The sequence below is a fragment of the Aristolochia californica genome, unplaced genomic scaffold (assembly GCF_029961685.1).
Source record: "Aristolochia californica isolate CCGP_79_NKW_82.1479 unplaced genomic scaffold, dmAriCali1.0.hap1 SCAF_7, whole genome shotgun sequence".
Lineage (NCBI taxonomy): Eukaryota > Viridiplantae > Streptophyta > Magnoliopsida > Piperales > Aristolochiaceae > Aristolochia > Aristolochia californica.
Window position 1 is genome coordinate 35,703,355 of NW_027182268.1, and position 70,713 is coordinate 35,774,067.

The window sequence follows — 70,713 nt, forward strand, 5'->3', positions numbered from 1 at the left end:
TCTAAGGCCTTTAGCTGTTTATAACTGGTGCTGTGTGTTGTGTGTTGTGTGTTGTGAGCAATGAGCAAATCTTTTGTCAAACATGTTCAACTTGAACGGCCATGGGATGTAATGTCACGAAACCTTCTCGATAAAGTTAATCTGCTTCAAAAGAAGGGAATTTGCCGATTGTGCTGTGCCTGCCCAAGGCATGGAATAAAGGGATTTGCACTTAATCTGCATTCTCATCATGTGTGTATTTCAAACGGGGACAACCCAACATGATCTAATGCCAGATCACAGCATCTACTTCCCGAACTTGTGTAAAAATAATTGGCAAGAATGGGTGAACTTGCTTTTCATTTGTTTCTTGTCTTCTTATATAAATATTCCGTGATTTTTGAAGTATTAGTAACAGTAACCGTTGTTATTAGTCTAGGACCACACAGACCGTTTAACCAGGTTCAATCAGATTTGGTCCCCTACCAACGGCGGTGAACATCTGGCAGAGATAAAAGACATCTTGAAATTTTGTAGTTATCAGCATGACATAATAAGCATTACGTTTTACTCTTTTATTAGTGTCGGAGTTTTTTATTTGAGAGAATATAATAGTCATACATATTGTTTGATATGTTTTGGATTTAAGATGCCTATCTCATGTCTCTATAATGGGTGGGATACTCCTATGACGTAGCAATTAGTCAAAACCTAGTTGATTAATCAGTTTTGTTAGATACATGGTTAAATTGGGTTCCATCAGGTTAACTGAGAAAGCATTTGCTGGAGAACTAGAGGAGGGTAAGGGCTCCCTCCGTCTCATCTATTCAAGCCCTTGTTGCCAGAAAACAGAAGGATGAGGGGGATGCGGGTCTAACCCCTCTCTTTTTATAGAAAGAAAATTGAGGAGAGGTGCGTAGCTTTGCTTCTCTCCCTTCTATTTTTCAAGTAGGAGAGGAGCCCTCATCCTCCATTTTGTTGTTTGAAGTCTTTGCATGTAGTAAAGGAGATGGTAGGAGTCCTCCCCTGTTGGCATATGGAAATGGAGGGCAGTTGTCCTCCCTTTCCTTTGGAAAGAAAGGAGAAGGATCCTCGGTAACAGAGAGGTAAAAAAATGGGGATTTACTCCATTGACCTTTTCATTTTGATTTTTTTGGATTTTTTTCGTAACTGTTCATACCATTTTAGTAAAATAATATAAAAATAAAAACTTCACCAATTTTTATGTTGGCAGTGATTTTATTTGTCTTTTTCCGTGTTTATGCTATAAGAAAATGATTTAATAAAATAATAATAAATAATAAATACTTATATTAAATTATAATATCTTAATATCTACATTTAAGTAAAATTAAGTGCGAGTTATTTGTTAAAAATAATATTAAAAAAAATTGTTTTTTGTGTTCCTTCAGCCTAAAACATAAACACTAATAGGGTGATTGATACCTAAGGCATTACTTGAAGGCAAGATATAAGTAAGAGGGGTAAGTATTGAAGAATAAATTAAGACTTTTGTTTGTTTAGTTTGTTTTTCTTCTTCTTTCAAGAAACTTATTTTTTTAATCTCGTTAGTTTTTTATGCGACTAGAGACATTCACTCAAGCTGGCACAATTAAAAATTTAGTTAAACCAAAAGCATTCTGCTTGCATTTTTTAGCTTTACTTTACTCTATTGAAACACAGTATTTTGTTCCACGCAAATCCCATTTGTATTTGATTATTTATGTTAGTAGATCTTTTCATGAGTGTTTTTTTATTAGACCAGTCTTATGGTGTTACAATAATTGTATTTCAACTGTTCCTATTCTGCTTCATATATCTTACAAATAAAATATCTTCAGTAGAGCTTTGTACAAACACAGGTTAGAAAGGGTAGGTAGGCCCATCCTACTCCAAAGTTTTTATTTTTTTTATTTTTTATATTTGTTTTCTATATTTACATCTAAGTCTAACTACCAATTTTACATGTCCGAAAGAATTGATATGAACTGTGCCCACTTTTCCTGATTAATACCTGACCGGATTTGTATATGTTAACCATTGAGCCCATTTACATCAAACATCTTGACAATCACTCCCAAGCCAGTTTAGTGTTACCGACCGGGTTTTAAGCATTTTTAAAGAGAAAAAATGTAAAAGATTAAATCATAAGCTTATCGTGTTTTCCACATCACGCTTTGTGCATTGTCTTTGCTCAGGGGATGTGGGCCCAAGAAAGTGAGGGTAGATTTTGAGTATATTTAAATGAAATGCTTTAAAGATACGGAAACTTTGCACTTTGGTATCAACTCCCATATGATTTCGGAGAGACGCAGATTCGGAAAGGAATCCAAAATATCGGCGAGGAATCTGAAAAGGAAATATTTAGTTTGGGATGGGTGAGGAAAAATATCAGGCCCACTTGAGAGGTCGGTGCCCTCTGGCTTAAGTGGGAATCAAAGGTATGGAGTGGAACCTGGTGCGGTCGTGCGGGAGTGAAGGGGCCTGGCTTCCTCAAAGCTAAAGCAGTCTCTCTGTAGTTGGAAAAGACAAAAGAGGGACAATGACTTGTGTTGACTAGCCACGGAGATTGATTGCCGAGAACTCTTTTTTGCTTTTCTTTTTATTCTTTATTTTTATTTTTTCGTATACGTGCGCAACTTTACAACTTAGAAAAAGCATGAGGCTATGGATCTCCAATTTCGTGGACGTTAACCGGACTTTTCTGTTTCCTCCTTTTTCCCACCGTTTCAACGGCTGTGATCACGAGCAAGGATTACAGGTATGAGAGACATTCATCATATATATGCGGAAGTGGAACCACTTGGGCTTATATGCTTCTACTATTTACTGTTTATTTATTTAGTTCCCTCAATAATTGGCTGACCGCCACCCTACATCCACCTTCTGGTTGCGATGCTTCCCTCTGCGGAGCGGCGGAAATTGGTTTGGAACTGGTCCAACATCCGATTCCCTCATCTCATGACCTCGTCGATCTCAGCAGCAGCAGGAGGCACTCAAGCCAGGAGATTACCAGGCCAGGCGGCACCACGTTTACGAGTTCTAACCTTTGGATGGCTTGTATCCACGTTGCTTCGATGCGGTGGGACCTTACCCTCTGGAGCAAGTTGCGAAGACGTTGTTGGTAGCCTCGGAATACCGACCACATGCGAAAGGCAACTTATCATTTGATGAAAAGGACTCTTGCAACTGTGCGAGGAATCTGTACTAGCAGTGGGCCTTGAAGTATATCTATTGTCATTTTCATCTGTAGAATCCTTATCGTTAGGTGAGCCCCTCCCTACAGAAAAAATCGAAAATTATGTAGTCCCTCCCCTCTCCCCCTACTGCAATGGTTAGTGCTTCTACAATCCACTCCATGAATTGGTGGTCCTCCCCTCCAAATCTTTCATTTAATGCCTCTGCTCTGCGGACCCTTCTTATTCTACCTCTCAAATGACTCTTTCCGCTTTTTCATGGCTTCCAGCCTCGTAGCAGCATATTTGCGGGTATCTTCCATCGAAGGGAAATTGAAGCGAGATCTTGTCCGAAAATTTGTCCGTTTATAGAACGACTTGGCCGGCCAAGCTGCCGAAACTGAATCTTCTCCCGCCACCCAACGCACCTGGTCCACTTTTTATGTTCAACAAAGCATGAACACCACCTTTTGGAGGAATCTTGTTGCTATGGTCAAGATGAATATTTTTCAAATCTACTCGCTCGAGGGAGTGGGCGGATCTTCGTTTCCTGTGATTACACGTCCAAGACTCGGAGGGGATAAGCAGACACATATATGAGGCTGACATACCAAACGATAAGAATCATAGAGGCTGATATTTTTGCGCAAATGTGGGCTTGTCGGATACAAAGTTGCCGACCGTTCGCATCTCAGCCAAAGGCATTCTAAGGTGATAAGAGATCTGTGGCTTACTTACATCGGTTGGATAAGATAAGATGTGCAAGTATTGGGTAGCGCAGGAGAACCGAGAACAAGTTCGAAATTTGTTGCCACCGCTAAACACCTGTTTTTTGTTTTTTCACCGTTTTACCTCTGCAGAAATACACCATGTTCGGGGGAGGGAACATGGGGGAGGTGTGAGGGGGGCGGCGGCGCGCTGGTTTTGAAACTGAATTATCTAATGAAAGCAAAAATGAAAATGAATTACAAATTGAAAGTGACAGTAAAAATAAATTATTTATTTGTATTAGTGTGCGATAGAAAATATAGTGAAAAATAATTTTTTTTGTCAATGTATAGTGAAAAGTATAAAAGAAATTTATTAATAAAATATTTTATAAGATTTAATATTAATAAGATTAATTTTATTTAAATTTTTTTATTAATAAGTAAAGATAAATTTTAACTTATATGAAATAATAAATAATTAAAAAATTAAATTAAATAATTTAAAAATAAAATACTTGAACAAATTTTAATTTTATAATATCCAAATATTTAATCAAATTGTTACTTTTTAATATCTAAATTCTCACTCTTAAAATATTAATTAAATATAATATTAAAAATAATTTTTTTATATAAATAAAAAAGAGGACATTTTTTTATAAAAAAATATGTTTATAGATTTAATTTAGTAAGATAGTTTTATTTAGGTAAACTAAAATATATTTTAACTTGTTTTAATTTAAAAAATAGTTAAAAATCAATTAAGATTATTTTTTAAATTAAATATATAAAAATAAGACTACAAAACAAACCCTTAATTTTATAATATCCAAAATTAATCAAATTATTACTTTTTCAATAACTAAATTCTCACTCTTAAAATAGTCATTAAATATATTATTTAAAATAAGGATTTATAAGAATAAAAAAGGGTATTTTATTATTTAAAATTACTTTAATAGATTTAAATTTTATTTTAGATAGTTTTATTTGACTAAACAAAAATAATTTTTAACTTGTTTTAAATTAATAATTATTTTTTAAATAAAATTTATTTATTAATCTAACTTAATATATAAAATAAAATGATTAAATAAATAATTACTTTGTAATGTCAAAATACTTAATCAAATTTTACTTTTGTAATATTTAAATTCTCACATTTAAATTAGAAATCAAATATAATATTAAAATCATGAATTTATATAAATGAAAAAAGGTATTTTATTATATATAATTACTCTGATTGATTTAATTTTTATAAGATAGTTTTATTTAATTATTCTATTAATAAACTAAGATAAATTTCAACTTCTTTATATTAATTTTTTTATTTTAATTAAATATATAAACAAATGATTAATTTTAAAATATTCAAATGTAAGAGTGAAAGTGCAAAATGAGTAGAACAATTAGGGAGTGATTTCACTTTCACTCATTTTTTTAAGAACGAGTCAATGTGTAAGTTATATCCAAATGCAAGAGTGAAAGTGCAAAATAAATAGAACAATTAGGGAATGATTTCACTTTCACTCGTTTTTTTAAGAACGAGTGAATATGAATTACTTCCCCACTTATGGTATATACTAATAGGTTTCATTCTCGGGGGGGGGGGGGGGGGGGGGGAATGATTTTTACTTCATTTGAATCACATCAGGTAATTCAATTCCATTTCTTCATTTATTCTAGGGCCAGGCCTCCCTCGCTCATTAATGGCTGAAAGGGAAAACACACAAGCCGTATATATCTTAAAACGACATTGTTTTTTTCGAGTCTCCTGGACTTCAGGGTTATCTTCGAAATTTGAAACAGTTTGGCAGGTTCTCCCTCCCGTGGTACCCAGGGCAGACTCTCGTTTATGGACTCCACAGTAAACTTACTGTTCCCTTTGTCGTTTCCTAAAAAGTATAAGCTGGAGAGGAAATTAATTTGAACGGCAACAGCAAACTCAAGTCTCAACTGAGCCCCTAGACCATTTGACAAGTCAGTCGTAGGTTATACTGGTGGACGGGTTGGTGTCCTCAGGAATCCTACTCGAGAGTTGTTTCAAGCTTGTCACCCAAGCACAACTTGTTTTCTTTAACCCTTTTGCATGTAACATGACATTAACATACAGGAAGTTAGTTTTCGTAAATGCACAGATAAAACAAGTTTCTTAGGTTTTCAATGCTCAAACAAGTAATGTATGCCCATTAACTTTCTTGGAAATACTTAGACAAAACAAGTTTATTAGGTTTTGAAGGTTCCCTTACATGCCCACTTCATTCTCTTTAAATATAAATTACAACATTGTCTACTTCAACAGTAATATATGCCCTTTATCTATCTTGGACTAAACCACCCATGAACTACCTCTCTTAATATGCCTTAACTCACTTACACCCAAATTTTCTATTCTACCTTTCCATGGGTTAGGCTTGGTTGGCGTGGTTTGGGGCATTGGTTCTAGCAAGAGGGCTTGACTTCTATGGGTGTGGTTTTGGTTGTTGGGGTTGGGGTTGGAATTTGGATGAGGACTAGTGAAGGGGTTATCTTGGTGTGTAATAGGGCTAGTGGAGGGGGCACTGGTATTGGGTTTGACGTGAGAGTTTGAGAAGGGAGTGGTGGGGGGGTCTTGCCACCAACAATAGGACTTGCACTCTAAAGTATATTACTATACATATCTAGCCCATTTGTTCCCTTTAGTTGGTGAGAGCTTCTATGCAAATTTTGGCATCAAACTTCAGAGAAGAGGTCACAAAAAAATAGTGGGGGAGGGGAAACCAGGTTGCACCCTCAAAAGAACAATCCTTATTCAATGCTACTTGTTGGTTGTCCCTTGCGGTGCTTCTGATTTGATGCCAAACTGATACAAGCCTTTAGTCTCAAAGTAGGGCTTAAAAAATTGGCGACAATGAAAAAAAAACAAGGGATGACATTGAGAGAAGTCATTGGTCAAGAAGGTGCACAAGATAATAAATATTGTGATTTTTTATGTTCCCAACTTTTTTATTCCCTCACTAGTTTTATTACATGCTATTTAAATTCCAACTAAATAAATCACTCCTAATGAAACTAGATAATCAATTAAATGTTGCATTAACCTTTATTTCTACATAAAACTTTATTGACTACTTGATATAAACTAAAATGTACTACAAATAAAGCAAGACATACAATAATACCATGATTTATAGTAGTTCACGACCCAAACTTAAGCTATTAAATCCACAATCAAAATACGTTTACACTCTGAGTTCAATTTACTAAATATAAGTCCAACAACCTATACATATCTAGCCCATTTGTTCCCTTTAGTCTTTATGTTTTTTTCATCCACATAAGGCAATGATAGATTAGTTATTATAGAGGATGATTGATTGTATAGAATGTCACTAGTTGTCTACAAAACTTATGATTGATTAGTAATTATAGAGGGTGATCAATTAGATCACTGGTCGTAGGTTGTATTTACAACGTATGATAGATCAATTGATCATAATGATCAATCAATTTGCGAGCTATAGCGCTTGCAAGAAAAATAGGTTGTATTCATTCTTTGAAATATTTAAGAGAAAAATTAGAATTTATATTGAAATAGAGAGAAACAATAAAAGATGAAGGATATTTAACACCTAGGCAACCAACATTTGCCCATTTTATTCTATTATCAAAATTTGGGATATTTAATACCTAGCCCGTGCATTCTTGAATTGGCACTACACATCCTCATGTACTTTCTCTAATCCACTTTTCTATTTCATTGTCTTTCTATCTTCAATTACTTGTGCTCTTATCAAAGATGCTTAGTACCAAATGCCACAAAAGACCAATTGCAATAATGGCACATAAAAGGGTCTTAAACAATTATGCTAAGTTACACAAGCCTACACCCAAAAATGGATATTAGAATAGATTAACTAGGCTAACTAAGCCTAAACCCATGAAGGGATTTTACAATAGCTATAAGCAACAAATGACTCGCGTATGAGTACACAACTCACTTCCAATAGCTCAATATCAACCACTAAGGCTTTTGGATGATGTAAGTTGAGATCATAGACTTGCCTACAAAAAATTACCTAATGTTAATGCAAGGGTTCCTCGATCATAATTTTTAGCATATATAAGACTTCTTAATAGGTTGATTTTATAATAAAAATACACCCCTCCTATGTGCCCTTCCAATTTTGACAACAACTTAATTCTAACACCATATAATTTGAGTTTAAAGTAATCACTTTTTTCATAAAAAAAGTAAGTGATTTTAAAGTAAACGGAACATTAGTTTAGAAAGGATCATGCAATTAGACATTGATATTTTAAAGTGAACAACCTCATGTACTTAATTCATGCAAAGGTCAGCTCAATGACGAAGAAAAATAAAAAAATTGGCACAATAGAACTTGCTTCATGTATACAAATGATTTGAATGTAAAATGACACAACTTCAATAGCTAAATAATACCAAATAAAATTTTATATTTTAAAAAATACAAGTTTAATGTACTTAATTGTTTTATAAATGTGAATAGATCATTTTTTTTTTTACCCAAATCGACAATCAAAGATGATTTCATAGTATTAGAGCACTTTGGATAATTTCATGTTCACTATGGTATATTCCATTACTTGAAATGAGGAAAAAATCTATTTAAAAATGAACCACTAACATTCTAAAATAAAGCCATCAGGTTATGAAAAGGATTTCTTATCTTTTTGTATATATAATATGCAAAATTCTAGTGAAAAATAGCTAAAGAATACTTAAAAAAATCTTATTTGAGTAGTTAAAATGGTAGGTCATTTTAGATGATTTGGTGGCTTAATGAAGTTGGATCAAATCTTGAAAATCTCAAATACGAATTTTTAGGCCTCATCGTCTGAATGGTGTTGATATATAGTTTGCACGATCTCTCACTATGGGATTGTTGTTGTTCAAATTAAGATCAATTGTTCAAACTTTCTTCATCTTCCATGCTTATATTTTTCACACTATTTGGATGTACAATTTGAAAGATCATGGCTTTTATTGTGCATCATTCAAATGCTAATTGTACCATTCTCATGCTTTGATTGTCATCTTTTACATCTTCATGAGTCAAATGTTGTTGAGTTATTTGATTTTTTTTGTCACTTTTTGAGTCTTCAATCATTCTGTCTTTGTAATGGCAGAGTTGGAGAGGTTTGAGCTTCAATATGAGTAAACATTTAATTGGTGCATAATTATACTTCGAACAACGAAGTCCTTAAAATAAGAAATTCCGTAGGAAGAAGTACGAAAGGATGTCATCCAAGGAAACTTTGTTGTTAGTTATTAGGGGTGGACACTAGGTCACATTTCATAAGGAACCCAAGCTGACCAAACCCGAAAACCCAAGGATGGGTTTTAGAGTTTACCCCATGGGTCAAGGATGGGGTAGGAAAAAACCTTGTCGAGTTTTGGGTCGGGGACAAGTTTCCCCGAACTTGACCCGTGCCAACCCCGACCAACAAATTTTTATACCCATAATTCCCTTTAGAAATTTATGAATAACATAGATTTATGACACAATGATGTAATTTTATAAATTTCATAGGGGTATAAACTTGTTGTATGATTTTTATGGTGTATTAATATTTTCTTAAAATTTTTAATTTTTTAAATAATTTTAACTGGTTTATAGAATTTTTAATGGGGCCATTATCTTATGGGTCAGGCGAGGATGGCCTGAGATTGGGTCGAGGATTGATCAAGAATGCGAGGTCGGGGTGGAGACAGAGTTGAAGGATGAGTGAACGAGACAGGGACAAGGTTGGTTTCTTAACCCCGTTTTGATGTTTTTCGGATTCTGGTTTCGGGATAGGAGTTGAGGTTTGGGCTTAGACTCGGGGTTTAGGTTTGGGTTTTGGGAAACCAGTCCCCTACCCGACCCGTAACCACCCTTAATAGTAATGCCCATGATCTCCTACTTCTCCTTCCGTAACCACCCTTAATAGTAATGCCCATGATCTCCCACTTCTCCTTCCGTAACCACCCTTAATAGTAATGCCCATGATCTCCTACTTCTCCTTGTTTCACGTCGATGTCTCTTAGCTCTTTTGGCGCCGACTCATAAAACTCCTTTAAAATGACTACTTTACCCCTTAAATACTTTGATAATCACTTCCTTAAGTACTTTGGCAGCTCAATTTGAGTTTAGGGTGGATAACAAATCTTGGATTCTAAGCTTATAACCTTCTTCACAGATAGAATTGACAAAGCTTATCTAAGAAGTCTTGCCTTTCTTGCCTTTCCTCAACTTGCCACCCTTGGGTCTTTATGATCTCTATGATCTTCTAATGCTGTTGTTGCTTCTAATGCTGTTGTTGCTTCTCAAGGTATTTTTCATTGTCAATTTCATCGGTGAACTCCAACTTTTAGCTGGTGGAAAGAGCTATCAGTAAGGCACAAGCCTTAAGTCAAGTCCTACTGGGACAAGCCTTCCAGTTTCTCGAGTCAAGTCAATAGCCAAAAAGGCACAAGCAATAAGTTAAGGCACCTTTTGTCACCTAGCTCACAAATCCATCTATTGACAAATCAACCTTTTAGCAAAAGAAAATTGAACACAAAAGAACAAAGTCAAGAGACATGAGAGTAAGAGAAAAAAAGGAATTCTACCTCAACACCCATGTCCACCTTGTTCAGTGATAGGGTAGAATTTCAAATCCTTTCCTACCTTGAATCATCTTGGCCATTCTCTTCTTTCCTCCCCCTCGCATTCAGGTGTTACAAAGAGAACTCAAGGAGGGGAGCTGCCCTCAATTCCCACTTCTACAAAGAGGACTTTTCTCTCTACGAGCAAAGAGCAAGAGCAAGGGAAGCCTCATGCCTTATCTCCATTTTTCTATGAGGAAAGGAGGGGGTCCCTTGCCCTCTTCTCTTCTCTTATTTTGTGGAGTTATTCTTAATCTTAAATTTTGGTTGAGTGCCAGTATGACCTTGTAATTTATGTGAATAATCAGTAACCCTATTCTATCTCGGAAAACATACATTTCCTAGGCCCCTCGATGTAGCAGATCCATTTATGTAATTAGCATTTGATCAGGAATGAATAGAGCAGGGGATCGCTATTAGAAAGCCCATTAAACCCTGCCACCCTGCCGAGTCCTCCCCGTGTAGCTTGAGAAACACTCACATCTATCTAAAAAGTGAAATTTTCGATTGAATCTTCTTGTTCCTAGATGACCCATAGGAATAAATCGCACATCCCTTTCTCCTCCACAAAGAAATGCTTATTCCGAGTCACAAGAACAATCTATTTTCCAATATCTTTTTTTGGTTCCAGAAAAAGATCGGTTTATATGCATCTGGGGCTTAGATATAGATAGATATCTGGTCACATAACTTCATGTATCAAATATTTTCATATGGATGCATCAAATATTTTTGTTCCGCTAATGTAATGGAGAATGAATGTGATAAAAAGGCTTTCATTTCCAATTTTCACTTCCTATTTGATTTCTATTTAGAGGCAGGGATAAAAGATATTAGGAATATTTCCCTTTTTTTGTTATTTTTAAAGGCGGGTGAGCTTAGTTCAGGACCTAGATGACCTAATGGATGAGATGGTTTTACGTGGGTTTGGGTGGTGGAAGTCTGAGTTGCCATTGAGAGAACTAAGGTTTCAAGGTTCGGCTGGGTGAAGGAGATGTGTAAAAAGGGTGGAGGTTGGTTTCTTTGGTTGGGGGGGGTAGTTTAGGGTGCTAGAGGGATGGAAGAAGGGGGTATTTTCTGGAGAGGGTTTGGTATTATTGAGTTGGAAGGTGAGAGCTTAGTTAGATTAGAGAAGAGCTTGAGAGATGGAATTGGCTAGAGAGGGCATTGAAGGAGGTCTAAGAGGATGGGGAAGAGTATTTCTAGGCTAAGGTAGGCTACGATGGGGTTAGGAAGGTTTTAGAGGTGTTGGATTTGGTTTAGGGGGCTTGGGAGAGAAGATAAGAGATTGGGACAGAAAATAGGGGAAGATAATGGAGAGATGACTATGGGGAAGATGATTTGGGAAAGTGTAACAATAAGGGACTCCTAGACGGGTGTGGGAGTTAGAAAGGGTGTTAGAGGGAGAAGGGGACTCCCTAGAGGAGAGTGTGAGTCTCACAACTAGGCTGGATCACCTAATATGGATGTGGTGGAGTGGTGGAGTGGTAGAGAGAACCTAGACTTAGGACTTGTGGGAGGATGTGGACATGCAGCTATAGCTGAGGGCGAGTTAGACTACAGGGGTGGGTAGTCAAATGAAAGGAGATATGGAATTGATGGACGAATGGAATGAAATGGACGTGAAACTTAATGAATGATAAGAGAAGAATAGTTCCAAGGATTCGTGCCTTTGCGTTAGGTGTCATCCTCTTGAGGGAGCGTTTGAGCTAGTGAGTCTCGATATGTCAAATAAAAACCCTTGAGGTAGTACTTTTTTATCGTCAAATACCTTGGGGGATTGAATGAATAAAAGGCTCGTATAGCCTACAATTTGTAGAGTGAAAAAATTGAGCTACTTCTACTTTCTACTCTACGTGGGACTAATGAAATTTTTTTTTGTTGAAACTTCTTTTTTAATGTTTTTACCCTTCAATTTAGTTGGTGGCACTTTTCTAGAGTCTTCTCTAACTCTTTTGCCCCTTGCTTAGTTGGCACCACTTATTAAGGGAATCCCTGGACTCTTCTACTTGTCATGGTCTTCTATTTCATCGTGGACTCTCTCACTTGTCTTACATTAACCCCCCCTAGCCCAGCATATTTGTATGATTGAGTGTAATTTTGAGTTTTAAGCATGATGAAAATAAGATTAAGGGTTGAGTAAGTTTGATTCAGTTATACGTATCATTTAAACATGGTTTTGGAAAACGTTTATGCCTTCCAATGCTTTTGTGTACCTTAGAATCAAAGTTTGTGGATTGTCTTCTTAAATGATTAGAGCTCTTGAGATGTTTCTAAATAGTCTTCAAATCTTCAATCTTTACGAGTTTTATAAAGATGATTTTAATTGTTGTATAGCTCGAGGTTTTGTATTAAATTTGTCGATTCTTCTGTATAGACCTTGATTTTGTGTCTCTTGAAGGAAATACATATGCAATGTTTTAGTAGCAAATATTAATACAATTACTGTTTAGTTTTGTTATCATCAAAATATGGATAAAGGTCTACTTAGGTCAACAAACATCTCAACAAAATTAGATCAATACGCATAGTTTAAACCACTCAGCTTTACAAATGGTACTTGAATGGAGGTAGAATCCTTACTTTCAGACTTCTTTGAGTCCTAAAAGGTGTAACAACCTCATCTTGATCTACCATTATGTAACTTAGTAGGCAGTCCATAATAGCAACAACAATCACAATCATTATGAGGCCTCTCTCTCTCTAATCTTCTTCTCTCTTTAAAGAAAAAAAAAAGTTCAAGAAATAAGAATATTTTGCTATGAAGCTCAACTTGAGCTTTAAGGCAATTATTTTAGTTTTTGTTAAAGTTTAGGGATATTTTGCTAATTTTACTATGGTGTATTAAGTCCTAATCTATAGTTAGAAAGAGGTCAGTTAGACAAGTCCATTGATGTAATTTTTAGCTTTTTTTGTTGTTGTTATTTTATGGTTGTAAGAGGTATTAGTATAATAGGGGTAAATATGGACTTTTCCTTGTAAATCACTTAAGTTCATTAATAAAGAGATTAGGGGTCGACTAGACACCCTAATGAGGTTGCTTTCTCAACATAATCTCTTCTCTTTATTTTCTTCTTCTTCTTCTCTATTTAATCCTTCCTTTCCTCGAGTCTAGAAACTCTTCAGAATAAGGAATTCTAAAGAATTGTTGTTGATTGAAGTTAAGGGTTTGACCTTTTTTTTTTTTGGGTGTTTGTGTGTGTGTGTCATAACCGATAGCTTGTGTTGTTAATTGAACAGTTTTATGATGTTTTTTTGTGCCCCTAAAGGATTATTTGACTTCTCCCATCCCAATTTTGTGCTCAGGCAAGTCTTCTACACTTACATATTTCTTGCATTGTCACCATTAGGGCTGATGTGAGCCCTAATTGCATTCTTCTATGACTATTTTTCTTGGATTACAAGATAGTAGTGGTGTGATTATATGGATTGTGGTTTGGGTGCACTAACTTATTGTGTTGTGTGGGCCCCACTTCATCTGTGCATAACTTTTTTTAATGGATTTTTGCGTTGGTTCTTTTTGCTTTGTGTATAACATGTATTGGTAAGAATTTGATGAAGTTTTTTCAATGGCTGATACTAGTAAAGTTTTTACTCTTTGAGAGCTTTGGAAATTCAAATATTAAGGAATCTTATACAATTCAAACTATGTCGAGTAAATTAAATGGACAAAATTATATTAATTGGTCTAGGTCTATTCAAATGTTTTTAAAAGCCAAAAGGAATTTGAATTTCCTAAGTGAAGTTTCTTCTTCTCCCTCTAATGATGATTGGGAGTTTGGAGACAATCAAGTTACGAATTAGTAAGGGTGTAAATAGTATTAGGATGAAACAGATTACACTATTTCATATACTATTTTTTATTACCATTCCGGTATTCTATACCCATTTCATGTGATTATTTTTAAGTCATTCTAGTTCCGTCTATTACTTAGTTAATACCGGGTAAAAGGGTAAATAAATGAAAAATAATTAAAATAATTAAAATATATAAAATTCTTAAAAATTAGAAGAAAAAAACATAACAACGTGTTTATAATGTCCAAAAATATTAAAAAATAAAAAACAATATACATGACAACGTCTCCCTACAAAGGTATACAAGAGAATTATAATAAGTATTATCTGATTCCATTCCATTAACAAATGGTAAACTGGTAAACAGGTAAAATTACTCAATTACATATATGATTAAGATTATTTATTCCATTTCTATTCCATTTAATAAACGGAGACATGAAATTGGATAAAATTGACACCCCTATTAGCTAGTGAATAGTATTGAAGAAAGTGATCCAACTATGAGTTGTAATACATCAAAGGAGATTTGGGACATACTTAAATCTTTTTTCTTTCAAAGAAACCAATCTATCCAGAATTTATGAGTTATATGTAAAAAATTTAGTCTGTCACGAGTATTAGATTAATGAGATAGTATCTTATAGACATGAGAGGTGTTTTGCAAGAGATCAATACATTGTCCTTTTACTACAAATGATATTGAGCTTAGGAAAGAGAAAAATCAGAATCAAGTTACCCTATTTCTAGATGGGTTGGGAATGGAGTATGATTGTGTGTAGGCCCAAATTTTGGGCGATGATGGTGATCATACATTGGAAAGAGTTTATAATTGAGTTCTTTGTGCCAAAGGAGCAGCGACAAATGGTAAACCTATTACAAGTTCTGATGTTGCTCTTAATACTTTCTCCTAAGTCTCCATTTGAATCATCTAGAGGTAGAAAGAGAAAAATTGGAAGTAGGGGATGAGGCAATAATAGTGGTAGAAGAGATGGAGGCCATGGAGACAAAAAAATGTATGCATTGTGGCAAGTCTAATCACTCTGTATATAAGTGTTTGGATAAATTGGGGAAGCTCTCTTGGGATAATTTTAGTGTATTAATAGAAGGTGGAGTAGTAGTTAATGAAGAGATAGGATCTTCTAGTAGCAACAACCCATAAGGGACACTTCATAAAATACTTCAATAGTTGAGTCAGCTAGTATTGACCGTTACTCCAACTTCTCTGGCATCTTCTACTCCTATGCCTAATTACCACAATGACTAGATGAGGTATGTCTACACTTCATGATTCTTCTCGTTCTTTTTGGTCCATAGATTATGAGGATCTCTCTCTCTCTCTCTCTCTCATATGTTTATACATGATAAATTGAGTGCCCTTTCTATTTAATAAGTGTGGTTATAAAAATTACATAATTGCCCTTTGTATACTTAAAACACTTAACACCTTATATCTCCCATTCTACATAACCTAATTACACGAAATTAAATCCGACATAATAAAACATGTAGAATAAAATGGCATAGAAATCTATAACATTTGCTGAGGTGAAATGATTGAAATACCCCCTCAGTAGTGTTTTTAACACTCTCGTCAAGCTAGAGCATATATGTGTACATAAGGCCTAACTTGTCAAAGAATATGATAAATTCCTATTTTTTCAAATCCTTGGTAAACACATCTCCGAGCGAGCTGATCTCCAGAATTACTATTACAAAATTTCTGCATCTGGTGCTCTGGCTTAGGTGTTCGACTCCTAAGTTGGACTACCCAGGGTTAAACTCCTGTAATTTGTCAGACGACAGTGGAATTGGGTCTCTGCCATTGTATCTCTGGGATGCATGTGGAAGCTGTTGTATCGAATGTCTCACAGCTGCTGTTGCAGAGGCTAGTGGATTTGTTGCTTTCATAATTGAGCTCCTTGGTAATGGCGCCCTTATGACCAAGAGCACTACTGACATTACGTTCTGAAAGTTCAGATTGTTGTCAATTAGTCATGAATGAGGGTGTCGTGACTGCTCTTTTCTGTACATTCACCAACGGCAATACCACAGCAAAAGAAACTTCCATGAAATCGCTCCAGCTTTTAAGAGACTTCACACCTTGAGATCTTTCTGCGTAATGCTTTTGTTTTTACCTTAGCTAGAAAATGTACAGTAATGCTCGTGTCAATGGAAGTTTTCTGCGTGGATGGTTACTTCTGATCTCTTCTTGAATAGCACAGATAAATTGGTTGTTCCAAGGGTTGCCCGTCTCGGATATCTAATACTATCGGACAGCCCAAAATCTCATCCATAATACGATTATTAAGGTACAAGTATGTTTCATGTTGACTTATCTCGTTCAAATTGAATAGATGTTTATTGATAATATTTATTATATTAATATATATTAAATTATCTTGATATAATTTATTAATATATGTTACCTTGAAAAGAGAAGACACGCACGCCAGCAAGAGCGACGATGTCCCTCTGGCTGTCTGATAAACATGTAGGAGATTGCTGCCTCCATTAATGGGGTGATGTTTAATGCCGATTGCTCTACACTCGACCGCTACATTGACGTTGGGTTGGAGTAGCTGGATCAGGTCAGAGTAGTTGAACAACCACAACAAGGTTGATCATCATCAAGTACTTTACACTTCGATAGCAGAAACCAGTGGAGAGATGATGAAAACGAGAAAGAGATTACAAGAGACAAAAGGCGAGCATTGAGATAGCCGCGGTCGATGATGAGGAGACAATCACCTTCCATTTTTCTCTTTTTTATCGTTAAAAGGAGACAAGGTTGAAAGATCAATGCAGATGCAAATACCCCAATTTCTCTTCAACCACCATCCATTTTTCTTGATCTTTATCGTTATCCCTTACAAAAGGTCTAGTAAATAAAAGGAAACGAAGTAACTTAATTGAAGCCCTCATCCTGTCGCAAGGCTAAAGCAATTGAGGCATGGAGTGAGTTTTGTTAGGAAATTCACATTTCCTATTCTAATTTGGGTAACATATTTATTATGTAATTATATTTTCTATTTTTATTGGAATGGGCTGAATTAAGTGGTCTAATTTTGTTAAGCTCATTAAGGAATATGGGCCAATTGAGTAGATACTATAGGGAATTATAGGAACCCTATATAAGAAAAAGCATTATGGTTATGGTCCCCACTATACTAAATCACACACAATTTTCCTTTTCCCCATCTGGAAGAGAAACGAAGGCCCCATTGAGGAATAAGGAAATTTAGTGGAGGAAGACTACAACACCAATCATCCGTTCATACCGTTTGTCATAGTGATGCCGCAACAGAAAGACGAAACTTTGGAATGTATCCAGGTATTTATCCACAATCCTAATTTTTTGGCATGTTGTAAATTCTGGATTTGGATTTACTACTGTTTTCCAACAAGTGGTATCAGAGCAGTTCTGTTAGATTATTAAGATTTCTAGAATAATTTCATGGAGTGCAGAAAATTTTACTTTCTCCACAAATTTGTCTCAGGCTTTGACTTGGTCAGCGTTGCCGTCGAAAGACAGATGCCGACATTCGACGATGGAGGATCGCGCTGCAGCGACATCTGATAGACGACCACCGGTGGAAGCCGAACCCGCGCGTGGCTGGAGGTTGAAGTTGACCTCCAGCACGCACAGGAAGGAAGAAGAAAAGGGAAACACAACCCGTCCTTTCTCTCTGCACGTGGCAGAGAGGGTGACGGAAGCAGCTGCAGCGTCCGACGAAAAAGAAAAACAAGGCCGGGCGCAGCAGTAGTGACGTCCGACAAGAGAAAAGGGGAGGGACACTAAAGGAAGCTTGGGCGACAGCAGTGCACGTTCACTCCACCGGGCACACTGCCATGTTCGTTGGGCAACTGTCGTGCCCACAATAGCCGTTGAGTATGCTGTAGTGTCCATTAGACAAATTGCAGCGTCTATATATAAAAAAAAACTCTGGTTTTGTTAGATCGACTCAGGTGAGTCAACTCGGACCGGTTGCTGAAGATCGGGGTTGACTCGGGTTGAGCCTGCTCGACCGAGCTAAATCGTTTTTAAAAAACCGATTTTTGCCCCAAGGGGGATTCGAACCCGCGCGCAAGCTTTGCGTTTGGTGCATATGCCCAATAAGGCTGCTCGTATTTGTTTGTTACATTTGGATAAATGTTTTGTTTATATATATTAAATTACAGAACATTCATTGCAGCTCCAAAGAAATAACGGCCAACGCCACCTTGCCGCAATGTTGGGCAACTGATATTTTCAATCAAATTGTTTGAAGTTACATGTTGCCAAAGTAACCTATGTAGTGTAGAATAATTTGACTACAAATACATAGATGTTTGTACGAAGTTATTTATGCAAATTGTGCTCGGCCCAAAGGAAAACACAGTTTGGCCAAATCAACGTAATGATAAATGTGTGACAATGATAAAGATTTTTCATGTGAACAATAGCCAGTACAAAGAAAGGCTATTGTTTGACAGAACTGATTGTCAGTATTTGATCATTGCACTGAGAGTACCCCTTACAATTAATTTCTCTGTCCAAAGACTAGGAATTAATGTTGTACTAGGTACCTTGTGATGGGTCCCCAATTTGGATTTTATTTTGTACTTGTCTTATTTTTCTTTATATGACATGGTAGTTAATGTGAGTATGCTTGTTTATTTTGTTCTTTATACAACTTCTGTTGCTACTGCTACAAATGTTATTGCTCAAATAAGCAACATTCCAATGCTGAGCAGGACGAATTTTAAGGCATGGCAAGATACCATGGAAATTGTCCTCGGTTGTATGGATTTGGATCTTGCACTTCGGGTAGAGCAACCCATTTCTACTCCGGATAACCTCAATGAGGTTAAAATTGAGAAGTGGGAGCGCTCTAACCGAATGTGTTTGATGATCATGAAACACTCTATTCCGGAGGTGTTTCGGGGCTCTATGACTGAGAGCAAGAGCGCCAAGAAGTTCCTAGAGAAAATTGAGCAATATTTTGCCATGAAAGAAAAATCGGAGGCTAGTAGCCTTTTGGCTAAAATCGTTTTGATGAAGTATTAAGGCAAAGTGAACATAAGGGAGTATATCATGGAGATGTCTCATCTCGCATCAAAACTCAAGTCATTTAAGATGGAGTTGTCTAAGAACTTGCTCGTGCAATTGGTTTTGATATTTCTTCCTGCACACTTTGGGCAATTCAAAGTGAGCTATAACACTCAGAAGGACAAATGGTCCCTAAATGAGCTTATATCTCATTGTGTGCAAGAGGAAGAGAGGCAGCAGCGGGATAAGACTGAAAGTGCTTACTTGGCCTTAACTTCTCTAAATAAGAAGAAGAAGTTAAGGATACTGCAGAAGGATCTTCTCATGTTAAGAAACAAAAGAAGCAAGATGAGGAGTTTACCTGCTATTTCTGCAAGAAGCCGGGACACATGAAGAAGGAGTGTCCTAAGTACGCCGCCTAGCGTGTAAAGAAGGGTATGCTTCTATCTCTAGTTTGTTATGAAGTTAATTTTGTTTTTGTACCTAACGATACTTGGTGGGTGGATTCTGGTGCTACCACTCACAAAAGTACGTCTTTGCAGGGTTACCTGTGGGGCCGACCGCCAAGTGATGCTAAAAAATTCATCTTTGTGGGCGACGACAATAAAGTTGTGGTAGAGGCTATAGGAACTTTCAGATTACAATTAAACTCTGGATTTTATTTGGAATTATTTGAGACATTTGTTGCACCGTCTTTTAGGCGAAATTTAATTTCTATTTCCATTTTGGACAAATCAAGTTTTTTTTGTTCTTTTGGAAATAATAAAGTTAGTCTCAACCAAAATTCAAATTTTGTTGGTTCGAGTCCCTTAATTAATAATCTGTATATGCTTATGTTGTTAGTTCCTATAGAGAAATACTGCAAACAAGGTCAAGTGGTACAAAGCGAAAATTAAGTGAGAATTCTGCCACATTATGGTACAAACGTTTAGGACACATCTCTAAACAAAGAATTCAAAGGCTTGTGTCGGATGAAATTCTTGAACCCCTAGATACAACAAACTTCTAAGTTTGTGTTGAGTGCATCAAGGGGAAACAAACAAATGTTAGAAAATTAGGTGCCGAAAGAGCTACAAATGTCTTATAATTTATACATATAGATATCTGTGGTCCATTCCCTACAACTTCATGGAATTGACAACAATACTTCATTACGTTCATAGAGGATTACTCCAGATTCGGTTACCTATATTTAGTACATGAGAAGTCACAATCCCTGGACGTCTTCAAGTCTTTCAAAGCTGAAGTTGAACTTCAACTTGGAAAGAAAATAAATGTTGTTAAATCCGACCGTGGTGGTGAATACTACAAAAGGTATGATGAATCAGGAGAACAACGTCCAAGACTCTTTGCGATTTTCCTCAAAGAGTGTGGAATTGCTCCGCAATACACCATGCCGGGCAAACCCAACATGAACAATGTTGCAGAGCGACGAAACCAAACTCTTAAGGATATGGTAAGGAGTATGATCAGTCTTTCCTCTTTGCCAGAGTCACTTAGGGGAGAAGCTTTAAAGACCGCAGTGTACATCCTTAACAGGGTACCGAGCAAAGCAGTTGCCAAAACCCCCTATGAGCTTTGGACAGACAAGAAGCCTAGCATTAGGCACTTGCACCTTTGGGGTTGTCCAGCTGAGGCGCGGCCTTATAGGCCACATGAAAGAAATCCGGACTCCAGAATGGTTAGCTGTTATTTTGTTGGTTACGTTGAAAGCTCTCGGAGCTATAAGTTTTATGATCTCACATCAAGATCCTTCTTTGAAATGGGAAATGCGAGATTCCTTCAGGATATTGAGTTTGGAGGGGAAAAAAAATAAGGAATGTTGTCTTTGAAGAAAAATTTGTTATTGACAATGATCAGGTCTCCATACCTATTGTTATTCAAGACATAGTTCAAGCACTAGAGGACAATGTTCAGGCTCCTATTCTAGACATTGTTCCAGATTAAGACAACAATGAGATTCTTCCTCTTGCACCACCTTTAGAACAAACTCAACAACCTCAAGAATTGTCATTAAGGAGATCCATTAGGGAGAGGAGAAATGTGATATCAGATGATTATATCATATTTCTCCAAGAACATGAGGATGGCGTCGGATTGACAGAAGATGACCCGATTAATTTATGTCAAGCATTGCGCAGTTCTAACTCTCAAAAGTGGATTGATGCCATGAAGGATAAGATAAGGTCTATGAATGACAATGACGGTTGGGATCTCATCGAGTTGCCTAAAGGTGCGAAGCCCATTGGTTGTAAATGAATATTTAAAACCAAGAGGGATTCAAATGGCAATGTCGAGAGATATAAGGTCCGTCTAGTTGCTAAAGGCTTTACTCAAAGGGAAGGCATAGACTATAAAGAGATTTTCTCTCCGGTATCTTCAAAAGACTCTTTTAGAACAATAATGACACTAATGACTCATTTAGATCTAGAGCTACATCAGATGGATGTCAAAACTGTGTTTCTCAATGGAGACATTGATGAGACGATTTATATGGTACAACCAAAAAACTTTGTATCTGGAGATCCAAAGTCTATGGTCTGTAAATTGAAGAAATCCATCTATGGTCTCAAACAGGCTTCCCGTCAATGGTATCACAAGTTCCATCAAATCATCACCTTGTACGGTTTTGAGGCAAATATTGTTGATGATTGTGTATATCATAAGTTCAGTGAGAGTAAATACATTTTCCTGATATTATATGTCAATGATATTCTGCTCGCTAGTAGCGATATAGGCTTACTGCATGAAAACAAGAAATTTTTTAATAAGAATTTTGAGGTGAAAGATCTTGGTGATGCATCTTTTGTATTAGGTATACAGATACTTAGAGATCGTTCTTAAGGTATCCTTAGGTTGTCACAAAAGAGCTATATCGATAAGGTTTTGAGCAGATTCGACATGAAAGATAGTAAACCAGGAGACACACCCGTCGCTAAAAAAGACAAGTTTAGTCTCAAACTGTGTCCTAAACATAATCTTGAAAGAACAGAGATGCAGAAAATTCTTATGCATCAGTAGTAGGGAGTTTAATGTACGCTCAAGCTTGTATTTGTCCCGACATAGCATTTATAGTAGGAATTCTGGGCAGGTATTTGAGTAATCCGGGTATGCAATATTGGAAGGTAGCCAAACGCGTGATGCGTTATTTGAGGAGAACAAAAGACTACATGCTAACTTATTGGGTTTAAAGATCATTGGGTTCTCTAACTCCAACTTTGTCGGATACCAAGATAACCGACGCTCCACATCAGGCTACATCTTTATGTTGGGTGAAGGAGCAATCTCATGGAAGTCTGCTAAACAGACTCTCATAGCTTCTTCAACCATGGTTGTGGAGTTCATTGTTTGTTTTGAGGCATCCAACCACGTAATATGGTTGCGAAACTTTGTCACTGGGCTGCAAGTGTTAGATGGCATTGGCAGGCCATTAAAGATTTATTATGACAATAACTCGGCGGTACTTTATTCCAACAACAACAGGAGATCAACAAAGTCGAAGTTTATCGACATCAAGTTTCTAGTTGTTAAGGGGAGAGTTCAAGATAAGCAGATTTCTATAGAACATATATGGATAAACTCTATGTTAGCAGATCCATTAACCAAGGGTTTAATGCCTAAGGTTTTTCATGAGAACACTGCTCATATGGGCATCATTTCTAAGGATACTTTGGTTTAGTGGGAGTCATTTTTGTACTATATGTTTGTTTAAGATATTGATTTATTCGTTTTTTCAATAATAAAATTGATTGCTTATTATTCTATTTATGAACTTGCTTGTGTTTTTCTATGTGCAATGTTCACATTGCATTAAGGACTTTGGAAAGATCTCACTAAAGACTAAAGAAGGACCAGTTGGAAATAGGCAAGTCCGAGATCACATTGCATGTAATTTCCATGCTACTCATTATTTGAGTTATGTCATTGAGTGTATTAATATGGTGATAATCGTGGTTTAGTCACGACTGTATTGTGATGAAAGTCGTGGTGGTTCCATTATTAATATATACGATGGTTCCATTATTAATAGTATATATATGCGCGCCTCAAGAATTTGTGATATAATTGTTTCAGGAATGATATGTAACCCAAGTGGGAGATTATTAGGAAATTCACATTTCCTATTCTAATTTTGGTAAAATATTTATTATGTAATTATATTTTCTATTTTTAATGGAATTGGCTGAATTAAGTGGTCTAATTTTGTTAAGCCCATTAAGGAATATGGGCCAATTGAGTAGATACCATAGAGAATTATGGGAACCCTATATAACGAGACACATTATGGTTATGGTCCCCAATATACTAAATCACACAGTTTTCCTTCTCCCCATCCGGAAAGAAACGAAGGTCTCATTGAGGAATAAGGAGATTTAGTTGAGGAAGACTACAACACCAATCATCCGTTCATATCGTTCGTCATAGTGATTCCGCAACAGAAAGACGAAACTTCGGAATGGATCCAGGTATTTATCCACAATCCTAATTTTCTGGCATGTTGTAAATTCTGAATTAGGATTTACTAATGTTTTCCAACAATGAGTTTTTCTCGCAAGTCGCAACAAAGGGTCCAATGAAAAACTCCTCTCTTTCTAATTCTGAGGAAGAAATGTGAGCAAAGGACTAATCTTTAGGCAGTCGTTAGAAAACAAGCATTCGGCTGGTCTAATACTAGCTGTGAATCAGAATGTGGGCAGTCAGATAATGCAACGCAAAGCGGAGAAAAGAAGAGAAGGATTCGCTGTCTCAAATCCCAATCCCAATTTGGCATATACTGTCGTGAACTCGCTCAGCCTTTGACAGAAGTCACTGGACATTTTTATTACCTTCTTTATTTTTTTCTTTTCTCGTAAGAGATCTAGTAGGAATAGGAATCTCTCCACATTATCCACAATAAATGATAGAACGGACTCAAGTAGTTAGAGCATCAAATGCCTCAGCCTGGTTATTTTGCAGTGTTTGTAGATACCATAGAGGAAAAGAAAAACAAAAATGGCGGGTTGCATTAACGTACAAAATGGAAAGCTTAAGAAAATGAACCCAGTCGTCATACACCGATTTGCTTGGAAACAGGGGAAAATATAATCGCTCCAGTCTCCACCAACCTGCACCCTGCCATTACTCTATGCCATAAACTAAATACTGTTCACAATCGGGTGATGAAAACGCGTTTACGTGAACAACGCACAAAAGCTCAAGGATGGCAATCTTGAAGTTCTCCACCAAGCAAACACACTCGAAATTAAGATTTAGTGGCTTCATTGTTCTGAGGAATTAACGGTGGAGGTAATTCTGCGAATTGGGAAGAGACCTCAAACTCACGCTATCAGGTTTATCAGCTGATGGAGACGAGTGATGACAACCGTTTTTCTTTATTTTTCTTGGGTAAGTAGTACGACCCTGCATGGTCCGATGAGAAGACTCTGCAGAAAGGGGAGGGAAGTAAGCTTAGAAGGACTGCCGTCATTAGTGAAATAACTGAGGGCTTTCTTCGTCTGGTTGTTTGTCCACTCAACGAGAATGAGGAAGAAGGAAGAAAATTTGAACTGGTTGCTTTCCGAATTATACTGTTTGTTTCCCTTTCCCACCTCTTCCTGTCCGAGGAGAGAATCAAAGAAAAGGTCGTGAGGCAACACAGAAACGGATAAGTCAAGGAGTACGACACACCGGCCCCTTTTGCAGTGTTCCCCCTGCTCCTCTTTCGAGACGATTATCACGGTTTTCCTCCTTCCTTTCACTGCTGTTGCTAGGGGATAGAGAGAAACAAAAATTACAGCTTAGAATTTAGATGTGAGGAAAGAGAGTTGTAGGATCTGGTGCTTCCCTTTTATTTTGTTAATGTGGGAGCACGAGGGGACGTGTGACCCAGGACCACTTGCACTGGCCTTCTTTTTCCTGTGGCATCTCCAGCTTCTACTCCCTTCCTCATTCGATAATAAGTATATTTTTTGTTCTGTTCTTTGTTAGCGTTTAGAAAGTAGCAACCCACTTGCTTTACACCTCAAATGTCGAAAGAAATCTCCCCCAGCCTTCATTTAATTTTCATCGGACCCCTAGCTCTCTGATGAATGAATCATACAACATTTCAACTCCTGGGCTTCCATTTCCATCACTATTTATGATAAGCAAAATGATAAGCATGAATGCGACTAAAGAGGAGCCTTGATAGATTCAAGGTGGACGTTGTGTTTTGAGGAGGAGAGAGAGGGAATGAATGGGAAGTGAGATGAGAGTCGTGAGCCATTTAAGGTTTGATATTTTTGTTGCTTCTCCCAACGCTTTGATAGTTTATGCAGGAGGGAGATTCATCAGGATTGGTTGCATCGGATCTGCTGCAATCACCCAATGGCCAATGCACCATGTACACCAGTCCCATCTCCATCGATCCTCCCCATAATTTTCATTTATTCCAGGCAACGATTCGACCATCCAATGGAGGAGAAATTGAGGAAAAATGGATTCATCTTCATCGTCATTGATAGCTGTCGCTCCTATCTATCTCATCTACATCTTTTCAAAGAAAGTACTGTTTCGCAAGTGGAAAATGAAAATACCAAAATGACAAAGTAAAAAGATAAAAAAGAGGTAGACATCAGGATGAGCGTCTTATCCAAAAGGAGCCAGAAGTGCGGCTGTGATCCAAGAAAGTAATACTAAGACCAGTAAACTGGGTGATGGGGAAGCGTGGAGAGATATAAATATATATCTCGTATAAAATAATGAAGAGTATGCATTGAACATGGTCTCATCAGTAATGAGTAAAGAGGAGGGTGGGGCGGGCGACGCGTTTGGTTTGTTTACTCAGTCCACAAAGTTAACATGGAAAATGATAGAAGAAGATGAGAAGAAGTGACGAAGGAAAGATGGGACCCCTCGCTCGCTCTTGAGACCATTGTTCTGGTTAGGTTAAGGATTGGGTGAAGATGCAAAGATACAGCCGACCTGTAGAAGATTTAAGATTTTTCTGGGTTGAACAAGGTAGAGGCTCTTCCCGAACTCAAAACGACGCCTTGATAAATTCGAAGCTTCCTATAGCCAGATGCTGAAAATTAATCTAAGGTAATATTATTATTAATTATTTTAAAAATAAGTGGAAGCGGGTGATCCATTGGCGAAGAAGATAAGACGGCGCAAACGCAATAGTAAGAAGGGGAAGGGTAGTTTGTATGAAAAGCCGGGAGGAGCTGTTGCTGCTTTTCTATTCTTAGCTTCGGATAGGAGATGGGAAGCGGAAGATTTGGCGAGAATGAGTGAGCCGCCACCGGAGTCGCCCTGTCTCTCGCCGCTTTTATTTTTCCTTCACCGCCGCCTCAATCTTCATTCATTATTCATCTCATCAGGCGCCCGCTTTCCTCGCATATATGAATATCCAATCATTAGTTCAAAAAGAAATGATTAGGGAAAAGCGGGGATAGACCTCTCCTCATTCAGTCCTCTCCGCGCCACCATGCCTGTGAGTGGTTGTGGTGACTGGTGAATAATCAGTCATGAAATAATAATCTAAGTATTAATGATATTGTCTGGTCAGAGTTTGAGAGGTGAGAATGAGCTGTGATGCCTCTCCTCCTCGACGGGCTTACCACCTGGACTAAGAATGCAGCCCTTTTTGACACGTGGACTGATCCACATGCCATCCTCTTTTCACGGATGGAGCCTTCCTCTTTATTTCTTTTCCAATCCTTTCCTTTTATTTTCCTAAAATTTATTAAAACTGAAAGAAGAGAAAGGTTATAATTTTCTAAACGTAGCCGTAAGTGAAAGCGCAGAGTGGAGAGGTTGGTCGATATCTCATCCATGGGCGCTTCACAGACAAGCCCACGTGGCGGTCATATCAGTGGGGCCCTCAACTCACGGTCTCTGATTGTGGATACCTTGTTTGGCGCTCTGCCCTAAGCCCACCCCACTTCTCTCTTCCCCTCTCTCTCTCTCTCCCTCTCTCCCTCTCTCCCTCTCTTATCATTATCTCTCGGAGCCTTGATGATTCATTCCTTCCAGAGAGCAGAAGGAAGAGGGCAGGCAGGGTGGATCAGAGATCCGATCCATCATCTCCTTCCCTCTATTTATACATGCAAAGAAATCTCTGACTTCCCTCAATTCAATTCACCACCACCTCAAAAAGGAATCCCCAGAGTCTGTGAGGGATCCATATTCCATCCACATCCTCCCACCCTTTTTCTTTCTCATCTGCCACCACTCTATTCACCAGTTCCATCGGCGCTGGATTCCGTTTCGTTGCCTGGCCAATATCACTTTGATTGCTATAGAGCAGTAGTCGTAGTTAGCTAAGCAGCGCTTAACACAACCCTGGAAAACTATTACTACTCCACCACTCCCAAGTTGCAAGCATTACGCTTGACGCCTTACTTCTTCCCCTTCCTTTCTCCGCATTCTCTTCTCATCCCCCTCATACGCGTCTCACTTGAAGCTGTAACCTCTAGTTTCCTCCTCTTTTTACTACCTTTAACTCGTTACTTCTCCCCTTGTCCTTCTTCTAGCTTTCCTTATTTGATCTGAAGGGGGCTTTGGCCCTCCCCTCCACCTCTACGGAGTTGCTCATGAACTTTGTTTTCCCTAAAATGCTTCACTGTCTACAAGCACCGTCGCCAGAAAATTTATCCTCCATCGAGGCCAATGCTGCCCTTCTGGAGCGCCAAGGATCAGCTGGACTCCAGTGGCAGCAAGAGCAGGAGCAGGAGCAGCTCCTACAGGGAATCAACACCTACTTTGGCGACGACCTACACTCCCAAGCAATGTTGTCCTTGTTGCGTCCAACCCAACACCTTCATCCTGCTCTTCCCCCCGCAAACCCTGCTACAGGCTCAGTGTTCCCTCACCTCCCGATCAAGAACGATTCATCCCATCCCCTAAACGAGTGGTCCCATTTTCCCCAATTTTCTCTGCATACCGACACCAAGGCCGAAACTCAATTATCAGTGTTTCCCATGGCCCCCGATAAGCATAATGGTCACATTTCCTGGACGTCCAGCTGCCCGCCTTACGATGGCAACACGACGGCCGAGGTTGACAGAGCTCTTCTACCGGACAAGATTCCCTCTACGAAGGAAACCTCCAGGAAGAGAAAAACGGTTAAAGCACCCAACTCCAAGGCACCGATTCCTACTTTTTCTATCCCATCTTACTTTTTTCTTTTTTTCAGAATTTTTTATTTGGTTTCTACTACCATATCTTTGCACTTAATTTACAGTCGTCGACTTTAGAAACCCCAGAGCCCAAGAACAGCGTATTTGCGTATCAGCTGTGAACTTATATAGTAGTACGTTTTGACTCAGATTTGTACATTAGACGACTGTAAGAACAAGAGGACCAAAAGAGAAGGGCGTGAAGCAGAGTCCAAAGGGTCTCAACACCAAAATAACTGCAACAACGGCGAGACTTCTACTGAAACTTCAAAGGAGAATTCAAAAGTCACCGAGGTTAAAAAATCCGACTTTATCCATGTCAGAGCCCGCAGAGGTCAGGCGACTGACAGCCATAGCTTGGCAGAACGAGTAAGCACCACTATTTCTTGCGCTTTTTTCTCTAATTTGGTGTAACTGATCATCTTACACGTCATTTTGTAATTTCTTTTGTCATAGTTTCTGAGAGAGCTGAGCTTTTCAATGCAGGTGAGAAGGGAAAAGATTAGCGAGAGGATGAAGTATCTCCAGGATTTAGTCCCTGGATGTAACAAGATCACTGGAAAGGCCGGAATGCTCGACGAAATCATCAACTATGTTCAGTCCCTCCAAAGACAAGTTGAAGTAAGAAACCTAGCTACTAAGCTTCCATGTGCAATTTCTTAAACCGCATATTAATTCTGAGTGGTTATGCATTTCTGCTTCGATTTCAGTTCTTGTCCATGAAACTTGCTGCCGTGAATCCAAGACTTGACCTCAATATAGACAACTTCTTCAGCAAGGAGGTAAAGAAGATCGTGGGCCATTCATGCCTATTTCCCCCTTTTTTTCTTCTTGGCTTGTGTGACCTGATAGATTAGAAATACACATAATTGATCCAATATAAAAAACTATTTAGTTCGAAACATGAGAAATGGTTATCTTAGCCATCCAATCATGATCGGACGGCTGAGATAGCCGTTAATCATTATCGAATGATTGAGATAGTGTTTCGCATATTTTGCACCAAATGTCTTTTTATATTGGATCAGCCCTCTAGAAATATATACTCAAATTTGGCTTCCTGGAGTAAGGAAAATGTTGGATAAAGTTAAGCAAAAACACAAGCAGGTTGCATCGTTCCTAAAGGAGAAGAAGAACTACCACGGATGGGACTCATCATCCTTGACCTGTGGTGAAGAGCACAGAAAGATCCTTTATGAGGGCGGTACCCTTGCCCAAACCCACAAATTAGATTGAAGGGATTGATAGACTCAACTGATCTAATAAGCGTGTGATTGATCGCCGCTCGGTATCTTTGTGTCAATTAAGCCACATTTGTTAGTTCTTGTTCATTCCTTCAAATTCATTGAAGGTCTAATCTGATCTCTCTGATAAGTGACAACAACGACTTTGCAGATGTGCGTCAATAATTTGCAAGCAGTAATGGGTTTGTCAGGAGAAATGGCCGATCAAGCCAACGTCCAGTTTAACTTTAATCCACTAGAGCATGCATTGGCATGTTGCGGAGCCAAAATGGCGATAAATTCACGAGAGATGGGTCTGCGTAGAACAACCAGTGCTCCAGTATCAGCACCTGACGCTTCCTTCATAGACTCTTCTTTTCATGTATGCTTCAATCTTTAAGTAGTGACCATCGACGCACAAATTTATTTATTTCGATGGAGCAGAGCAATCGAGATTCATTTTGCAATGGTGTTTATATAAAAACTTTCAGGACCATGCAACCTCTTCCACTTGGAACGTCGACTCGAGATTACAAGCCCTCTACAACACCAACGCAGAACATCAAGGAAGGCAACTAGTTTTCCCACCTCAACCATTTCGAGGTAAATTAATCTCAGTGTTCCTTCCTGCATCGTCCATTTTCTGCATTTATGCATGAACAGAGTTAATTTAGAGATAAAAATGTGGGAATATATTAACGACTGGAATGTATCTATTTAGCAGGACACCCAGACGCTAACAATCTCAAGATGGAGAAGTGAGATCCAGGTATTTTTTAGTTTTCTTGGAGTAACTGGCAAATGTTGTGGAGGATGCTAAACTAATTATCTCTTTCCCTTTTTTCTTTTTTTCTACACATATATTTGTATGTATGGAATATGGATGTGTGTATAGTCTTATCCAAGGAATAAAATAATACCCAATACAATTTTGTAACCATGAGACAATATCTTCGTTGAGCCTTGTCAAATATATAACGATTTCAAAAGGTCGCCCACTTATCTAATCAGACCGAGCTAGAGAGAGAGAGAGATAACCTGAGCATGAAGAATTATTTGGTAATAATAAGTTTGATCATGAAGGGGAGGCCGTGTAAGATTATAAGCTTGTAAGCATGTTTATGTACAGGATGGAGAATACGAGAGATTCGTAATTGCTAGTAATATTTGCCTTTGATGAGATCATTCAAATGCCTCATCTCCTCGTGTTGCTGCTCCATCACTACTCGAATGACATCAACAATTGATATCATTCCGACAATCTTGCCATCTATTACGGGAGCATGTCGAATGTTATTCTCTGCAAACACATATCTTCCCACTATCAGTTTCTTTGCCAAGTCTATTACAGCTTTTCTAGTGCTTGCTAACCAACAAATTTAGTTTCTTCAACCTTACGGGTCTGTTTGAAACCCCTAGAAAAGAAAATGAGAATTTGACTATTATTATTCTCAAAAATAGTTAATGAAAATGAGATAATGATCAAATTCTCCTTTTCACTAATTATTTTTGGGAATAATAATGATCACATTCTCATTTTTTCTCTTTTCTTTTCCATGGGATTCTAAACAGACCCTAATTGATCTCTGAACCAACCCATATTACCTGCTTACCTATCATCAGTTGCATTGCCTGAAGAATACTCGTGTCAGACGTCACAGTAATTAATCTGTTCTGTAAAAGGCGAATCCAAATGTGTCATATGGTGAAAGATTTCGAAAGTACTTCACAAAGTTGATTAGAAAGAGAGGATAAGAATAAACCTCTTCTGTCATGATTTCTCCTACTTGGGTCGTTTTGGAGGATCTTCCTTGTACTATTATCTTCTTTAGATAGTCTGTTTTGCCATTCGATTCACAAAAAAATTAGGAGGATTAAAGTTCTCCTTCATTACTCTGTTCCTATCAAATACTATGTGAAAGATGAAGATCTGAACTAGGAACTAAGATTTATACGCTTGATCATGTCATACATGCATGAGTTTCAACATCAATGACAACCACAATTAAGGTGGAAAGCAAATACACAAAGCATCAAGAAGTTAAAGCAGTCCATCATTAGATTCTAATTTCGATCCTTGCAGGAGCATGAAAGCAAGTATAATAATATGGTGTTGACTGTTGAATGTTCATGATATAAATAAAAAACAACGGTTTCGGAAGAATTGTTGATATGAATTCTTGAATGTCATCTGATCTAGGTAGGTGTTGGAATATTTGTTCCATTATGCTTTAATATGCTCATTGCAATCCAATATTAACAAGTTAAATAACGCATTTTGCCTGGGTAGTGAAATTAAACCACTAGGCTAGAATGGAACTGCTAACTATCAAGTAAAACCTTGTTCAGATTTCGGAAGGGTTGATAGATGACCTCTTTCAGTGATGATTCCAGCAATTAGTTTCTGCACCCCCGGCTTCACAACTGCTAAAGACCCCACATTGTTTTGTGTCATCTGCAAATGTGTTTCCTTATCACAACTAATGAGAATGAATATATAACAATAATCATGGTTTAGTTCTGTTGATAAGTCAATAAATCATTTGTATGCGGTGGATGTATGCCATGAGAATTGCAGAGGTGAGTTCAGTGAACGCTTACATGTTTCACAGCCTCATAGACGGTGTCATCTGTTTGGCACCACAGTAAAGAAGGATCCATGTCACCTTTGGATTTTAGAATATCTGCAACAGTTGTGCTCGCCAATCCCTTGTTTACATCGGTTGGGTTGGACAAAGCACATCTAAACCGTGAAAGCCTTTCGGGCCTGAGAACTCTACCCTTTGAATATGTTGGGAGGACCGCATGCCCAAAAATGGCCACAGCTCTGCTGAGTCCTTGCATTCCTGACAATGAAGTTGAAAGAAACATTCGAGAAGAAAAGCTACAAAAATGCGGATCTATTAGTCCATAGAGTAATATTTATGTTCAAACAGGTTCTTTATTCATGTAGAGAGGCTGAATGATCCTCCTTGCAGATTTGCCAAGGTTTCCAGAATTCCCCTCTTGCTCAAGAAACAGCTTGCGGATTAGACAAGGTTGGTTTGTGATAGATGAATGTGACTAACCTGTCTTAGAACCTGAACACAACAACAGAAATCCTCCGACGTTTGGCTGTATCCGTGAGAGTATGGAGGTTACCCAGTGGCATTACCATCTGCGATGCACAAATAGCTCCAGAAGGTGGCTAGAATTACCCCCCATAAGTTTGAAGTACTGTGCCATTGCAAAGACTGCATACGTGAACGAAATTGACGGCCAACAGGAAGCAAAAGGGAGGTATCTATAGATTCCTCTTTGTAAAGACAAGTCATTCTTGTCTCGATGCCAGTCATTCTTTTCTCTCAATCCCTTCTCATTGGTTACGTAAAAGTTTACTTATTTCGAAAGAGAAAGAAAAGAAGAAAGGCACTTTAAAATCAGGATGTCGTATGGCCCAGATGGATCACGCCAAAGATCGTAGTACTAATTAGATTCTAATCCTTGCCATTGAGTCCACCGTCGCAAGGATAGGAAAAGCACGAGGTTTGGGTTTGGAACCAATAAAGGTATTAGCGTAGCCTTCCAAGTCCGGCAGCTGCAAGGAAGATGCCTTTACTCACAAACGCTTTCCAACATATCCTCCCACGAATTAGATGCAAACTTGCACGCGTCCGCTTAGGAACATGTTTTGACAATTTATTTCTCACCTTCTCTGCTCATATATATCCTCGTCTTCACTCTCCCTCTCAGATAACCTTAGTCGGAAAAGACTCCATATTCCCACCATGACAGAACAAACAGGCAGGCAACCATTTCGATTTCGGTTCCCCTTCTGGCAGAACCCAGCATCCTCCACTACTCAGCCTCCTCTTCAGACCACAACCACAAGTCAGTCTCAACGCCCACAATCACGACCACCTCTACCATTTACAAACCTCTTATCGTCCACAACTCGACAAACTGGGCAGGTAGTTTCATCACCATCCAGAACCTCTCGCTCACAACCTCAAGCTTCTCAATCCATGTCTTTGCCCCGTGGAACCTCAGAGGTACTACCAACTACTCAAACAAGACCTCTAACCCCAACAACTTCCGTCCATTCGACCAAAACACCATCTAAGCCCTTATCGCCCCCTCAGCCAAGCCGCCAAAATATACCTCCAAAAGCCTCCCCACCGTCTCCTTCTCAAGCAGCCACAACTGCAACCCAATCAATAGCATCACAGAGATCTCCATCACCATTACAGGTAAGATCATCTCAGTCCCATTCAGCGTCTTTGACTAATCCTGAACACCAACAACCAACTACGAAGTTCCATTCAGAAACACTGCCATCTCCATTTCTTCCTAAGAAAGTCTCTGAGTCACAGCCTGCAACTGTTGTTCCACAAGAGCTTTTGCCTGCATCAATATCCACTAAGCCATCTGCTTCACCTGAGAAACCATCAATTCCTCAGGCTAGCAATCAAGCTCGGCCACAAAGAACACCAAAGTCCCCAGACAAGACTTCTGCAAAATCATCATCCAAACTGTCTCAGGTGACAAACCAGAAAATCCATGAGGCATCACTTCAGAGCACTTCAGCAGCGGCTACTACTCTCAAAGCAGACAATGCCACCATACCTATCAATCGTCTCATCCAAACTCAAAGATCAGAACTTCAGCTACAAAGAAATGATGAGAAAAAAACCATCACAAAGCAAGAAGCAAATCCACTTGGAAAGAGCAAGACCCCTGAAGATGAGGAGCCAAAGAAAAAGGAAGAGACATTTGTAGACAAAGTGCCAATGTCCATTGACCAACACCAAATTCATTTTGGTTCAGTGCCTGTGCCCACAAAAGATAGAGAAACCACAAGACCAAATAAAGTGGAGAAGCACAGGGACCTAAGTGAAAAGAAGTCGGCGGCAATGACATATGAGGGAGAAGAAAGCAAACTTTTAACATCTACCAAGCAAAACACCAGTCATACCACTGACACAGATAGGCATCCAAGCAGCTCTACGACCAATTCAGAAAGAACCAACCTGGAGAAGGAAATTAGGCAAGACATCTCAAGGTACATCCATCAGGCGACAGCAAGAAATCATCAACCTGAGGATAACTTTGCAGTGAATGTTACAACCCTCGCAGGTGACAATAAAGGAGCACACATGAATATCAGGTCCAAAGCCATAAACACGGAGGGGCTGGTGCACATTCACAGGGGCTACAAGATCCAGAAGGAAGACAAGGTTGATATGACCAAAAATGAGGATGAGACTGCAAATGAACAGCCAAACATTCCAAGGAATCAAATGTCAGATACAAAAGAGACATACGCTAATAGCAATTCTCAAAGCATCAACAACTCGATCCTATACAACAGCTCCTGCAGTGAAAAGAGTCCTGGAATCCACCTGACTCTTTCCTATGGCCCCCTGACAGCAGTCAACAAATCAAAGGAGAGAAAGGACCTGTTCAAAACACTGAAGGCAAATTCAATCATGAAGCCCAACCCACAGCTTGCGTCTCAGACCAACATCAGACGAAGATGCCTCAGATCACTTTTCATGGAATCCAGTGAGTCAGATCCAGACAATCAACAAAAACCTCGACGCCATGGATGCCGTTACAGGTGTGGAGAAATATAAAAGAACGACGAAGACAACTCAAGCGGAAGTAGCAGATATGCACAAAAGCATGCAAACATAATTTGATAAATAAATAATGGGTACAGCAGGTTTTGCATACTTGGTTTCTTTTTCTCCAGATCATATACAATACAAGAAAATAAAGAACAAAAAAGTTTATCCTTCTGAATAATATTTTTACTTTTTGCCATTGCAGCTAATTTGCGGGGGGAAAAAAGAAAAATAAAACTCCAATGCTTGAATATTGGAAAATGGAATGTATCCATCAGCTTTGTTGAAAAAATATCAGTCTGAACCAAAGAGAATGCACCTCCCTCCCTCCCTCTCTCACCACCCCCACAATATGGATTCAATATATGAAATCCTTGCAACGTTGTTTTTTTCTTTTCTTTTTTTAACCTCTACATGAGTTAATATCAACAATATCTAAAGGAAACAACTTCGAGTGAGAAAGAGCACCAACCACCTGATTATGCTTTAATCACAAACATAGAGCAGATTTGGCACAGCTTAACAGAAACCGATGATCACATAACTTAGAGATACTTAGCCTCAGCCACAAAAGACTGCAGGTAGACATCTCCAACCATCAAGTATATAACACTATATAGCGTCCTTGAGGAAGCTTGATCCGAGTGACAACCGGTATGCAATTGGATAGCTGTAGAAGGCCACAATAGCACAAATTGTCATTCCCATACTGGTTTGGTATCAAAGCTACTCAAGCAGACAGCAAAAGCCTGGAATGCTGATAGTGGATAATGATAATCCATAGTGAATATGTCTTTGCCAATTTTACCAAACTGGAGAATCACTTTTTCATGCTCAAGCATAACTTGATGGGAAGGCTCCACAACTGCCACAAGCTGGAAGTTTTTGACAGAGGCCACTGTAACTCGCCCTCTGAAATTCAAGCACCAGCATTGCAACTGGTCATGCCATCGAGGAGCCTTGTTCTTTAAAACCAGGGGTTCAGCTGAGCTCACTGATTCTGTTGACTGACACAAGTTCATTGAGCTACAATCCACAGCAGGCTCCTTTGATTTGGGAACAGGAGGTAAAAGAGAAAATGACTGCTCCAAGGACCGTGCAACTTCTGTGGGTGTTGGTGCAGTTCCTCCTTCCCTTATTGAGGTTATTGGAATGGAGTGCATTGTGCATTGCATCCTCCTTGGGCCTCTGGTCCTGAGGACGTTAAGTTCATAGGAGATAGTTGCTACATGGTGGTTACCAGCTGGAACCCGTGGAGATACTTGCCTTGGATAAATTTTCCTAAATGATCGATTGTTTGACAAAACCAAACTATGTTGTGCAGCTGAACTGTCATATATTGTGAACTTGGTGCCCAAAAAATTTGACCTGCCAATAAATATTTACATAGACTCATGTCAGATAAGTGTTCCACACATGGAACAAAATTATTCACCATTTATATAACAACGTGCCTCAACTTTCCCATGTAAGCACTGCTTGTCCGAGAGAAGTCATCTGACACCAATGAGATCACAAACTCCACACTGGTAGTACGCCTGATTTTTCTGGCTGCATATAGCAATTTACCATTCTCCCCCAACAATGCTGCAATCCATTAAAACTTCAAAGCATCAGAAAGTTGCTGGGCAGGTATATGTATGCAACACCGCTGTAGTACAGAAGCTTTGATTCAATCCTTTCCAACCCATTGCATATTATGAAAATAGAAATAGCATAAAAAACGAAAACAACTTCAACTGCCATGAAAACAGTAGATAATGGGTTAAGACATTTAAAATCTTAACTTATAACCATTCTCTGCCAACTAATATTAGAAATTCCAAAATACAAAATCTACAACTAGACTACAACACTCTCTGCTATCTCAAATTATTGGTCCATGTGCTCTAGTAAACCTTCAGCTGACAGCCATAGGATTAGCAAGTTAACTAAATTCACCACTACAACATGAAGAACAGTTGGTCGTCACTCGGTTATGCGTTTAGCAATCTTAAAAATGCTCAAAAGAGAAATAGAAGCCAACTTCAAGGAACTTATCAATTACCAGGACTCAGACCAAGGTATAGACTATAAGTCGAAGTCGCATGGTCCCTCTTAATGAAGCATTGCATGGGTGAATCGCGCGGTCCCGGCTATCCAATCAAGAATAGGAAAGTTAAATCAGAAAACCCCACTCCAGAGAGCAGAATGCCCACCAAAAAAAAACAAAAAAAGAAAACACAAAAAAAACAAAGGCAGAGAAACAAAACATGCCTGCTTCAGGGAAATGGGAAATGTGACCCGCCCAGATTCCTCGGGCGTTTTGACAATCTCTTTGGTAATGTGCCTCCAAGACCGGCAAACAGAGGCACAGGCAACAACGTGCTTCCTCTCAGGCCATGCAATCTCACTAGCTTCGACCCGTCGGATCACATCAAAAAGCAATTCTGGTGGCAGATTGGCCCAGCGGCTCTGCTGAGGCGTATCCAGTGAACGCGCTTCTTGGGCCAGTGAGTCCATTCCCACCCCTCGCCTAGACATGCTTCCCATCCCATCTTTCGAATCTCTCCGATCACGAAAGATGCTTTTGAAAGACATGGTCTATTCGGCTCGTCTATTTTGTTGATGGGCAAGTGCGTTGTATACACGCATAATTCAGACCGAGTGACAACTTAGAAGTCGCAGGAAGTTGGCATTCCGATCCTTAAGGGGAAGCAATAATTTGAGGATAGAACTCTACCTTGCAAATCTGCCGATTGCCCACTCAAGAAAAGCCAGAGCAGACGAATACCGGAGACTAGTACTCAAAAATCCTGGAGACATTTTAAGAACTGGCCGAGGATGACCCAATTCGAAATGAGGGAATTAAAAATTAAACCTCGAGTCCTCGATGTATACGTATGTTATTTTTGGCAGCAAGGAAGAATTCAGCGCTTTCGTAGACGAATATGCCGCCAAAAAAAAAAAAAAAAAAAAAACATAAAATCCAATGCCGTGGTCACAATATCTGAAAATGAAATAAAAGAAGAAGATAGAGCATCATGATCTACAGCAACAAAAGCGGAATTTAGAAATGAGACTCTGTATCAAATAATCAGAGGATGGAGATCAAGAGGGGAGCGTCCGGCGGTGGCGGCAATAGACGGATCCCAAATTCCCAATTCCGAAAAGCCTCGGTTCAGCGGCATTGCGCTCCTACTGTTCTGCCCCTATCTGAATCTGTGCTGTTTAAAGGTTTCCTATGTACTCCACTCTCATCACAAGTAATTCAGAAAGAATTTATTGGCAAAAAACCTCAAATAACATTTTTTCAGAAATTACAAGAAACTTAAGAGAAGGAAAATATTATCATAGTATAAGAACATTGAAATTCAATTTATTTTAATATTATTATTATAATATAAAAAATAAAAAATATTATCTTAAATTAAAATTCATAGAAATATTAAATTGTAGTATGTTTATTTATGATAAATTTATATATAAAAGTCTATAAATTTATTTCTTAGGCTTTTATATAATTTTCATTAAAAAAATTAAAATGATTAATTTCTCCGTTTTTTTCCTTTTTTCTTGTGCATCCAAACAAGAGAAACGATGTTTCTCTTTTGTCTTTTTTTCTCTTATTTTCCATGAACATCAAAACAAGAGACAAAATATTTCTCTCTTTTCTCTTCACTTTATGTGTTCCAAAATAGCCCAAGTTCTTGAAACTTGAAAGGTTAATTTCCCCGTCCTTTTGTCGTCTCCTTTATATATAGGGACATTTTTCGGTGTTTCCTAGTGTATTATAGTAGATAGGTATCTCTACATGCTTCAAGCTAGATGAATGAAAAGGTTGTATTATGTATGCTTGGTGAGTTTTCCATCCACATAAAATAACATTCCAAGAGACATCCATTATCTTTGAGTGTGCACATGTGTTATGATGATATTGCATCCTACCTGGACAATGATATGTCAGGTGGCATGGCATTAAACCTATCGGGTGCACCCAAGCGGTCAAAGCTGACTTGTTATTTTACACTATGCATATGTGCAGTTGAACTATCAAAGTTAGGTATTTTTTATATTAAATTTAAAAATTAGTTATTTGCGTTAATATTTATAAAAAACATGGGTAAAATAGTAAAATTCCTTATATATATATACATGTCCATTTGGACCATGGAATGACTGAGAGGGGGGAGGTGGCTCTAACCCTCCTTGCCTTCGTTTAGCATTTTTATAATATAATATGATACGGAGGTGGATCCTTTCTGAATCCGTAGACATGAAGCAGGGCGGCCGAGCTGGGAAATGGTTGAAGAAAGGCAGCGAACATCCAAACCCGTCGCAGCCGCCCTCATATGCTTGAAACGCAAGACAGCTAAAACAGAATTCGATCGTTCAAAACAGTCTCCATTTGATCAAGCATGCGAGATCGTCTTTACGTACTAGCTTAAAAATTTGTAATATCAGTAAAATTATCTTTTCTAACACATTGCCAAGTCATCTGGAACCGCGCGGTAGTTTAATCCCGTGCACAGATGGACACCGATCAGTCTTGGGCATATATATCGATGGCTTTTCTGAGTCTTTTTGCATCCATTTCTACTTGCAGACGATAAAGATGAGGCGTCAGTATCCAATTACCAGTATCAGTCTTCCCTAACGTCTTACGCCATTAATCAGAGAAATAAAAACAAGTCCGGCGCTTAACGGCTGCCATTAATCAGCACTGAAGAGAAATCAAATTACCGGACCTCATTACGTGGAAAGAAGATTTTAATTGACTGTTATCTTCAAGCAGAGTGGTAAGAGAATTGGAGATGAAGGGACGCGGGGCAGTCTTTGACAATGAGCGACGATAGCTAATAATCGAAGTTTCTTATACTTGTTCAAGTAGCGTAGAGGCTCGCTATGTTAGGAGGCGAAAGCACCCAGTCGGAGCTTGGAAACTAAGAAATCGGTCGTGGATTACATTGACTTGGCCATGGAGGATCATATAATAAGCTGGACGTGCACGTTCTCCTCCGTTCTTTTTCATCATTCCGTCAAAAAAAAATAAAAAAAACAAGTTTCTGTTTTGAATCCCGAGGAAGAAGAAGATACAAAAAAAGCACATGGCCATTGTACCAAAGAACTCGTCTTCTATTTGCGGCATTTGGGTTGGTTTGGGTCTCTTCGCTGCTTCTGCGTCTATGGCTTCTTCCGTCGACTCTTCTTCCGCTGTTCTCATTCGGGTCGACCACTCTGGGAAAGGAGACTATAAGAAAATTCAGGAAGCTATCAATGCCGTTCCTTCCGGCAACACTGAGAATTATTTCATCTGGATTAAGCCCGGCATCTACAGGTATATTTTGTCAATATGTTTGTACTATAGACTCCGCTTTTATGCAAATAAACCTTCTCAAGTGTCGACCGTGGTGAATAATAAACCCATGAATCTGTCTCAATCCCGCAACAGTTGATCTCTTCTTTCTGAGTTTGGTGAAAGTTTTTTTTTTTTTTTTTCCGATTTACTAATATCCGTATCCTCTTCTGTATCTGCACTCTGCAGAGAAAAAATCGTGGTTCCGGCCGATAAACCCTTCATAACACTGAGTGGATCAAACGCAAACTCAACCATAATAACTTGGAATGACAGTGGGGAAATATTTCAGTCTGCAACGCTCTCTGTTCTAGCTTCTAATTTCGTGGGAAGACTTCTCACAATTCAGGTACCAAACGCACAGATTCGTCACTCCCGCCTTTCTTGGCTGAAGAATGAATCAAACCATATATAAACACCTTCAAGAATAATAACTTGATATGCTGGTCCTTGCAGAACACGTATGGAGCAGGTGCCAAAGCAGTTGCTTTGCAAGTTTCCGGAGACAAAATAGCTTTCTATGGATGCAGGATCATCTCCTATCAGGACACACTCCTCGATGACATGGGAAGGCACTATTACAAAAGCTGCTACATCGAAGGAGCCACCGATTTCATCTGCGGGAATGCGCTTTCTCTCTTTGAAGTAAGTTATATTGAAAAGAAGTGTGTAGTTGTAACTAGTAACAGGCCGGATGATGATCAAATTAACGGTACTGTGTTGTTCGTTGGTACTAAACTAGCGTAAGTGTTTGTTCATTTGTAAACATTATGTTACAGAGGTGCCACATTCACTCGGTGTCGGAGGGAGAAGGAGCTATAACCGCGCAACGTCGAGTTTCACCGGAGGAAAATACAGGCTTCATCTTCCTTGGAGGCAGGATATCAGGGACAGGGAATACACTCCTGGGAAGACCGTGGGGAGATTTCTCCAGAGTTGTCTTTGCTTGGATTTACATGCCCAGTCAGGTGGCGCCACAAGGATGGAGCAATTGGAACGACCCCAGTAAGCAAAGGTATAATATATATATCAATTTATACATCATACATGCACGCGTGATTGCGATTTATTTCGTGGTTTTCTTTGCAACAGTACCGTTTTCTACAGAGAATACAAGTGCCACGGCCCTGGAGCGAGGCGTTCCGGCAGAGTTGCATGGTCTCAGGAGCTGTCAAGCCAGGAGGCTGCACCTTTCCTCAGTAAATCCCTCATCAACGGCGCCGAGTGGGTAAGGCCTTCCCCGACACACTTCAGGAGACAGAAAGGCTTCGCTCCTATTACTGAAAAACTGGATTTGGGTGTATAATCTAATCCTTTCGATCATCACATAGCTCCTCTCCTGCTACCTGCTTGTGTATTTATTTTGTATTTGTGGAAAATTTGACTCCATTTTACTCATTCTTTTCCATTGATGCTGGCTTGATGTAATTCCCTGTCTTTGTTTATGTATGAACTTTTATTTAATTATTCATTCTTTCCCAGTGATTTTTGTTTGTTTATCCTTATTATTTGACGAGGTGTGTATAGTACTATAGTAATATATGAGTTTAGATTTGCTAGAGAGAACTGATGGGACACATATCCATTTTTATGTGTCTCATTTATGGTCCTCAGAGAACATGTTCTAGCAGATCTGACCCTGTTGTATACTGTAGCTTATATAAAAACTTAACAAAAATATGACCGCAAGAAGGTGTAAAAAGGTTGCAATTTGGCATTTGAAACACTAGTAGAACTTTGGCATTTGAAGCACTAGTAATGGGGGGTTAGTCAACAAACAAGAAATTTGATCTTGATCTTCGAAATGGGTGTTCGTGTGGACAAGTTCATGTTCGAAGATGGTGTTAGTGTGGATAAGTTCATCTTCTCATCTTCGAAATTTAAAACTATTGATTTTATTAATTATAAAAATGAGTTAATTAACCAAATGTTTGAGTTAACAATATTTTAATTACCACTATTAAATCACTGATACAATAGAGTAAATAAAAAATTTATATGATTAATAAATAAAAAAGTACTATATTAATAACATAAGATAGATTTTTTACATGGTATTAATTACTAATATATTTTCAAAAAATTAAAAGTAATTAATTAATCAAATGCATAATTATATTTTATTTCCCAAAACAATAAATATGAAGTTTAATATAGTAATAAAATTGAACAAAAATAATAAATAAATACATATACAACTTTATTAATAATGCAAAAGAAAGATTATTCAAATAACGAGTTTGTGCCCTTAATATTAAAATCATCAGGTTACAAATTTAGTACATATGAACGACACATGTTCAAAAGTAATAAAATACAACCATCATTTATCGTTCCACATGGAAGTCGATATGGCATCTCGAAATTGTGCGACTCTTTTGGATTCTAATGCACTCTGCCTCCGAAAGTATGTTACTTGGCTACCCACATCCTCAAGACCATCGCAATCGTCACTGTCTGTATCATCCATTGCACCTAATTGGACCGCATCACCTCCTCCACCGAGCTCGCCTCCCGAATCATCATCTTCATCTTCAAATATATCATCATAATCCTCTCCACGTATATAATTGTGCAATATGCAACGAACATGTACAATTTTTACCTGGATCTTGAAAGAAAATGGAAGAGCGCCTTTTAACATTTGAAATCGAGGTTTTAAAGCACCAAAAGTTCGCTCAATAATATTCAGTAAAGATGAGTGTCTTCGATTGAATAATTCTTTTTTATTTCTAGGAATATTATCTCCAAATTCTATCAGATGATACCGGGTTCCTCGATATGGAGCCAAAAATCCCGGAAGATTTACATAACCAGCATTAACTAGATAATATTTTCCTATAATAGAAATTATATTCCACATAAAATAATTGAAGATAACATAGATAAAAAATGACTGCATAAAAATATATTACTTACCTTCAGGTACAAAATTTTTATCTCGGCGAGTCAATGCGTCCTTCAATACACGAGAATCAACTGCTGATCTCTCCCATCCAACAAGTACATAAGTGAATTGCATGTCTAATGAACATACTGCCATCACATTTTGTGAGAGATAGCCTTTTCTATTCCAGAACCTTGGTTGATCTTCAAGTGGAATATTTGCTTTGATATGAGTTCCATCAATAGCTCCAATACAATCCTAATTATACATTTTCAATTAATATTGACTAACTTTGTATATTAATATAAAATTATTTAGTTATAGGAAGTGATGTTACCTTGAAGTACGGATAAAACATTGAACTAATTAAAATCTTCGAGTGTGTGGGCCGTTTGACGTAATCAGAGTGAAGTTTGAGGATTGCATCCAACACCTTGTTGAAATACTTATGGTCCAGTTTGACCTATCAAACATCTCTGCTGTGACACTATAAAGTTGTTGTTGACCAACAGTTAGGAGGAAATATGCAAGTTGTTCTTCAACTGAGATAGTCTTTGTGGCTGATAAAAACCCTTTACTAGTAAGTATATCTGCCAATTTGGGAACTGCCAGTTGATTCATCCTGTAAACTTTTTGAAATTTAATTGGTGATTTGTCTAGTGCCTTTTGCAAATACAATGGACCATTCATCCCACAAGAACGTGGTACACGTCTGTTGTAATGGTCCAGATAGTATCTTCCCATGGCGAAAACAAAGTTGTGAATGCAACCATAGTTCCAACCTTTTCTTCATTTGTCATAGTATCCATGGAAATCTACAAATTCAATTGCCTAAAAGCCATAAACATAAGTAAACATCAATCTTCAATCATAACCTATTTGCAATCATACGTATACACAACCATATTCATCCACATTCCCACATCCCTACACAACCATATCTATTTAATTGTCCACATCCATACTCATCTACCATATTCATTCATACAATATAATATTAACACAACAACATATCAATTTTTTTTTTGAGAAGAGTTGTAAATGTATTCAAAAGAAAAAATACAAGCCTAGAGACTAAAAAGACATTTCCTCCACAACAAGATGTTGGAGGGTAACGCCTTTTTTAGGTTGAACATCGGCTAAATGATTAGCGGATCTTGGAACATGTTTCCAAGTACATAATAAAACAGAAGTTAAATTACAAATTTCATCAAAAATCTTCCAATGACGCCAAGGAGGTTTTGATGGCTTGGAGCACCAGTTTATAATGACTTGAGAATCCCCTTCAATCAAGAGAGCACCGTCCTTTTTTTGTTTGAAGAGCTTCAGCCCGTTGAGCAAGCCATGTAATTCCGCACAAGTAGAGTCTGACACTCCAATTGGACCCACATAAGTGAAGAGAAGATTCGCTTGATCATCGTGAATTACTCCACCAAATCCAGCTAGGCCCGGACACCCGAAAGCACTTCCATCAAAATTTAATTTAAAGTGTCCAGGAGGAGGTCTAGTCCATTCTAACATAATAGGAACCTTCGAAGTAAGACATTTTCGCAACATTTCTCCAATTTTCCCTCATATTTGTTGCTCTTAGATCATAGAATTCTTTGCGAAGGAGAACCCAAGAGCTAACTTGACTGACTATCTGATCACAAAGAATATTCCGACGAATAGCTTTTTGATTTAAATACTAACTATACTAATAAGTCTTGCAACGTCATAATTCAAACAACATACCTAAATACATAACAATATTCCAATAGAAGATAGTGTATATAAAACGTATTACAAATAGTTTGTTACACAATATTTAAGTCACTTGACCCGCTCTTCCACTGTCATCTTCGTAAAATACTCCTTCTTACTTGGCGTGTCCAACCATAAAGGAGTGATTTCCCTCATTGCATCAATGAATTTATTACTGTCATTACCGGACATTTCGGTTCTCTTTCTACGACTTCTTTCATATTGATTACCTGGAGACTCATCCACGCTTAATAATGGCGATGGAGTATTTCTAACTATATCAACATCCTCGGGCTCAGCTACCGGGACATGTTCCAATTCACAGATGACTTCATCGCCCTGATCTACAAAGGTTGCACCTCCTGACCCTACAGCTATTGTGTTTTCCACCACCACAGCTAATTTGTCGTACAGGGGGCAACCTTCACTTATGTACTTCTCAACATCTTTATGCTCCTACAAAAATAAAACATCCTTCAGACGTCTTGGAATAGAGTTATATTAACGCGGAAAACATAAAAACTATTTTATAGTACATCGTGATTTATTGACCTTTATGTAGTCAAGCCTTACAGAATTACATGCAGTAACTTGCCGTTTGGTATGTTTTCTTCCATGCTCTTGTTCAATTCTTCACTTGCTCAACAATTTTTTTATTGACTGCGTCTTCATTGAACTTATTAACACAGTCCATATATACCTCATGCTTCTAAACCCCGTTAGGCAACTTGTTCCCTAGATTGACCTGCTCGACCAAGAGATCGAGCATTTTGCTATCATCATCGAAGGTCCAAATGTCATATGGTCGATCAGTTAGTTGTCTTCTTGCAGCCATGTATTGACAAAACAAGATCAAGGGACTGACGGAACAGTCCAAACATCCACAAGAGAGAGCGTAGCTCTCTGGTTTCACGGCGAAACGAAACACACGAAGATGGAATCCAAAATTCTTTCCGTTGGGGATTTTTCCTCTTTCATTAAGTATATATCCTTTAGGTTTTCCTGTTACAAAATGGCCCATGGGCCCAAGACAATACCCCCTCATCCCATTAAGCCTAATCAAATAACCCTATATACATATCCTAAATTATACAACAATTATGAATATAAATTACTTTTAATATATATTTTAATATATCGTAACATCCCCCCTCAAATTGATGATGGTGAGTCAACCAGCAACAATTTGCCAACCAAAAAATTATGTCGGGATTGAGATAATGCTTTGGTGAAGACATTGGCCACTTGAAGATCCGAAGAAATGTACGGTAGAGATATTACCCGGCGCTCCAAAGTGTCGCGGATGGAGTGACAGTCAACCTCAATATGCTTGGTACGCTCATGAAAAACCGGATTGGCTGCAATCTGTATAGCACTTGTATTATCTGCATGAAGCGGTGTAGAGGAGGGCTGAGAAAACTGGAGCTCAGCAAGAAGACCACGGAGCCAAATAATTTTCGAACACGCAGTAGACATAGCACGATACTCGGCCTCGGTAGATGACTTGGACACTCGATCTTGTTTCTTACATTTCCAAGAAATCAGTGCATCGCCTAAAAACATACACCAGCCTATAGTAGAGCGACGGGTATTGGGGCACCCTGCCCAATCAGCATCACTGTAGGCAACCAGATGTAGCGCGAAGCCAGTAGGAAAGAATAAACCAAGAGCAGGGGAGCCGCGCAGATAGTGGATGATGAGCTGAACGGCCGCAAGATGAAGGTGTCGAGAAGATGCCAGAAACTGACTGACCTTATGAACAACATAGAAAATTTCCGGGCGAGTAGTAGTCAAGTAGATGAGACTCCCGACTAGTCGTCGATAGATAGTCGGATCATCAAGGAGAGTCCCTTCATCTTTCCGATATTTGACATTGACCTCTATAGGGGTAGCCACCGAAGATGTGTCCTCCAACCCAGCGAGTGTGATAAGATCTTGAATATGACAAAACAAGATCAAGGGACTGACGGAACAGTCCAAACATCCACAAGAGAGAGCGTAGCTCTCTGGTTTCACGGCGAAACGAAACACACGAAGATGGAATCCAAAATTCTTTCCGTTGGGGATTTTCCCCCTTTCATTAAGTATATATCCTTTAGGTTTTCCTGTTACAAAATGGCCCATGGGCCCAAGACAATACCCCATCATCCTATTAAGCCTAATCAAATAACCCTATATACATATCCCAAATTATACAAAAATTATGAATATAAATTACATTTAATATACATTTTAACATATCGTAACATCCCCCCTCACCATCATCAATTTGCCAACCAAAAAATTATGTCGGGATTGAGACAATGCTTTGGTGAAGACATCGACCACTTGAAGATCTGAAGAAATGTATGGTAGAGATATTACCCGACGCTCCAAAGTGTCGCGGATGGAGTGATAGTCAACCTCAATATGCTTGGTACGCTCATGAAAAACAGGATTGGCTACAATCTGTATAGCACTTGTATTATCTGTATGAAGCGGTGTAGAGGAGGGCTGAGAAAACTGGAGCTCAGCAAGAAGACCACGGAGCCAAATAACTTTCGAACACGCAGTAGACATAGCACGATACTCGGCCTCGGTAGATGACTTGGACACTCGATCTTGTTTCTTACATTTCCAAGAAATCAGTGCATCGCCTAAAAACATACACCAGCCTGTAGTAGAGCGACGGGTATCGGGGCACCCTGCCCAATCAGCATCACTGTAGGCAACCAGATGTAGCGCGGAGCCAGTAGGAAAGAATAAACCACGAGCAGGGGAGCCGCGCAGATAGCGGATGATGCGCTGAACAGCCGCAAGATGAAGGTGTCGAGGAGATGCCATAAACTGACTGACCTTATGAACAACATAGGAAATGTCCGGGCGAGTAGTAGTCAAGTAGATGAGACTCCCGACTAGTCATCGATAGATAGTTGGATCATCAAGGAGAGTCCCTTCATCTTTCCAATATTTGACATTGACCTCCATAGGGGTAGTCACCGAAGATGTGTCCTCCAATCTAGCGAGTGTGATAAGATCTTGAATATACTTATTTTGGTTTAAGAAAATACCTTTGAGTGTGTGATGGACCTCCAACCCTATGAAGTAGGTGAGGCGTCCAAGATCCTTCATATGAAAAGTGGCATGCAACACCTTATGAAGCGTGGTAATCAGTCCAGAGTCAGTGCCAGTAATGATGATGTCATCCACATAAACCAAGAGAATGACCATGCCTGCAACAAACTTATGATAAAGGAGGGAGGAATCATACTAACTCTGGGTAAACCGGTGGAGGATAAGAGTGCTACGAAATTTCTCAAACCAAGCCAGAAGGGCTTGTTTAAGCCCATACAAAGGACGTCGTAGCTTGCAGACGTGATCAGGAGACGATATAGATATACCCGAGGGAAGCTTCATATAGACATCTTCTTGCAGATCACCGTGGAGAAAGGCATTCTTCACATCCATCTGATGCAATGGCCAAGATTGAGAGGCTGCAATGGCTATGATAGTACAGACTGTGATCATCTTGGCAACTGGGGCAAAAGTTTCCTCATAATCAATCTCATATTCCTGCCTGTTCCCCAAGGCCACAAGGCGGGCTTTGTACCGATCCAACGATTCATCGAAACGCAGCTTGACAGAGAAGACCCACTTACTTCCAAGAGGCCGAATAGTGGGAGGGCAAGCCACAATGTCCCAGGTGTGATTCTCCTCTAGCACTTGTAGTTCAATTTGGATGGCCTTTTGCTCACACACATGTGCTATAGCCTGTTTATATCCAGAAGGAATGGAAATAGAAGACAAAGTAGCTACCAGAAATACAGGGGAGGGAAAACCATACCGGTCAGGAGGGTGAGAACTACGTGTGGATCTAAAAAGATGGAGGGGAGCAGAAGCAGAGGGAGGATCATGAGCAAGCGCTAGGTCAGAAGGGGAAGAGGGCAGCGAAGCAGTGGGTTGAGGCTCATCAAAGCTCGACAAACTAGACAAAGAGGTAGACGGAAGTGTAACTTGAGAGGGAAAGAAATATTGGTTTTCAAAGAAGACCACATTCCGAGAAACACGGACTCGACGCGCCTGAGGATCATAGCAAACATAACCCTTTTGAGAACCGGCATACCCAAGAAATACACACATAATGGATTGAGCTGTAAGTTTATGTTGTTCATGATCAGGTAAATGCACAAAACAAACACAACTGAATGTCCGAAGAGCTGTGTAGGACGGAGAATAACCGAATAATTTAACAAAGGGAGAGACATGATGCAAGACAGGTGAGGGCAGGCGGTTAATTAAATGGACGGAGGTAGAGAGAGCTTCACACCAAAACCTAGGAGGAACGGATGATTCAATGAGAAGGGTGCGGACTATATCAAGAAGGTGACGATTTTTGCGCTCAGCAACACCATTTTGTTGGGGGTGTCGAGGCACAAGAACGTTGAGAGATAATACCTTTGTTTTGCAGAAATTCTTGGAATTCTGCTGACATGTACTCGCTGCCAGAGTCAGAGCGGAGTACTTTAAGGTGAGCGGAGAACTGGGTTTCAATGAGTGCAAGAAACCTCTTAAAAACGACAAAAACGTCAGACTTAGCTCGTAGGAAGTAGACCCAGGTAAATCGACTAAAGTCATCAATAAAGGAGACAAAGTACTTAAAGTGTGTATGCGAGATAACAGGAGCAATTCCCCAAACATCACTATGAATAAGGTCAAAGTAGTGGGAAGCATGTGAGGCATGATGTGGAAATGATAGAGTTTTACTTTTGCCAAGTTTACATGAGGAACAGTCAAAGAACGTGTCACGAGACGTACAATCTTGATTGCCTAATAAACCCGATTTAAATAATGTACGAAGTACAACCGAGTTTGGGTGGCCTAGACGTCTATGCCACAACTTAGGGCCAGATCCAACAACATTACAAGCAAAAGAAAGTACAGGAGAACGTGGAATAACAGTGGATAGAAAGACTTTAAGTGGAAATAGCCTGCCCACTTTAGGCCCCTTCGCGATCACCTTCCCCGACGTTTGATCCTGCAGAACACAACCAAAGCGAGAAAACTGAACATTACAGTTTTTATCAACCAATTGACCAACAGACAAAAGGTTTGTCGACAGGTCAGGAGACACAAAGACATCAACTAAAGATGGAGAGAGATCACCAACAACACTGATAGGCAGAGTGCTGCCATCAGTAGTGTTGATGTGCAGATTGCCATCATACTTTCAGACATTTGAAAGAGATACCACATTGTTGGTCATGTGGTTAGAGGCACCAGAATCAAAATACCATGGGTGAGTAGAAAGGTTCTGTTTACCTGAGATATCAAAAATAGAAAAGGTAGAAATGATCATCTGTTGTACTATTTCAGGAGTGAGAGTGGTGGAACTGGCAGGTGCTGGTGGAACAGGAATGATAGGGACCGACACGGCAGGTGGCAATGTGGTAGAACTAGATGTACCCGTGGATGCATGATAAGCTGTAAGCTTCCTCCGTGGAGGTCGTGTAGGGCAAATGGTGATGTGATGACCCGATTTCTTACAGTAGTTACAGAATAGAATCGACTTCTTGGGGGCAGTCTCGAACAAAGTGACCATAAACCTTGCAGTGGAAGCATTGAATAGAACTGGTGTCCCGACCCTGAGGCCTTCCTTGTGCTACATAAGCTACAGGAGCCGAGAGATCAGCCTGAACGCAAGCTGCCATGCTAGCCTGAGTAGTAAGGCGTTGTTCCTCCTGAAGAAGTTCATTCAAACAGGCATCTAGGGACGGCACCGGATGACGATTCATTAGATGTGATCGAGCAATCTCAAACTCAGGACAAAGCTTCATCAAGAATTGATCCCGTTTACTGGTGTCATGGACAGCTTGCACAACAGAGAGACTAGCAGCAGGGACATCCTCGTAAACAATGTCAGTGTAGTCAGCCCATAGATTTTGGAAGCCCGAGAAATATTCTTCAATCGAACGACTGCCTTGGGTGAAATTTGCAAGTTCATATTCAACTTGAAATCGACGGGCCGTGCTGGTTTGACGATAAACCTTGTGGAGGTAACTCCACATATCGGCGGCAGTTTTGTAGGGCCTCAGATTTGAAAGTAGGTGAGGCTCAAGAGATCCAAGTATCCAAGTCATGACTCTAGCATCCATGATGATCTATTTGGACAATGCGTCAGCATCGCCAGGTGTCGGATCACTCCCGTCAATATGACCCCATAAATTTCTTCCCTGAACAAATAACCGGAACTGAAATTCCCAAGTACCGTAGTTCTTCCTGTGAACCGAATAGGAACGAAATCAAACTTATCTGCTGACATGATAAAATTGAATCTAGCAAAATTCTTGATGCAACCCCGCAAGATAAGAAATTCCAAAAATACTTCCACTTTTCGGAAATTGCAAATAGACCCCTACACTTACAGAAATCCAAGAGTTGCCCCCAGGTTAACATAAATTCGAATTAGACCCCCAAACTTTCAGAAATTCGAAACCCTCGTACCTTCAGAAATGCCAGAATGGCCCCCCAAACTTTCAGAAATTGAAAAGCGGCCCCCAAACGTTCAGAAATTTCAAAGCGGCCCCCACACGTTCAGAAATTGCAAAGCGGCTCCCAATCTTTTAGAAATTGCAAAGCGGCCCCCAAAGATTTTTAAATTACGAAATGACTATATGCCAATTAATCACCCGAAACGAACACGCGGGAGAAAATTTTTTTTTACCTTCGTTCCCCCTTCCGGCGAATTTCCGCCGAGAACCCCCGTCCCGTTGTAGCTTCTCCGGCAACGAAACCACCAAAGGAGCTTTTCCGATGACGGAACCACAACGTTTCCGAGCTCGAAAAATACTTTCCGACAACCCCTTTCGTTTCCCCTTCCGGCGAGAGCCCTCTACGGTTCGTTTCCCCCTTCTGGCAAAAACCCCTTTCCTAGCAACGGAACCCCCGTATCTCGTCCGACAACGGAACCACCCGACAAGTATTTCCAACAGCGCCCGAAATCAATGCCAAAAGCGAAGAGAAAAAAATTGGTCGGACAACGCAGGTCGTCGGACAAGAAATACGTCGGGGTTACTCTTCCGAGCTCTGATACCATGACAAAACACACGAAGATGGAATCCAAAATTCTTTCCGTTGGGGATTGGGCGGGGTGGGTGTCAGAGTGGTTCTATTCACTCTTGTTAGAGTTTGTGGTCTGAGTTAAGTGTTGTGCTTTCCGCATCTAACGGACCGATCTTTTGGGTTGTATTGGCTAGGCACTTAACTCAGAACTTCGTAGTTAAGCGAGCCTGGGTGAGAGTAATTCTAGGATGGTTGACCTCCTGGGAAGTACTATTGCCTAGGACTTTGACATGGTATCAGAACTAGGCACGCCACGCGCCGCGTTCGTATCCCGTGAGAGACGACTCCAGAATGGGCGGGGTGGGTGTCAGAGTGGTTCCGTCCACTCTTGTTAGAGTTTGTGGTCTGAGTTAAGTGTTGTGCTTTCCGCATCTAACAGACTGGTTTTTTGGGTTGTATTGGCTAGGCACTTAACTCAGAACTTCGTAGTTAAGCGAGCATGGGCGAGAGTAATTCTAGGATGGGTGACCTCTTGAGAAGTATTCTTGCCTAGGACTTTGACATGTATAATCTAAACCCGAAACGGTCCTCATGAAAAAAACTTTATCAGACAACCTTTACCCGTCACGAAAACACAAACCATAAAAAATAGAATACCATGTGGTGGATATGTATAACACCCGAATCTCCTCACCATGGCAAAAATATTTCATAGCACTTCAAAAATTTTCAATAACATTCTAAAATAGAATACCATGTGGTGGATATGTATAACACCCGAATCTCTTCACCACATGGCAAAAATATTCCATAACACTTTAAAAATTTTCAACAACATTCACTACTGCATATGCACTAAACAATTAGAAAACACACACATCTAGTCCAAATTCACAGAACACCCCTGGTAGAGGAGCCCCATATAACTTCGCAGTCACTACGAACTGTACCTCGTCAGTGATGGGGGTTGGGTTTCGTTGGCTAATGGACGCCGGTGTAGGCGACTCAACCTTGTTTGAATTGGACTAAACCCTAGACCCCCTAAACCTTAAAAGCCCTAAACCCTAAACCCTAAACCCATAACCTTAAAAACCCTAAACCCTATCACCTACTAAACTCTAAACCCTAAACACTAATTCTAGAACTTAATACCTTAAAAGTCCTAAACCCTAAACCCTATCACCTACTAAACTTTAAACCCTAAACACAAATTCTAGAACTTAATACCTTAAAAGTCCTGAACCCTAAACCCTACACCATAAACCCAAAAAACTATAGAGCTTAAAAACACAAAACCCCCAAAACCTTAAAAACCCTAAACCCCCTAAACCTTAAAAACCTTAATCCCTAAAATACCCTAAATCCTTAACCATAAACCCTAAACCCTAATTCCAGGTCGCTTTTAAATACTGAGCACCAAACCCTAAAAATAATCCCTAACACGAAGAATTTAGACCCTAAATCGTAACCCTAAATCCCACAATTATGCACAAATAACCCCCAATTAGGCACTAAAAATAAAATTAAATCAAATAAAACACTAATTTAATGAAAAAATAGGGTTTAGTTCATATATATTTCACTTTGATTTACAATGTATATATACCACAATACAAGAAAAGTAATTTAACAATGACAGGTTGTTCTCTTGATATCATAGACGATCCTTAAATGAAGAAAACTGATGAAAGTGATCCTTAATTTTTTCTCTTTAATAGCCCATGCCACCATAAATTGATCATTAATTTCTTTTGTTTGACAGCTCACGCTATTACTTCCCCTCAAGTTGGTGCATATGTATCTTTTGTCCCAACTTGTCAAGTGAGTTATAGAAGGTTTTGATAAAAACAAATTCTGTAAGTATATTTACTAGTTGGTTTTTAGGTATAACAAATGGAAATCGAATTATCTTGCCTTCAAATTTTTGTTTGATGAAATATCTATCCGCCTCAATGTGTTTGGTTGGAGTTTCGGGAAACCTGACCCTAACCAGTGCCCACTCCCAAGTCTGATTGATGAACTATTCTTTCTCAAAGTTGAGTTGACTTGTTGTGGGAGTAAGGTCGTCTTCTTTGTTTGCACTTCTATGGTACCTACGATCCTTGCTAACCATCACATCGGTTCAAACTTACTTTTATTATTAAATCGGGCCTCTATTATATATAAATTTTATATTTTTATTATAATAAACAAAAGTAAGATTTTTAAAAACAAAAAATAATATTTTACAAAATATTTTCTTAATTAAAAAATATCTTAAATCAATAATGAGAGGTTTTTAATTAGAAAACAAGAAGATTATTTAAAAAAAAAAAACGTGATAAACCATAAATGAGCATGGAGGCGGTAGTGAAGCAATCAGAATGACAGTTTACGGTATACATTGAAAAAAAAAGTTAAAAGAAAAGAAGCATCGAAAAATCACTGTTAATATCACAAAGTCATAAGAACTAATGGTCATGTAAAATTGAGCCAGGAAGAGTTTATCTTCGTGATCAGAAACATTTAAGAGATCTTAAAAGTTGGCAGCAAAGTGATCTCATGGTCTAGATAATCAGAGAACGATTGAAGGATCAGCTACTCTAAATGAAGAACAACACACGTTAAACCTAGATCTTAGATGTAGTTACCATTGTAAAGACGAGCAAATTAAGAAAAGAAATGTTTTGAATCTCCCACATATAAGCCAAAACCACTTTTGTCCTCATACTTCGATGACACTTTATCCCCATTCAAGCTAGTACAAGTACCAGTAAATGCAAGGAAATCTGATAGAATAAATGCAATATCGTTAATGAAAAAAATTGGCTTCGATTCAATTCTGCATAAGTGGAACAGGTTGTCTGAAAATACAGGGAAAAGGGGTAGAAAAGACAAAAAGATAACTGAATGAACAGCAAGAGAAACCCAGACCTAACAAGAAGAGAGGTTGCAGTCGGAAAAAGAGCTCCCTTCGAAATCGTCGCTTCCATCAAGGGTAATGCCTTTTCTGATTTCCGACTGTAGGCGATGCGATTCTCGTCGAACTGCTCTTCTGACTAGGGAAGAAATGGCTGGATTATTTCCTGCTTCTGCTTGACATGGACGAAAACGTCCTTGCCGAATCCGCATCCGCAGATGCCCGTGTTAGAAATGCCATCTTACGGGGGTTAGTAAACAAAACGGAAATTTAAAGTTCTATCTTCGTCTCTCACATTAACTTCATGTTAATCATCTATATGAACTTTATCTTCGCACTTGTGTTTGTGTTGACGACTTCGTGTGTACTGAAAAATAGTTTCAACTGTTAGTGCCCCAACATGAGAAAAATATAAAAAATAAAAGAATCCCTAAACCCATATGGTACACTTAATTACAACATAATCCTTAAACCTCAAATTAAATAAAACAAACATAAATACTATACTAAGTAATTTAATGTTTAATTAAAATATATTAATATTTTAATTAATTAAATTATATATTATATTATTTAATAATTTTACTTTATTATACATTAATACAGTAATTACGTGAGCCAATTAACTATATATATGATTAATAATTAAAAATAAAAAGTAAAAAATAACATAAGTGAATATAATAAATAAATAAATAAATTTATTAATAACATAAGATATACTTTAACATAAAAAGGAATAATTGACCACTCTTAAATCACTAATTTAATACAGTAATAAAAATAAAAATATTAAATAAATATATATTATTTTATCAATATATTAAAAAAAATAAAATTTTATTCAATAAATATTTTTTTGTCAATAATTTGTTTTCTGCGCTCTGGATGTCGTCTTCAACCTCCAACCACGTGTAGAGGGGGGCGATGGCAGCCACCGTTGATCCTCATCAGACTTCAAACGTCAGCCCCCTGTCGGTCGCCGTTGTCAATGTTGCAAGCTCACCCCGCGCCAGCCAGTGCTGCCCTTTCACCGTGGAGGCCCGATTGCTAGTCGTTGGCCTCCATCTCTATTCCTTGATGTTCATTGCTTGTCTCTTGTCACTTGTGGAGAGGGAGAAGGAGAGAAGTGCGAGAGATAGGGCGAAAAAAAAAAAATGAGAAGAGAACGTGAGAGGGTGTATGGGGGGGGGAGGGGGCGGGTGTTGGCAAAATTGGGAGGAAAACACATTCAGTCGTTTAAGCGTTGGACATGAGTCCAGCTCTCTACTAACAACCTTAGGAGATGAATTAAGTAATACAACATTTACAATTACAACCCCCCCCCCCCCCCCCCCCCCCCCCACAAAACACATTCAGTCGTTTAAGCGTTGGACATGAGTCCAGCGCTCTACTAATAACCTCAGGAGATGAACTCCCCACTCTTCGGTAAAAACTCTAAATGAGTCCGAGACGAGATTTGGTGAAGAAAGGAAAAAGGGATTGATCTTGGTCCATGATTTACGTTGTGCTGTCAATAACACTCATGTTTATAAAATATGCTATAACCCTACCAGGGGCCACGTGAGATATATTAAAAATGCGATGAGTTCATAGGAATTTCTACAAACACGTGGAACCTTCCAGAAAAAGAAAAAAAAAACAAGTCATATTTTGACGCAGACAACAAAACGTGGATTTGAATATTTAAAAAGTGAAACGGCACGGGCAACGGGGAGAAAAAACGAGTAAAGTTCGTAATTGTACAAAGAGCTGCAAAAGATGGGCTCCAGCCCACGTGCCTTACCCGGTCAAGTCTATAGCGTTTCGTCAAGCTTGCATACTTCCAACTTAAAACTACAAAATGAAAAGGACGAGAACGTGTTAGGGCCATTTTGGGTAGCAAATAGAGCACGTGAAACACGTGAGTACCTTTAATAATGAATGCAGAACTCGATTCTCCCACAGCACCGGTGACCGGAATAAAGTTGGAGGAACGTGGAGCAGAGTCCACCCATGATTTGCGAGACACCTGTCTCATTCATGGCTCCCACTCAGTTTTGCATCTCGACAATTAAGAATCTCACCGTTGTTCAACTTTAAAATAAACTCGTTAAAGATTATTTATTAAATTAATAGTATAAATTGTTTTTATATTTATTAATTTCGTCTTTAGTTAATTAATAATTACTCTTTATTTTCTTCAAAACCAGTAACAAAGTCTTGGACTCGTATTAAGACACCTTAAGTTGCCACCACCTACCCATCCTACCTACTACACTGCCACATTCACGGGCTCCACCAAATCACCAACATCTGTCTACACATTTACGTGCCTACTACACTGCCACATACGCGGGCTCCACCAAATCACCAACATCTGTCTACACATTTACGTGCCTACTACACTGCCACATACACGGGCTCCACCAAATCATCAACATCTGTCTACACACTGTCTACACATTTACGTGCCACTCTCCTCTTTCACACATTTAGTCAAAAAACTACAAACTTGGATATTTGGCCATAACACGCCAAACCAACATAGTCAATAGTCAATAGTCAATAGTCAAATACAAAACGTACGGTAATAAACAACAGTACTCGACTCAATTCCAGAATATTATTATTTTATTTTATTATATTAGACATTATGAATGTTCAAGCAAAAACTTTTTTTTTTTAAATAAAAAAAATGAAAAATACTGAAACGCTTCAACGCATGTATTCGATCCGTACACCTTCCACGGCGACATGAACTCCGGTACCGCCCTTCGGAACCAACGATACCCAAATGCTTTCTTCTCCGTCCGCCTCCAAATCCTCCAGCAACTCCGATATCCCCAGCTTCAGAGTCGCCTTCGTCTTCTTCGTCGAGTCACCCTCCCTCTTTACTATCCTCACCCCGTGCCGCGCATTCACGAACGTCCCTGCGAACTCCCTCGATTCGGGTCCTATGCCGTTCTCATCCACCGAGTTCACCAACACGTCGAACTTCACGTACACGTCCTTCTTCACGTCGATCCCGTATACCACCAATATCTCCTCTTCTTCCTCTTTCTCTTGCTTGCTTCGATGCCTCTTCGGCCTGCTCACCTTCACCCTTATCGTCGTGTCCAGGATCCGACCCTCTGCTCCAAAGTACGGAGTACTAGCAGACTGGCTCGGAAGCCGCAGCCCGTTCTTCGTCTCCCTCAGCATTAGAATTTGGCGTGCCAGCTTCGGGGGAATCGACGGCTTCGGTCGAGCATTCAGCCACGGAAGTTCTGCTTCTTCGTAACCGTAACGGAGTTTGTCTATGTCGAGGCAGTCCCGAATCTTGATCCTCACCAACTGCCGGTTCTCGTCGTGGAAGTAAAAGTAGCTGTCCAGCCAGACAGGGTCCACAAACTCCGGCTCGTGTCCCTTGAGCTGCTTCCAGACCGTCCAAAGCCGGTCGATATTGGCATGGTGGGCGTAGAAGATGGGGTCTCGCGCTGCCGAGTAGAAAGCGCCCATGTTCTCTCGCTCCGGCTGCAGGCCGCTCCCAACCCAAGTGTGTAAAGCATTGTGAGGTGCTACCTCGATCGTCCCCGGCCCGTCGCACTCTCCTTCTTCTCCTGGGTAACGCTTACACCCCATGAAAAGCTCGGTTTTCTTCGCGCCCGATACCATCTGGGTGTACATGAACGCCAGATTGGATTCTATTTGTTCCTGGGGGCCGAGCCCTTTTTCGACGTAGTCGAAACTGTCATCCACGATCTCGGATGGAAGGTGCAAACTGTCTCGGTCTTTGTCCGCGTAAGCTCCGGTAGTGTAGAAGCTGGGGATGACCATGCCCGCGGGGTGATCCCAGTTCCAGTATGGAAGTGCAAAGGTGTCATCTCCGATGAGCTTTTGGACGATACGCTCGTGGAAGTAGATGTGTATCCGATGCCAAGGGAAGAAGATCCACGACCTATGGATCTTGTAGAAGTAGGAGGAGTTCAGCTGGTTGTAGGCACCAGTACAATAGATGCAGTGCATGTCGGCCTGGCGCATGAAGCTGAGGGGGTCCTCGTATGGAAACTGTTTCATGATCTTAATGGCTTTCTCGTACTTGGCAATGTAGTCCTCATCCATCAGATGGGCTGGGCGACGGATCCGCTTCGGTTCTGAAGGGCTCGGAAACTGGAAATCGACTACCGGCTCATCCGATTCCCGTTTCGGGGGGCAACAGTAGACAGGGACATCGGCGTCCGTGAGCGATCTGTGACACGTAGAAAGATCTGCAGCCAGAGGAACGTGCCGATGCTCGTTGGCCTCCTTACCGCCAGTGAAAGTTGTCTCACCGGAAATTCTGCCGAACGCGCTCTTGACCCACTGGAAGGTCGAGGAGAAGTCGAGAAGATTATTCCTATACAGGTAAAAGCAGACCGTAGGGCAGAGTGAGTAAAACTGGTGGGTTTCTTTCTTTCCAAGCGGAAATCGAAACAACCTACATGTAATTAAATGCTTACCTCAGCTTAGGTGATGGATCCTGAGACTGCTGAGCTAGAACATGCGCCGAGAAGAATGCCAGGACGAAAGCGAAGAGGAGCGTAGCAGACCAGAGCTTCGCTCCCATGGCTACACAGGAGGAGCTTCTTCTTCGTCTCTGTGAAAGTTGGGGGGGACTTGGAAAATGAACAAACTTCCTTCTGGGTGGCTCTCTCGATTAGGGGATATGTCCCATTTATCTGTAAATTAAATCCATGGAGGAAATGAGACGCAACGTCGTGCTCGTGTTCTTGAACTCTTCTAGGGACGACTGAGTCCGAAATGACGACAGTACGGGGGAAAGCCGCTTAAAGATCTGCAGTGTCGACCAAGACTGAGACGCGGATTTCTTTTTAAAATTCAAAGAAAATTTTACTAAATTACCCATATTTTAAAAAATATTTACAAAACCAACAAACAGATAAACTTAATTTGAAAAATACTCTTCTTTGACCGTCACCTGTACACTTGGAAAATCCAATGCACAAGTCAGTATTAACCACCAACATTGCAACACATCATCAGACACAACGCCATCCGAAGATAGCATGTACCACGTCATCTAACACATATCATCAATTGCCACTCTTAAAATTAAAACTCTTTTGATTGACACTTCAAACTTCGAATGTAAAACGTGTTGCCACGTGACTTACGTGGGCACGAGTACCCTTCTCTCGAGCATGGACGTCCGAAAAGCCACTGAAAATTCGTGAAAAGAAAAGACCGGAAAGGCGAGGGAATTGCATTTGATCCCCCGTGCTGCACGTGGGAATTTCTACCCTGTTATATTATTCTTATTCTACACGCAGGCTCAGCTTTTGAACAAATGCTCAGCGCTGAATCCTCAAAACGGACAAAGAGAAAGGCCAAGGTGGCGTAGCTGACCTCAACTCCTCTTTCTGGTTGCAACAAGGGAAATGTTTTTGATGTGGGTGTTATCCAACTGCCCAACCGAGACTCACTTTGAGGTTTTCCCTTTGATCCTGCAACTAGGCCGCTTAACGATGAAGAAAAAACTGATGGAATGGCGGAGCCGCCACCATACCGCCCAACCGATGGCAATTCGGAACAGTATGACATAAACGCCTCTCCCTTCACCCTAACATTTTCCTTTATCAATCAAGAGTGAGACGCGACGAAATCCGATAGAAAACAGGTCGGAAAGTGTTTCTGGTACTGCCTCCAGAAGAAGAATGAACGACTAATCACACTGATCTTTCTCTCGTCAACGGCCGCCGCCTACCTCCGCAAGCCAACCCATCCCTTGCTCTTGGTCAGGCTGTGCAAACTGTCCTGAGCACAAGTTGCAATGTGTACACTAGCAAAGATAGGAGAAGTTAAACGATTGACAATTTCCTTAAGAGTCCACGATAATATTGGGTGCAACCCAAAACCAGAATCAGTCTTCCAGCACCTGCTAGCACAGCATACTAAAATCTCTCAGCCGATTCTTGGCGACCTTCCATTTTCTCGCCAGCAACATGACTTCTACCGAAGCGCCTTGTGTCGGGTCTTCCAGAGGTAACCTTTCTCTTCTCTGTCTCGATCCCATCTGCTGGAAGTAGTGGGAATAGAGCCTCTTCCAGCAATAGAAATTCGTAGAAATGTCTTCTATTCCTCCCCCTGTAGTAGGGCCGTCACTAAGTGGGACTTCCAGCGGATTGAACTACTACACACACAGTCACAGTGTGCGTTACATTATGATTCTGAGACATAATTCCGCTGTTTTGTTTGAATCTTTTCTGATCCAGTTTCTTGCCTCAATTTTTTTTTTTTAAAATCATTCTTCTTTGGTTGTCTGATTTTACAGGCGCAAGCTCTTTGTCGATCCTGATAGACTGTGGTGAGCATATTCAGCAGGTTCTTCGTTTCTTCCTCAGGTCTAAACTTCTGGTGCAGTGAATTAGGTGTAACTATGAAACTTCAATTTACTCCTCATAACTGTTATGGCATTAGCACCTGTAGTGGGGACAACTTTCACCCTTTGGCATTTTCTCTTCTATTCCACTTCACACGGAAATCCTGTAATTTTATGTATAGCTATAGATAAACTTCTCTCAGAGGATTACTTTGATAGTCTAATTTCTAAGAAGAAAACTCATGCCAACAGTCCTTCTCAAGTTGGAACATACAGATCTCTATGCCCAACTTGCCAAGTGAATTATGGAAGTTCTTGTTGCATACTGCTTTTGTAAGTATGTCAACTAACTGGTCTTCATATTTAACAAACGGAAATGAAATTATCTTGGCCTCAAGGTATTGTTTGATGAAGTGTTGATCTACTTCCATATGTTTAGTCTGATCATGCTGAACTGGATTATGTGAAATATCAATAGCCAGAAAATAAGTCCATCTTACAACTTGTAGTAAAGCCAATTTCGATTAATAATCTCTGAATTCAAAGAAGCTCACAAAGGCCCTTACCCATATTTAACACTTGATAACATTACCATCTTTTGCTTCTTACTTCTTCGTGTAACTAGGTTTCCTCCAACAAATGTAAAATAGCCTAAGGTGGATATTCTATCTGAAATATTCCCTGCCCAGTCAGTATCTGTAACTCTTAGGTGGTTATTTCTTGAGAGCATAAGTCCTTTCCCATGGAAGGACTTTAGGTATCGAAGAATTTGTCTCACAACATTCATATGATTTTCACTTGGACAATGCATGAATTAATTTACTACACTTACTGTATAGACAATGTCAAGTCGCGTATGGCAGACATAAATAAGTTTCCCAACCAATTTCTTTGTCCGTTAGCACTTGGCTTGGGTATTCTCCAAGCTTGTGATTTTAAATTATTGGGGTATCTGTAGGCTTACACTCTAGTAGTCCAACTTCTGATTATAAATCTAGGATGTATTTTCGTTGGGAAAGGAGTATACCTTAGACCTAACAACTTCAATTCCTAAAAAATATTTGAGTCCTCCCAGATTTCTCATCTCAAATTTTGTTACCAATTTATCTTAAAGTCTTGCTATTTCTTCTAGATCTTCTCCTTTAATGATCATATCGTCTACATTAACTATCAAAGTTGTTGTTTTACCCCGTTGATGCTTTAAGAATAGCGTATTATCTGAGTTACTGTGTTGAAAACCATATTTTTTTCATTTCCAAACTCAATCACCCACACCACACTAGGAGATTGCTTCAAGCCATATAGAGTTTAATGTAGTCTTCACACTGTCCTTGTTACGATATCTTAAAATTTATATTAGATATAATTTATGTTCATAATTATTGTATAATTTGGGTTATGTACATAGGGTTATTAGATTAGGCTTAATGCGATGGGTGAAATTGTATTGGGCCCATGGGCCATTTTTGTAACAGTAAAACCTAAAGCTTAAACACATAATGAAAGGGGGAAAAACCCCAACGAGAGGAATTATTTTTCATCTCTCATGTTCGTTGTCTTCGTCAAGAAACCAGAGAGCTCAACACTCTCTCTCGTCTGGTCGTCTGGATTGTTCCGTCAGTCCCGTGTGATAGTGGTGGTTTTGTCCACCACCATAGGAGTTGTGAGCTCCCTGTTAGGCTGTGTGGTCAGCCTGTTCGACTCATTTTGTCTCCGTGAAGACCAGAGTTCCGTGGGTCTAGTTCGTCGTCATAAACATACATTGATAATCCTAGCTTAAGAATTTGCCATATGTCCTCAAGGAATATCCATGTAAATTTCTTCTTCAAAATCTCCATGGCAAAAATAATTTTTAACGTCAAACTAGTGCAACAACTAATCAAGGTCAACTGCAACAAATAGAAAAACCCTAACAATATTCAATTTGGCCACTAGTGAGAGTGTCTCTTGATAATCTACATCATATGTCTGTGTATATCCTTTTGCTACTAGCCTTGCCTTCTACCGTTCAATCGATCCATCAAATTTGTACTTGATGGAGAATACCCATTTACACCCCATTGTTCTTTTACCTTCAATTAAAGGAACAAAACGCTAGGTCTCATTTTTCATTAATTGCTTCCATTTCTACCTTCATAGCTTGTACCCACCTAAGATCTTTTAGAGCTTCAACAACACGTATGGGAATATGGTGTGACGAGAGTTCATTTACAAAGTTCTTGTGGAGTTTAGACGGTTCTCTTGTAGACACATAATTGGCAATAAAATATTTTGATCTTGTTCCTTTACTTTAGGAGAATATATATTCGGTGGTTTGCCCCGATTGTACCTGACAGGTAATTCATATCCACATCATTAGAATTTTGAGGTGTGATAGGAGTACGTACCTCAACGATATTCTTAGGAGATGAGTCGTTGGATACTGAGGAGAGCAGAGGTACTGCTACATCAACTCCCGAAGATGTCGTCTCTAGATTCGGTTCCACAATGATCGCTTGAGGAGCATTAGTCGTTGTATCAATGTCCTTGAACCAATCAAATATCATCCAATTTAGCTCTTCTTCTCATGTCACCCCCTAAAAAGAAGAATTGGATCCAGTAAAAGACTAGAAAGTATCAGATTCAATGAACGTGACATCCATAGTCACATATGTGCATCGAGTAGTTGGATCGTAGCATAAATACTCTTTTTTATGTATCGCATGTTCCAAAAATAAATAATGAACGACACAAGGATCAAGCTTCGAGCGCAGGTTTTTTTGGAGATTAACGAACACAACACAACCAAAAATTTGAGGTGGAAGCATAGCACCGTTGCTAATGAAACATAATTTGACAAGGCTTATAGCAGAGTCATAAACTCAAGAATTTTGGAAGGCATGCGGTTAAGGAGATGGGAGGCCATTGTAACAACATCAGTCGAATGATGGCTAGGCAAGTTAGCCCCAAGTAAAAGAACTCGAGCCGTTTCAAGAATGTGGCAATTTTTCGCTCCATAATACCATTTTACTGAGGAATCAAGGGGTATGAGGTCTCGGGAATCAATCCATGATGTTGGAAATAATCACAGAACTGTTGATTCACATATTCTCCACCATTATTAGATAAAAAAAATTTGAATCTTAGCAGAGAACTAAGTTTGAATCATCTTATGAAATGATTGGAATTTATGAAAGACCTCATCCTTATTTCAACAAATAAATTCAAGTCATTCGAATGCAAGCATGAACAAATATCACAAAACAATGAAAACTAGACATAGTATATTTAGGTGAAGGACCCCATACATCAGAGTGAATCAAAGCAAAAGGGACCTCATTCTTATTCATACTTAATGGATAATTGACCGGATGACTTTTAACTAGAATGTAAGTCTCGCAGTTAAAGTCCAGAACTGACAAATCCGAAAATAAATCAGGAAATATATGTTTCAAATGACCAAATGAAGGATGGCCTAACCGACGGTGCCACAGCTAAATCCATTCCACTTTGAGGTGACTTGGGCACCGCATGTGATATGCATGGTTTACACTGATATATTCCATGTAATAGAGGCCCCCTCCCCTCTTAGTCGCCCAATTATCTCCTTAGTGAATGTATCCTGAATCAGACAAAACGTAGGGTAAATAAGAAAAACACAATTCATGTCTTAGATAACTTAACTCACTGATAGTAACTTGTGAGAAAGAGAAACACGAGTAATGTATCAGATATTGGTAGCGTTGGTGACAACATCATTGTTCCAGTACCTGTTACCAAATAAATAACTCCATTGGCATTGGCAATGTTAGTCAGCCAAAGAGCAAAGTACTGAGAAAAATAATTTGCATCAAATGTCATATGGTTTGTTGCTTTAGAGTCAAGTATCCACGCATAGCAATCGGCCTCGCTAGTAGATCTAAGGAGAGCATTACTTGGAGTAGATTTTGAACTATCGACTGGGATGAGGGAAAGATGCAGCTCTCCTACAACCTTGCCCATGCCTTCATTTTTCTCAACTACATGACGACTCATTCTAGCCTGGAGTTTGTGCCGTCACTCGGGGTACATGTGTAGCTTGAAGCTGGTCTCACGAGTATGTTTTGCATTCCCACAATGAGAGCATCTAGTTCCAACAGAAGTAGCATGTGATTTGGAATTGGAATTGGATTTCCCACCATGTAGAAAGATAGACCTAGAGTGTATCGAAGAATGCAAGCTATATATTTAAAGCTCTTGGATGCCAAAAGTGCTCCTCGTGTATCATCGGAGCTACCAATCATCATAACTGCTTGTTGAACAACTTCTTTGCGGACGTGAGCATAGGCTTGCTCCACAATTAGGAAAGGTTATATCTAGAGACCATCACTTTGGATATGGTCTAGGTGATCATCGAAACCATCCAATAACATATATACCCGCTCTTCTTAAACTAAGGTATCATACCGTTGAATATCGGCACTCCATTAGGTTTGGTCGGCGAAAGTCTATTTCACACAAAGGACCCTGCCTATTATTGTAGAAATTTTCAAGAGAGCCACCAAACTATTTGAGACGTGTCACACGTCGCCAGAGATCACACACATGGGAGGTATCATTGCCATCAAAATACATAGTAGCGATGACATCCTAGACCATCTTGGATGTCGGGGAATCGAATGAGGTTATTGGTGCGAGAAGAGTCCATGGAATTAATTGACCAACCTTTGACAATAGTGTTGTCTATGCGCCATCGTCAAAAGGTAGGATCTGTCTGAGGAGGTTGAGGGAGATCGCCATTTAAATACATTAACTTGTCTTTGCTAGAGATATACATCTCGACAACTAGGGACAAGAGTGCATAGTTGGTGCCATCCAACTTGATTCCAATTAGTGCAACAATATCTGGTCTTGGTCGGGCTATGTTACTGTCCCAGATCTGACACGGCGATTTGTAGGGAGGAAGAAGAGAAAGACAAAAATCAAGCCGAAGGGAAGCTTGAAAACCCTAGGTTCTCTGAGGAGAACACACACCCCTGAGATTGTTGAGGAGAACTCAAAACCCTTGTTTATACTAAATCAATACTTTTTGTTTCTCATTACTCTTACCCCTTAAATAAGTTCACCCTTACAAGGATTAAGATAAAATATTACAAAAAATATCCCTATAGATAAAATATTACGAAAAATGCCCATGCGGCCTATTAATCCTTTAACTGAAATAAATTAAAATTAAAGAAAAATAATTAATTAGACTCTAAATAACTTAATAATGTTATTGTGTGCATAACATTACACCCCCCCCCCCCCTGGTAGAAATAGTTTATCCTCAAGCTCGAAGGTAAAGTTTGCTTGTCGACATTTCCACCTAATCCCAAGTAGCATCTACGCTATCTGGGTCAGCCCTCTGGACGACAAAACTAGAGCATTCTACAATAGAAGCAAATTTTTTTTTTTGCCAACACTGCAGCATCACTTGTTGTAGCATACCCCAATACGGATAAGCAACTAAACAACAAGTTGAACTATCACCTGCTCCAAACTGGCTACTTCTGCTTTGATATTAACAACCCTTGTGTGATCTGCCCCAACGGTTGCCTCATGGGCAAAATGCAGCATGTCCCCAACCAAAGTATGTTGGAGGTCTGACTTGGCAGCAACAATGTTGCTGGAATTAGGTTGAGAAGTTGGTGAAAAGATTACCCAGGGATGTAGATAAATGTGTGCTCCATTTGTAGACAAAGAATTCATCATACTGTTCATTATCATGTTGACCACAAGTTTCCTTTTAGCTCCCTTACCAACTTCCCCCAAATAGAAAGAGTTCTGCCCAAACTAGAAAGCAGGAACAACTCCCTCATACAGTGCCTTCACCACAACAGGAATTGCAACAGGTAGACCTATGCCCATTACAGAAGGGTCACACCAACAACAGCTAAATTCCTGGATACACCAAGAATTGGTAATGCTTTTTGCTCTATAGTATTTTGCTCCACAAAAATCACAACATTATGTTGACAGACATCCTCCACATAAATCACAGCATAGAATGCTTGTATCCTGCAAACCCTCATGCCAACATGGATAACAAAATTCAATCAAGTGTTGACCCCAACCCCTCTCTCTATGACATTTATCTGCTTAGGAAGAACACAAAACAAAAATTGATCAGCACTACCAGTGTTGTCATTCTATACTACCATTGTTTTCAGCACTGGTTTCTGGCTGTCTAGCTACAATGGTTGTTGCATTGCCATAGCAGCATTGAGGCCTAGGCTGTCTGCCAGCACTGTGTTCTGCACAGGCACAACAGACATCATTTGGTGGAAGAATCCATGAGCGTAAGCACAAGTTGTCCATCTTGATAAGTGCAAACGTTCCTCAGCACCATCCTTCAGATGGTTGATATTCACACGCAAAACTGCAACACTACGTTGTCCAGACGCTACCCAGAATTTAATTTTTTTTCCCTTCAACAGCCATAAAATCATTCCCCACAACATTACATTCAAATTATGGCCAAGAGAACCTTCATCATTGAGAGTCTCTCTATCTGCCAACAATTTCTCAAAATCAATTGTATTAAGACATTTTTTTAACCAAAAGACAACCCCTTTGCCACATAAGATTTCATATGAGACTAGATCAATGGTAGGCAATTCATTAAATACACCACGAGCATCATCGATGTTCCCACCTTGCACAAGCACACTCAAGTCTTCTCTCATTTGTTCAAAGTCAGAATATTCCAGGCGGTGCTCATTTGCATTATTTTTTTCAGTTTGTATTTTCTATTGTGGGACCCTTTTCTTTACTGCAATAGCAACAACAATTTTAAATTGCAGCATCATCTTGGCCTCAAGAGCTCCACGAATGGCCCATGCAATAAGAACAATAATTATATTTGTTGTTGTCCTTTTTCGTCTAGAATTAGCTACATCATGCAGAGAAATATCTGTTGTGCCCACAAGAACAGATAACTGTGTCCATAAGTCACTGCTGGTACTACTTGCAGAACTATTAACACTATTTTCAGTAGCACTGGTTTCTACAGTGCCACAACAGCAACACAAAAAATTTTGTGGAAGAACCCAAGTGCTGCAAAACCAGCAACCTCCTCTTGTCTCCTCTCCAGATCTATAGGTGAAGGAAATGCAGTGCTACCAACAGTCCCTTGTTCAACTGGAGGACCCAAGTTTGCCACTGTTGACATTAAGCCAGTTGTTCCAAAAAGAAGAAGAACACCTGCAGCAGCAAAATCCTTTCTCTCAGGTTGCATTTGTTGATGTGTGGCACCTTTATTCACTGCAACAGAACCACCACCACCAAACAGCAAAACTGGTATATCATGTTGAACATGTGGTGCAGTACTATTTTGTGCACCGGATTCTACACTGTCAAGACAACACTGTATAATCCAGCAAAACTGCTCTATTGTTCTTAGGGGTGGCTTCGAGCCAACCCCAACCCGAACTTGCCTATGTTTGAGCCGAGCTTATTTAAATATTTCGAACTCAAGCTCGAGCCCAATAATTTTAGCCGAGCTCGAGCTTCAAATTTCATTTAAAACTTTTCAAAAAATACTTGTCTCGAGTTCAAACTCCAACATACATTTAAATTTTTTTAAAAAATACATGTTAAATAAATTGTATATAAAATTATGCATACATTTTACATAAAGTTGAGCATACATCTTACATAAAAATTGGGTACGACCTCGACATAAAATTGGGCATAACCTCTACTTAAAATTGGGCATAAGGGCGCAATCAAATTGAGTTGAGCCCGAACCTTCCTCTGCTCGAGCTTAACTTGATTTAAATATTTCAAACTCGAGCTCGAGCCGACCCTAGCCTCGAGCCTAAAATTGTAATTGAGCTCGAGCCTAATAATTTTAACAGAGTTCAAGCTCGAGCTCTAGCCGAGTTCGAGCTTAACTTTCATTTTATACTTTACATAAAATATATGTAAAATAAATTATATATAAAATTATGCATACATTTTATAAAAAGAATGATAGGGGAGGTTCGGGATTGAATCTCAATAATGGATTAGAACACACTAATCTTAATCTTTTTTACCCTAAATGTTGTCTAATTTATTTTGTAATTTTTGAATATGGTCATAAATTTACTATAACCTCCTTAGTACCCCTAGTTGAAAATTTATATTCTAGGAAAAACAAGAAACTATTTTTATTTATTGTTTTCGGATTTTAAAAAAAATTCTAGTCACCTTCATTCATGGTTTTCTTTGCCCAGAAAAGGAAAATGGATTTACGGGCCACGAGCTTTATCCTTTTATAGCAAATTCACTGGCACAGATCAAAGTAAAAGGTAACCCATATGCTGGCCCATGTTGTGGGAGCATACGTGTACTATCCATTAAGATTCATGGTTTTTTTGGGATTTCCTAATATGTTTAAAGTACGGTGGGGCCTGCATCTACATGTGTGCAGTAGTGAAATGCTATCACCGTGTGCGCCCCAGAGGAGGCGAAGAGACCCGAGAACCCCCCCCCCCCCATAAGTTAACCAACTCCTGTCGTTGCTGTTGCTTGACATGTTCAAGGTCTGGAGCTCGATTTGGGCGAGGGAGAAGTCGGCGTCGGTATTGACGTCGAAAAGGAGGTCGTTGTCATCGTCAGGGAGGCGGAAGAAGGTGTCCAAGTGAGCCCGGCGATGGGACCCCTCTTCAATGGCATCTCCGACATCTGGTCGATGTCCTTCCTAGACGGAAAGGGCCCGAAGTATGATTTTCCAGCGTTGAATTCCTATTCCATTTTTCCGGGTGCTTTCCCGGCTAAAGTCGGATGAATCGAGCGAGACTTATGTGGAGAAGCCTAAGATCCCTGTTGGCGGCTTTCATTCAGGGGGGTTGGTCCCCCAAAAGATTAACTATAGGAATGGGATAATTATGTCAAAATAATTTATTAAATATTTATTTTAAAAATATTTTAATTATGACTATTAAATCACTATTTTAATATAGTAATTATAAAATAAATATATTAAATAAAAAAATTATAAATAAAATTTATAAATTAATGATTTTGATGACGATAGTTTTAAACTATCGTCGTCTTCTTCAGGGGCTAGCCAGCGGGCAACGGCGACGGCGACGGGCTAGTGGGCAACGGCGACGGCAGCGAGCAACGGCGACGAGCCAGTGGGCAACGGCGACGGCAGCGGGCAA

General features: G+C 39.4%; 7 protein-coding genes across 9 annotated transcripts; 4 read left to right on the forward strand and 3 right to left on the reverse strand.

The window, feature by feature from the left end:
• Window positions 1-18,948: 18,948 nt before the first annotated feature.
• Window positions 18,949-19,368, forward strand: LOC137937370 (uncharacterized). The gene has a single exon (XM_068782436.1). It carries the CDS (start codon window positions 18,949-18,951, stop codon window positions 19,366-19,368), a length of 420 nt encoding a protein of 139 aa, XP_068638537.1.
• A 7,910-nt stretch (window positions 19,369-27,278) lies between these two features.
• LOC137937829 (transcription factor bHLH63-like) lies at window positions 27,279-30,691 on the forward strand. Of its 2 annotated transcripts, none has more exons than XM_068783005.1 (7): window positions 27,279-28,457; window positions 28,641-28,859; window positions 28,977-29,111; window positions 29,201-29,272; window positions 29,886-30,095; window positions 30,205-30,316; window positions 30,438-30,691. In XM_068783005.1, the coding sequence occupies exons 1-7, from the start codon at window positions 27,906-27,908 to the stop codon at window positions 30,473-30,475; spliced, it is 1,338 nt and encodes a 445-aa protein (XP_068639106.1). In that variant the 5' UTR covers window positions 27,279-27,905; the 3' UTR covers window positions 30,476-30,691. The 2 variants fall into 2 exon arrangements, with proteins under 2 accessions (XP_068639106.1, XP_068639107.1); XM_068783006.1 differs by having other exon boundaries at window positions 27,279-28,436.
• Window positions 30,692-30,696: 5 nt separating this feature from the next.
• On the reverse strand, window positions 30,697-33,622 carry LOC137937831 (CBS domain-containing protein CBSX3, mitochondrial-like). Of its 2 annotated transcripts, none has more exons than XM_068783009.1 (6): window positions 32,782-33,622; window positions 32,315-32,559; window positions 32,087-32,168; window positions 31,477-31,550; window positions 31,327-31,387; window positions 30,697-31,013 (listed from the first exon to the last, which is right to left on the reverse strand). In XM_068783009.1, the coding sequence occupies exons 2-6, from the start codon at window positions 32,555-32,557 to the stop codon at window positions 30,871-30,873; spliced, it is 603 nt and encodes a 200-aa protein (XP_068639110.1). In that variant the 5' UTR covers window positions 32,558-32,559; window positions 32,782-33,622; the 3' UTR covers window positions 30,697-30,870. The 2 variants fall into 2 exon arrangements, with proteins under 2 accessions (XP_068639110.1, XP_068639109.1); XM_068783008.1 differs by having other exon boundaries at window positions 32,315-32,597.
• LOC137937371 (uncharacterized) lies at window positions 33,481-35,328 on the forward strand. Its single transcript, XM_068782437.1, has one exon. The coding sequence runs from the start codon at window positions 33,481-33,483 to the stop codon at window positions 35,326-35,328; it is 1,848 nt and encodes a 615-aa protein (XP_068638538.1).
• Window positions 35,329-35,378: 50 nt separating this feature from the next.
• On the reverse strand, window positions 35,379-38,499 carry LOC137937830 (tubby-like F-box protein 5). The gene is made up of 4 exons (XM_068783007.1): window positions 37,576-38,499; window positions 37,367-37,454; window positions 36,774-36,906; window positions 35,379-36,687 (listed from the first exon to the last, which is right to left on the reverse strand). The coding sequence occupies exons 1-4, from the start codon at window positions 37,897-37,899 to the stop codon at window positions 36,018-36,020; spliced, it is 1,215 nt and encodes a 404-aa protein (XP_068639108.1). The 5' UTR covers window positions 37,900-38,499; the 3' UTR covers window positions 35,379-36,017.
• Window positions 38,500-40,406: 1,907 nt separating this feature from the next.
• On the forward strand, window positions 40,407-41,960 carry LOC137937372 (putative pectinesterase 11). Its single transcript, XM_068782439.1, has 5 exons — window positions 40,407-40,636; window positions 40,844-41,003; window positions 41,111-41,299; window positions 41,434-41,669; window positions 41,747-41,960. The coding sequence occupies exons 1-5, from the start codon at window positions 40,407-40,409 to the stop codon at window positions 41,958-41,960; spliced, it is 1,029 nt and encodes a 342-aa protein (XP_068638540.1).
• A 15,844-nt stretch (window positions 41,961-57,804) lies between these two features.
• LOC137937039 (polyphenol oxidase I, chloroplastic-like) lies at window positions 57,805-59,999 on the reverse strand. Its single transcript, XM_068782066.1, has 2 exons — window positions 59,682-59,999; window positions 57,805-59,578 (listed from the first exon to the last, which is right to left on the reverse strand). Exons 1-2 carry the CDS (start codon window positions 59,786-59,788, stop codon window positions 57,919-57,921), a joined length of 1,767 nt encoding a protein of 588 aa, XP_068638167.1. The 5' UTR covers window positions 59,789-59,999; the 3' UTR covers window positions 57,805-57,918.
• Window positions 60,000-70,713: the final 10,714 nt, after the last annotated feature.

What these genes read in the sequence shown, in the direction of transcription:
- LOC137937039 (XM_068782066.1), bottom strand. Translation starts at nt 59,788, where the DNA reads ATGGGAGCGAAGCTCTGGTCTGCTACGCTCCTCTTCGCTTTCGTCCTG. An exon ending in GATCCATCACCTAAGCTGAG is followed by an intron (nt 59,579 to 59,681) that starts GTAAGCATTTAA and finishes TTACCTGTATAG; the next exon opens with GAATAATCTTCTCGACTTCT.
- LOC137937370 (XM_068782436.1), top strand. Translation starts at nt 18,949, where the DNA reads ATGGTAGTTAATGTGAGTATGCTTGTTTATTTTGTTCTTTATACAACT.
- LOC137937829 (XM_068783005.1), top strand. Translation starts at nt 27,906, where the DNA reads ATGAACTTTGTTTTCCCTAAAATGCTTCACTGTCTACAAGCACCGTCG. An exon ending in ACAACTTCTTCAGCAAGGAG is followed by an intron (nt 29,273 to 29,885) that starts GTAAAGAAGATC and finishes ACGACTTTGCAG; the next exon opens with ATGTGCGTCAATAATTTGCA. An exon ending in CCCACCTCAACCATTTCGAG is followed by an intron (nt 30,317 to 30,437) that starts GTAAATTAATCT and finishes TCTATTTAGCAG; the next exon opens with GACACCCAGACGCTAACAAT.
- LOC137937372 (XM_068782439.1), top strand. Translation starts at nt 40,407, where the DNA reads ATGGCCATTGTACCAAAGAACTCGTCTTCTATTTGCGGCATTTGGGTT. An exon ending in ATTAAGCCCGGCATCTACAG is followed by an intron (nt 40,637 to 40,843) that starts GTATATTTTGTC and finishes TGCACTCTGCAG; the next exon opens with AGAAAAAATCGTGGTTCCGG. An exon ending in AACGACCCCAGTAAGCAAAG is followed by an intron (nt 41,670 to 41,746) that starts GTATAATATATA and finishes TCTTTGCAACAG; the next exon opens with TACCGTTTTCTACAGAGAAT.
- LOC137937371 (XM_068782437.1), top strand. Translation starts at nt 33,481, where the DNA reads ATGACAGAACAAACAGGCAGGCAACCATTTCGATTTCGGTTCCCCTTC.
- LOC137937831 (XM_068783008.1), bottom strand. Translation starts at nt 32,584, where the DNA reads ATGTTTCTTTCAACTTCATTGTCAGGAATGCAAGGACTCAGCAGAGCT. An exon ending in TCTATGAGGCTGTGAAACAT is followed by an intron (nt 32,169 to 32,314) that starts GTAAGCGTTCAC and finishes ACACATTTGCAG; the next exon opens with ATGACACAAAACAATGTGGG. An exon ending in GGCAATGCAACTGATGATAG is followed by an intron (nt 31,014 to 31,326) that starts GTAAGCAGGTAA and finishes ATGTGTTTGCAG; the next exon opens with AGAATAACATTCGACATGCT.
- LOC137937830 (XM_068783007.1), bottom strand. Translation starts at nt 37,899, where the DNA reads ATGTCTTTCAAAAGCATCTTTCGTGATCGGAGAGATTCGAAAGATGGG. An exon ending in TTCCCATTTCCCTGAAGCAG is followed by an intron (nt 37,455 to 37,575) that starts GCATGTTTTGTT and finishes TTGATTGGATAG; the next exon opens with CCGGGACCGCGCGATTCACC. An exon ending in ATACCTTGGTCTGAGTCCTG is followed by an intron (nt 36,907 to 37,366) that starts GTAATTGATAAG and finishes AATGGATTGCAG; the next exon opens with CATTGTTGGGGGAGAATGGT.